Below are 72,089 nucleotides of genomic sequence, written 5' to 3' on the forward strand. Positions count from 1 at the left end.
GAGTCAAAATAAAAAAAAAAACTGGCAAAAGGAGGTGAACAAAACATAAAATATCATATTTGAACACAACTGTGTCTAACTAAGCTGCAGCAGGAGATGATGCTTACGTCTCTTGTCGGGTGAGTTTAACCCCATCGCACACTGACAGCAGGTGACTTTGGTTAATGCATTTCACATCTGCTCGACATGCCACCTGGCTACCCTCTAAAATGCCTTAAAACACACACGCACAAACACACAGAGAGAGCGAAGGAAAGAGAGAGTGTGTAAAACATTAGACAGAAATCTACTGAAAATTTCATTGGCATCCACTAATCTTTCATCATTCAACCCAGTCTCGGGGCAAGTCATGAAATAGTCAAGAAATGCAATCCATTTGTTAATGTACATGGACACAGATTGTCCTTTGTTTTTTTTAAGAGTCAGATTAACTTTGAAACTCATACATTTCAAATGGAAGTGTGTTTCACGTCATAACACTTTTTTTTTTTCCTCGATTCTTCTAATGAGCATTCTCATCCATGCAACCTGGAAAAAAGGGGGATTGTAAAGAAATGATGAAAGTTCAGTTCTAACCCAAACCTGTAAAGAATGAAAACACAATTAAAACTGTGAATAAAATAATGGTTAAAAAAAAACAACAACACAAAAGAAAGTTAAAAGTCCCACGTGTCATATATGCCAACAGCTCCTACCTGCCAACTACTACAGACAACTGGAAGCATTCCAAGTGGTTTCCATGGTCACAAATAGGAAAAAAAATCCATGACTGTTTCACAAATTGATTTTTAGACTGGACATGTTTGCCCGTGCCCACGAACACAAATCAGTAGATTCAATTTTGTGAGTATTTCACAAGCTGATGTGAGACATGTAATGAAATGTATTTCAATTCAATTTCATGACGAGTTTGTAACAACTATTATCTCATGGGCACTTTATGTTATGAGGTCAGGTCACCTTATACTTTTCCACAATGCACTTTCAGACCTGCTGCAGCTGCTGATAGGCTTAAACAAGGTTCACTACCAGTACATTACAGTACAGTGATTTTCTCAGTAAAGTGATTGGGTAAAGTTCAGAAAATTGAATGGCAGCAAGTCATGCGGTCTGTATCAAGCTATAAAATATATCTTACTGTGCAGCAGCTAAAGCCAAAAAAGGCTTAATAAAATGTTTTTTTATGAAAAATGTTGGGTACTACTAAAAGTGCATCGGCAATGTTAAAGAAAATATTCACTTTTATAAGCAGAAATTTTGGTTTTGGAGATTTTAGGTTCAGTATTTAATATATAACAGTAAGATTCCAGCTAAAATCTTCAAAGATGCACCTTGCGTAATCTCCTTGTCTTCATACATATATCATTAACTAAAGTTGCTTCAACTGATTTCAAAACTGGCAGAGCTGTACTGTTGTTTAAAAAGGAGACAGCAATTTTGAAGTTCACTCTAGACTTGTATATTGCCAGTTGCATCCAAAATACTTAAGAACTTTTTCATGATCAGTGGCAAGATGCTATTATATAAATTTCAGACCAGGGTATTCAACTGATACTGCTCTCATATACTAAGATTTAATATGGATAGTGGTTTGATGTTGTATTGACTGACCTTCAAAAGGCTTTTGATCGGATCTTTCTATTGTAGAAGCAAAATTAAAAGCAATAGGGTTAGGTAATGTTTCTGTAACTTGCCTGAAATCCTATCTGTCAGAAAGAAACCGTATGTAGACTCAAACAATGGCTCCTGTAGGTCCCCTCTTGGAAATGTTAATTGTGGTGTACCACAAGGCTCTATTTTATGCCCATTGCTTTTTTTCCCCCATCTATGCTAATGCCACGTCTCAGGCTGTGTAATCAGTGAAAAAAATCCCAAGAATAATAAAATTGTGTCAGAAATTACAATATGTTAGCCTCTGGCTGGTATTAAAAGTAAACTACAACATTTAGATTCTTACGCTGGGGGGACGAAAGCATCCTTTTCATTAAAAGAAATGTAAAGGTTATGCTCTGCACTGATCTAACCAAACTGCATGTGAGTCATGGTTTAGCAACCTTCAGGAAAGAACCAATACCTAATCACAGACAGCTCAAAATAAATTTGTACCTTATATTCTTAATTATCCAAATCAGTAAAGTCTGGTGTTTAATAACTTCTGTAGACTAAAGTGGTCAAGTGTTCCAGTAGTGGTGGATCACTTATCTTTAAACCTCATGTATAATATTCATAGCAATACTTCTATCGTGGTTTGGAGACCTCTTTGCAGTCCCTCAGTTATTTTCCATATGTTACTCTTAGTGTTAAAACATAGAGACAAAAAGAAACTATGGAACGAATCATGCTTCTGTGTAAACATTCTGAATTTAGGCAAAATGTTAATTTTTTTTTCTTTTTTTTGCCTGTCCCATTTGGTTCTTTAGCCGTCAGAATTGTTGTCTGAAGACCAACAAGGATACCCAATGGATTTACTTTGCCAAATGGATCATCATGGCATTGGTCCATTTGATCGACCTTTGTTTTTATTATTTATTATATTTTATTTTCAGATGTTACAGATGGGACAGACGTGAGTGAGGGATAGGAAAGGGAGAGAGAAATGTTAATATTTTTGTTAATCACAATGAAGAGTGTTGCACAATCAACTCAGTATGTACTTTGTTACAGGCATAATGATGGTAATGGTTGTTATTTTAATGTTATGGTTAAATAATGTCTTTGAATTCTAGTTAGCCAGCTTGTGATTGTTTTTGTTTGTTTGTTTGTTTGTTTGTTTGTTTGTTTGTTTGTTTGTTTGTTTGTTTGTTTGTTTTAAACGTGCACTTTTTCTGTTGGGTTTTCTGTCATGTAAATCTTCCAAAAGATCCACAATGGAAATAAGCTGACCTTTATGATTAGTTTTTGACGATCCTTATTGTGGTATATTATTACATCCACAGTATCATGGTCTTTATTCATATATGTTTTAGTCTGTGATATTGTTTGGTTTGTGATATGCACTGGAAGTAAATAAAATTAATTAATCAGTCATTTAAAAAAATCCAAAATTCCTTCAATTACAACTTACTACCCACAGTGTGTTGGTGAATTTGTCTGCAGAAACTCTGCCCTCCGCCTGTGCTTTCTAATTTTCTTCCTGTTTTTCTGCTGTGGGCAGAGTGGGTGAGTATCCCCCACAATGTCTATTTGCATGAACCCTATTATAAAGTGGCAACCATATTCCATTCTTTTAGCACCTCCTTCTTCCGTGCTTTCTGTCATGGATGAATAAAATGCAGATCAGTGTGCCTATTTGACCAGTGGAAAAGCTGAGGACACATAAAAACACAAAGAAAGGAGGCAACAGAGAACAAGATGTAGTGTGTATGCACTGAGCCACTTTACCACAGATTTGTGTGAAAGCGTTTATTTGTTCTTTAAAATGTTGCCTCCATGAAACAGTTCACTGCTTTGTTCATGCTAATGCCTCTTTCTCGTCATTAACTCTCCAGGTAGCTCAACCATAGCTGTTATCACTCTCTTGCGCTTGGTTATCCTGGAACACTGCACAAAGTTTAAATGTCTACACAGAAGTACAATTGTTTTATTATACCTTTAGGTTAGGTTATGATACAAGGCTTTTTTCACTTTAAAGTACAGATTTTTATCCAACGCTACTGCTGGTAACTCCCATCCCAGCATCCCTTCGAAAATAACTAAGTCACACCCTGTAGTTAAACAGGGTATTAAACACACACAGACACACACGCATGTGCTTTTTACACAGAAACAAATGAGCAGGTGTCATTACCTCCACAATAAAATGTTTTGGTCAAACATTTTCTCCAGATTATTTCATTTTCCTTGGTTTTCATTCAGCAACCATAGAACTCCTTTGTGATTTCCACTCACGCAAACTCTCAGGTCCAAGCACTGGCCAGGCTCTGTTAGGCCTGCGTCTGGTCTGGCACGCCAATGCTCAGCTGGACTCACGCAGATATACTTCATGTACTCATTTCTGGAGCTTTAAAACTCGAATCCACAACCATTCAACCCAAAGAAGTATTCTGAGAAAATGTTAGGAGGAGCTGGCTGCACATCACACGGCAACTGGCCCAGTAGTCATTCGTGAGCGTGTAAGTACACACACACACACACACAGACTTAGACGCACCAGCAGGAATTTCAGAGGGAAAGGGGAACAGTGGGGGGGGAGTAAGAACAACAGGGGCGAGACAGAAAGAGAGAGTACATGTGTAAGAAAGTGCAGAGCCTTTGAAATCATGCTGCCACGTCAACAACTTGAACTAATGTCCTCCTTCTGATGCACTAACACAGAAGAACATATTTGGCTAGCTGTCACTACCACGAATTCCACTTCTAACAAAAACTAGTTCATGACCTCGAGAACAAAAATTACCTCTTGGACAACCCTTAATGTTTTCTTCCAACTTCCTGACACCCATTTTAAACGGATTAAATCGACTGAATTAAGGCAACATGTTTAGAAAGCCTCTGGTTTCCATATGATAAGCAAGGTGAGAATGTTTTTTACTCTCACAGAGCATTTTGGGCTAAAAAAAATGATCCGTGTGGCTTTTTGCACACAACTTTTGCTGCATTAAAAGCATTTTATTAACTGTATAGAAGTGGGCATCTACTAACAACGCAACAAAAATACATTTACACTTATTTTATATTGTTTTGAGTGCAGGTTTGCCTGCATTTGTTAGTGGCTTTCTCAGATTTATTCTGCAACCATTTCATCATGTCCTCACCATTAAAAAGGGCTCAGACTCTTGAAGGTCTGTTAACTACAACTAATATAATGAACAACAAGTGAAGCAGACACAAGCGCAGTACTGAAAGTCCACAAAGTTCTGCAAAATCGAATTTCCCTGTGCAACCACAACAGTTTGAAAGAAAATGTTAATTTGTTTTTACAGTCAGTAAAGAAGCAAAACAGAAGCAGTGGATGTCACACTGATTACAGACTGGTTATGCTGCATTCTCAGCAACATTGCGGACTGTTCAAGGCATGCATGGAGTCATGAGGAAAGTTGCAATTATTGGAGTGTTGGACTGATTAATAACCCTGTTGTTTAAGAGTCAAAAACTAAATAAATGGCTTTAAACTTTAAATCCACAAGCCAATCAGGGGCCTTTCTGTGCAGGATTTCTCCAGGCACCCTTTCACACCTGGGAGGACTTCAATCCTCAATGCAACCCTGAATTGTATGAGAACTTAAGAAAATGAAATGCTGAAAAATCCAAATTAAAACAAAATTTGAAAAAATAACATACGATTTATAAATCAAGTGTAATTACAGAATTTATAACAATTACAAAGTTTAGCAGGTTAAAATCGATATTGTGTTTGCTTGTCCTTGAGAAAATATCTACTTATACAGGGTGCATCATCAAGAATCATCTGATTTCAAAAGGCTTTTTAAAAAAATAAAGTAATGGACATAGAAGCTTAAAATGTGAGGCTAAACATAAAGTTTTACATGTGTCCACCTGTGGACACAGAACATATACCCACGATGACACCCCTCATTAATAGTAAGTTTTGCATTCCCTTGGAGAAATGCTTCAGATGAAGGTAAAATAGTTATTTACAGCTGTGTTTTAATATTGTATTCCTGAACTCCCACTGTCTGGTAGGAACACACTCAATTGTCTTTATTTATGGGGAGTGAAACCTGTAATCCACATTTCCTAGCTCATCTCCTCAAGTGGAACAACATAACTGAAGTCACTTTAAGCGGAGCGGTTCACAGATTTGTTGCCTTGTGTGCTGTGACTGTTTACTCAGCCTGTTCAATAATGGCCGGAAAGGTACCCCTGTTTGTGTGTTATTAGTTTAGCTGGATTGTGTTTGTCTTTGAAAGTGAATCCCGGTAATAGCACAAACATTTTCTTTCGACTTTATTTAATAGAAACACCACAGGTAGAAATCCTGTATGGATTAACAGCGCCATCTTAGCTGATGCTAATAGCGGTAAAGACTAATTCAATGGCTTTTAATGTCTAGTACAGCTTTGGCCCCCCTTCCTCCTTACGGCAATGCTTGTCTTCAGGTCCTGACACACAATTTCAAACAGTCTTTGACCGAGGCATAACAACACTTGGATACTTTCTTTTTAATACATTCTGCTGTCAATTTGGTGGCCGACACTGGATCATTGTGCTGTTGCATGATCCAGTGTCGGCCAGGCCTTAGCTTTTGACTCTGGAATCCGGTGGTCCACAGAGGAGTTCATGGTTGACTCAGTGACTGCAAACAAGTCCAAACCATCACACATTCACCACCGTGCTTGACAGCTGGTAGGAGGTATCTGTGCTGATACGCTGTGTTTGGTTTTCACCACTTGTGATGCTGCACTCTATGACATCTCAGCATTAGTACACACCTGAATGCCCCAGACCAACAAATTGTCAAGACTTTTGCACAGAGTCCTGCAAATTAAAAAATTATGTACATGTTTTCAAGATTATTTAAGATAACTTATGAAAGAACAACATTTGTTTAGAGTTCTGATATTATTCTTTTTTAAATGCACACACTGCTATTCTGGCTAACAGTTTGGAGTGGAGTTTGATTTATTGGTCAGCATCAGAATAATCAGGAAAAAATCTGATTTTCCTTGTTTAAAATTTTATGTGGCACATCTGAGATGTTTTTCATTCTTCACATTGCTGTCAGGATCAGATCAGTGCGCTGTGCTTGTCCAGAGGTAATCCTCTGGCTCCATCATGTGCCCGTGAATGTTAATGCAAAAAACTGTCATCCTCAACCTACTTAAGGTACTAAATGTTAATGTTAAACTTTATTGATCCCCAATGGGAAATTCTAGTTTCATTTGCTGTTCTGGAGGAAAACCAAAGGTCAGTCTCAGCTAGATAACAGCACCCGTGGCGCTGTTAACGGTTTAGTGTCTTACTAAAGGACACTTCAGGGGGTGAGTGCGCTTACTGAGACAGGTGCTTCAACCGAGACAGTCCTCCTCGGCCCACAGTCTGGAAAAAGTGTGTCACAGAGAGCCGTGAGTGCGCAGGTTTTAATTTTGAGCAGATATTCACATATTCTAATGAAGCTGGAGGAAGGCTTGGCTGGAACAAAAACCTGCAAACTTGCATACCCTTGGGTCTCATAATCCAGCCTTCGCCAGCTGTGTGACACACTTACTGCTACGGCAACAACTGCCACACGATGCTCCTGAATCTAGTTTAAAAATGTTGAATTATCACCTCACCGTTGCAAGCCTGTGCTGCTCAATTTTACAGTTTTAAAAACCCACGCCTATCTATAGAGAGCCACAAACCGAAGATAGATAGATAGAAGATAGATTTCTTTTACAGTATCTCACAAAAGTGAGTACACCTCTCACATTTTTGTAAATATTTTATTTTATCTTTTCATGGGACAACACTGAAGATATGACACATTGATACAATGTAAAATAGTCAGTGTACAGCTTGTATAACAGTGTAAATTTGCTGTCACCTCAAAATAACTTAACATAGAGCCATTAATGTCTAAACCGCTGGCAACAAACGTGAGTACACTCCTAAGTGAAAATGTCCAAACTGTGCCCAAAGTGTCAATAATTTGTGTGGCCACCAGAGATGGGCAGTAATCCAATTACTTTTTTCAAGTAACGAGTAAAGTAAGGGATTATTATTGCAAAAAAGGTAATTAGATTACTGTTACTTTCCCGTAAGCACGCTGCGTTACTGCGTTACTAAAACTGTGATTTTATTTGGGAGAATGTCTCATGACAATGACGTAAGCGAGTGCGACGCAACAGCTGTGTGCAGAATAACAATAATATAATAATAATAATATAACGAGTGCGGGAGAGAGTATGAGCGTGCAGCGTTTAAAGCGTGGAAGTACTGACCTTACTTTGAGTTTGATTCTGTAAAAAGTGACAAAAACATTAGCCTCCGCTGCTCACTGCGTCGGAAGAAAACTTCTTTTTACAGCAAAAAAACCCCTAAACTTCCAAGCAAGCACCGAGTACAGTGCCATGTAATGGGAAATTCACAGAGAAATTCGCGGATTCCTGCACCAGGGCAAACATCCGCCTGGCCCACTCCCGCTATACAGGTGAAAATAAAGCAACAGGACCACTAGTCTTTGGCTTTATTTATTTTCTGCTGTGTTTCACTTGCATTTATTTGAAAGACTGAGTGTAAACACAAAAACCTATTTTATTTTATGTGCTGGAATGTGCAGAAAATAGGTTTAAATGTTAAACAAATTTCTTCCAGCCAGTGAATGTTGCATATAATTTAATGTTTGCTTGATGCATAAAGTTAAAAGATTAAAACTAATAAAACAAATTTTAAAAAGAGACTTTTTCCATTTGATTAAAGTTTATATGGTGGATTATGCAGAAAAAGTAGAATTGGGCTGAAAGATCTATTGCTTTCTTATCTATTGTCTATTATCTATTTAGGTTGTAAATCATGTTTTTAAAAAGTAACTAAGTAACCAATTACTTTTGAAAATAAGTAATCAGTAAAGTAACGGGATTACTTTTTGGGGGAAGTAATCAGTAATTAGTGATTACTTTTTTCAAGTAACTTGACCAACACTGGTGGCCACCATTATTTTCCAACACTGCCTTAACTCTGTTGGGCACGGAGTTCACTAGAGCTTCACAGGCTGCCACTGGAATCCTCTTCCAGTCCTCCATGATGACATAATGGAGCTGGTGGATGTAAGAGACCTTGCGCTCCTCCACCTTCCATCTGAGGATGCTCAATTGGGTTTAAGTCTGTATGGTCTTTTTGGAGGCGTGTCGGGGTTGTTATCATGTTGGAATACTGTCCTGTGGCCCAGTTTCTGAAGAGAAGTGATCATGCTGTGCTTGAGTATGTCACAGTACATGTTGGCATTCATGATTACCTCAGTTAACTGTAGCTCCCAAGTGCGAGCAGCATTCATGCAGCCCCCAAACAATGACATCCCATCACCATACTTGACTGTAGGGAAGACACACTTGCCTTTGTACTCGTCACCTGGTTGCTGCCACACACGACTGACACCATCTGAACCAAATACATTTATCTTGGTCTCATCAGACCACAGGTAATCCATGTCCTTAGTCTGCTTGTCTTCAGCAAACTGATTGTGCGGTTTCTTGTGCATTATCTTTAAAATAGGCTTCTTTCTGAGACGACAGCCATGTGATGCAGTGTATGGCATATTGTCTGAGCACTGACAGGCTGACCCCCCCCAATGCATTCAACCTGCACTCATACATCCATTTTCGAAAGACAATCTCTGGATAATTCGCTGAGAATGTGCACTCAACTTTGTTGGTTAACCATGGTGAGGCCTGTCCTGAGTGGAACCTGTCCTACTAAACTGCTGTATGGTCTTGCCTACCTTGCTGCAGCTCAGTTTCAGGGTGTTGGTAATATTCTTATAGCCATCTTTATGTAGAGTAGCATTTTATTTTCCAGATCCTCAGAGAATTCTTTGCCATGATGTGCAATGTTGAACTTCCTGTGACCAAATTCAACATACCTGTTCCCCATTTGCATCTGAGACCTTGTAACACTAACGAGTCACCAGGAAGGGAAAACAGCTGATTGAAAATGTCTAAATTGTGCCCAATTAGGGGTGTACTCACTTTTATTGCCAGCGGTTGAGGCAATAACGGCTGCATGCTGAGGTATTTAGAGGCGACAGCAAATTTAATTCAGTTCAGCTCAATTCAATTTATACAGCACCAAATCACAACAACAATTGCCTCAGGGCACTTTATATTGTAAGGTCCTACAATAATACATACAGAGAAAAACCCAACAATCACATGACCCCCTATGAGCAAGCACTTTGGCAACAGTGGGAAAGAAAAACTCCCTTTTAATGGGAAGAAACCTCCAGCAGAGCTGTGCATCATCACTTTGTTGAACCAGGCTCAGAGCCCCCCCCTGAGCCTGGTTCAACAAAGTGATGATGCACAGCTCATCATCAGTGAGGTGGTGGTCTAGAGGAATTTGAGAAAAATGAATGATGGGGGTCTCTTACAAGTTAAAAAAAAAAAAAAAAAAAATCATGATGGGCAGACCGCACTTTCACTTTTCAGAAGATAAAATTGCTTCATTTTCTCCCAAGTTATATACATAACTGAAAAATTGCTTATAACATTAAGCTATAATATAAAATATCTCTGACTTTCTTCCTTCAAAATTAAACCTTTGAATTATATTTAGCATATAGAGCCTCAACACAAGAGGTCAAAGTGCCCTTCACCCTCAGCGTTTCTGAGATCATATTCACAAGAACGGTACAGATGGAAACCACAGAATGACTCCGACTGTGTGGAGCCGTGAGAAAACTATATAATCTGAGCCAGTGATCTCCTGTTGGCAACATCTGATGAAGTCACCAACCGAGGAAGAGGAACAGAAATACGCACGTGTTAACCCAAACCTGAGAAAGGCTGGGAGGAGGGAGGAAGGAGGAGAAAAAAAAAAAAAAAAAAAAAAAAAAAAAAAAAAAAGCAGGCACGACAAGGAGAACAGATATAGAATTTATTTTCCAATATCCATTGCAAAGAATAAGAGGTGACACGGCTTGAAACAGATAATACAGAATTTATTTTCAACCAGAAGTAGGAAAATACATAGCTAGGTGTAAAGGAAACGAGCAGAACCTGTAGTCAAAGAAAAAAATAATATAAGAAACCAAAAATAATAAAAACTAGACCAAAGAGAATTGAGAGGACGGCTAAGGGGGTACAACGGAAAGCATTGTTTACCATTCAGTTTCATTTTAAAACAGTATGTGTTGATTTGAAAACAGCTGCCTTGATTTCTCATCTGGGTTAATGGACATTCTACAACATTGTGCAAGTGTTTTTGTCTTCTTCTTTTCTCCTTTTTTTTGCTGGTATTTCATGAATGGTAAACAATAGTTGGTCCAGTGCATAAACACAGTGACACAGATCAATATATGTACTCAGCTGACTACAGATAGACAATCCTGATCATTGAACAACTACCACTAAATTGGCAGGGAGAAGGAGATGAGTAAATATACAAGATGGATGATAGGAGGAAGAAAAAAAAAATGCTGTTCAGGTAACCTGGAAGGGTAAAGATGGGAGTTTTAAAAATAATTAAACAATCACACTGAAAGATGAAATAGCTACATATTCCAGGTAAACATCTAAAGAAAATCTGAATGTGTGAATGTTTCTGGGTATTATTGCCAAGTTTTTAGGACCAAAAAAAAAAAAAAAAAAAAAAAAAAAAAAAAAAAAGAAGGGGATGCATCTGAAAAGAGCCGTCAGGTTGAGAACTCAAACTGAAAACGGGTGAATATGCGGTTCAGGAAAAGGACAAAAGTGCTTCGTTTTCCTTACAGCCCTACATTTCATGAAAACTATGAGCTGGATTTAATATTAAAAAAAAACAAAAAAAAAAAACAAAAAAACACCACCATAACAAAACCCTGAACTGGACTGGAGAACTGAACTACGAGCAGCTTTGGTGTGCACCCATGCAAAGAGACGCAGCCTGGGGAGAAGGTTAGGAAAAAAAAAAAAAAAAAAAAAAAAATTACAACTTAAAACCTCTTTACACCTAAAAATGAAACAATGTAAGGAAGAAAAAGGAAAAGCCAAAAAAGTGATTAGTCACTGGGGCTTACAGGTTGTCACAACTCAGCTTTGATTTGACAAGATTCAGTCCGACGCCATCTGTGGTTTAACGAGAAATGATGAAGAGGACGTTTTTGTCAATAGTAGCTAACTAGTTTGACAGATTTAACCACTGTGATGCACGAGAATAGAATGAGATTGACTAGTAGTACTCAAATCATCACAGTACCAGTCTAGCGGCACATCATTTTACACCTCTCACAAAATAATCGAAAGACACAGAAAGAAAAATAAAAAATAAAATGTTTTTTTGTACTGAACTGCAGCCACTAGAAGACAGCTCTGCTGCCCTAACCTACAAGCACTAGCACTCTCCTGCTAGTGCCATGCAAGATCCAAAATAAAGCTGAAATGTAAAATAATAAGAAGAAAAAATTAAAACTGCATATCCCTGCGCTCAAAGTCGTGCTGTTACCAATGATGCAGGGATTTGTTTTTCCTTTTACCCCCACCAGTAAGCTCTCCATCCTTCACTGTGGGAGGTATTATCCAGAACATTCAACTTCTGATCAACCCATCAAAGACTACGTCTCATGATTTCTACAGAGGATTTGGTTTGTGATGGGATGAGCCGAACGGGGAAAGAATTGAGTTTAAGTAAAAACAACGTAGCAAACATAACACCATCGTAGAATTCATGATTTACACATCAACAAACACAATTCAATCTGTTTAGAAAGGAAACATGAGATACATCTTTTATTCACACTTTACAAAAAAAAGAATATTAAAAAAAAAAAAAAAAAAAAAAAAGCTACCCCTTGAACAACTACAATACTAATGCCATTCAGGAAAGAAGAAAAGAAAAAAAAAAAAAAACATGCATTAAAAAAAAAATTAAAAAGAAAAAAAGATGGGGACCAAATTTATTCTTCTTATTTAGGTGCTTCCCTCTCACTTTAAAACCTGAATTTCAATGCATTTAAAGTAATGAGATCTTTACTACAAATACAACAGGGAAGGGAGTGAGGGAAGCTGCATATGACCCTACTAAGTGCTTCTCATCTGTATAAAAGCATGACTGTTTAGGTAGCCATCTTGCTTGTGACAGATTTAATTCATTTTTTAAAAAGATGTATCAAATTCATAAGCAACAGGTTAGCCCATCCTAAGTCTGCTGACCCTCATCCCTTGTTTATCCAATCGCAGAGAAAGGAGGACCTTCAACCCTTTCCAAATTATAGAGGGAGGGGCAGGTCCACAAATGGCACTATAGCTGCAGTAACAAGGGTAGGAAAACTATACAAAGTGGTTGAGCAAAGGGGATTAAAAGATGCAGCTTGTGTAAGATAGTCGAGAGGTTAAAGTCCAAGATGGGCAGTTTAGGGTGAGAGGTGTTAGGTTGATGGACAGGCTTAGGGAGGTTTAAATCTGTGGCCGGGCAGGGGAAAGCTAGGGGCTGTGCGTTTCTGGGGGCATGGAGCTGTGTAAAAAGAGAGCAAAACATGAGTGGATTTATAAAGACAGGAAACCCTACTCATGTTCCTAAGAAAAGGAGAAAGGGTTGGTAGTGAAAGCATACCTGATTACTAGAGAGCTTAATGAATAGCAAGGATATACACATCATCATAACATTGTCACAGCTCATAAAAAAAGGAAAATAAACATTAACAAAAACCAAAAAGGACATAAAATCTTCACAAATGTCTCAACAGTATTTAAAAATAAAAGGAGAAAAGGTTGTTCAGGCGTTCGTCGCATGTAAATAGTGCAAGACAACGTCAACTGCTACAGTGAGGCACAATGTACATATATGTGGGGTTTATATAGGTTTTGCCAGTTACATCACTATTGAGCAAGTTATAGAAATGAACAGATGTAACTCATACTTGCGCGTCCTTTTGTCAGAAGTGATGGCAGCGGTGTGGATCAATGGCTTTGTTAATGGGCAAGAAGCAACAGTTTACTCAGTGTCTATTTACATATCAGCAAATGCCAGCAAATCATTAAAAAAAACTGCAGCGAGAAAGGGGAAAAATATACTGATGCATTAATTACAGTTAATCTCAAGGAAGTGCAAAGTTGTGACAGCGAACGCCTTGAACAATCTCTTCTTACGTCTTTTGTACAAGCTGGTAATATCAATTCATCTCAACATTAACTGGATAAAAATTTAGCCTTAGTTTACAATACAATCTTTTTTTTCTGATCATAATTTACTGATCATAATTTACTCTTCGTACAAAAAACGCCAGAAAACAGGTCTTTTGTGGTTCATATACAATCATGTAAAGACTGAGTCTAGATTTCTATTCTGTACAAACACTTGTGAAAAAAAACCCACGGCTTTGTGTATGGAATTTATGGCTGGGGAAAGTCACTACTGGCCTCAGTGCTACAGATCTGCCTGCAAATTACATGTGGTGTGTGTGTGTGTGTGTGGGGGGAGCTGGATGGCAACTCCTGACAGTGAGAGGAATGCTGGTTTTATTCCTGTGTATCGGCCATTACTCGCTGTCCCTGCCCTAAAAGCAATCAAGACAAATACTGGTAATAGCCCCCCCACTCCCCAACCGCTTTGCCCATCAGCCTAAATCCCCTCACCGCTTGGTCAAAAAAAACAAAACAAAAACAAAAAAGGTGACGCATGGGCCACATGAGCTCCTAAGCACAAGACTAACCTAACAGCTATACAGGCTGGGGTGAAATTGTCAGCAAACAGGATGGTAGCATCTATCAAATTTTCACATCGTGGCTTTTCAGCACTACACACCATCTGTGTGAAACATCAAATCTAAGCTCGGGATTCTTGTTTTCTAGGCATCTGTGGATTTTGGTAGCAGTACCAGGTCCAGGGTCAGAGGTGTAGACTATCTTGTAGCACCACGGGAGGCCATGACTACACAAAAGGCCTCAGCACCACAGTATGACAGCAGGAAATCTCACCTCATACGAGCTGCGCTACATCCGCCTCCTGGGATACTTAAACTACCAGCAAAAAGCTGCTCTAATCCCAACACATCTGCCTCAACAAATGTGTGTATCCTAGAAAACCAATCATGTAAGCTGGCTGCCCAAACTGTAGGGGATAACTAGCACAAGCAAAGGATGGAGTATTGAGACTGACAAGTCTGCTGTCTTTGCTGGTTTCAGGTTTATACAGGACAGACAGACATGCAGACCATCAGCCATGGAGCTCTTCAGTGGAAAGTCATTTCCTTCAGCCAAAATAAAAAAAAAAGTATCCCCCCCTCACTCTTAAACCAAACAGTGCCCTAAGTGACAAATATGAATGAGCTACCATCCCTTCTCATTTTAAAAGACAGAAGCAAAGTGTGTAGGGTTGGTGGATCTTGAGAACAAAGGGGAGTCCAAAAACAAAATATGGTACACAAACAGGACTGAATTGAGCAGTTAAAAACAAAACAAACAAAAAAAAAGAAAAATATAGAATATCTATAACATTATACGAAATCCCTGTCAGCCAGACCTCACTGTATGAATATTTTACAGGTTGTGTTTTTATGTCTTCCTCCTTCAGTTTGGTGGAGGGAAGAGCTGGTAGTGGGAGGAAGGAGGAGGGTTGAGAGGGAGAGGCTCCCCCTGGTGGTTAGGCAGGGTCTCACTACCTGCGTGTCGGCAGATGGAGCCCATTCACCTGGGGGGGCAGGTTGGGCAGGAGCAACTCCAGCTGAGCAAAGAGGGAGAAGTGGTCAGAGGGGATGTGTGGATGTGGGCAACCGCTGACATTGTTCTCTACAAGCCAGTGGTGGTCCAAAGGGCCCAAGATACCCAGCACGTTCAGGTGAGGCTTCGAGTAGAAAATATAGTCGATGACACCCTGAGAAGAGAAATAGAGAAGTGACTTTTGCATAGTTTTGTGTAAGAACAGACTGGTCCTCAATATCGTTTAAAAAAACAAACAAAAAAAAACAAACAACAAAACAAAAAAACAAATACATTTAATATAAAAAAAAAAAACAAAAAAACAAAACACCACATATGTGTAATTACCTTAAAATCGAAGGTGTAGTTGGTATAAGGCATCAGGCCGTTCTCATAGGCGGTCTTTAACTTGAAGCCATGGGTGATCCTGCCATTAGACGTGCTGTTCTTGCCATTGCAATTGAATTTGGTCAGACAGTCGCTGTAACGGAGCTCCTTGAAGTCCTTGTGTGTGCAGTCCACTCCACCAGTACTCAGGTACTCCACTACGCCTGAACAGAGAAGAACTGAACCATCAGCATTTAAAAACAAAAAAAAAACAGATGATGATGACGACGTCAACGACAACAACTTATCCCACTAAAATATTGTTAAAAATAAAACAGGTGGAACATGGACCATTTTTTATTAGTTAAGAAAAAATACACCGTTTGCAAAGGAATTTGTGAGACTCCATTATTATTTCAACTCAAATTTGACTATAGTAAAAAACTTATAGCAAAAATATATTGCACTACTGTATGCAGTGAGCAGGCTAACAATTCTGTTCACCACCACAAAAAGGCAAATACTGATGTAATTTATGTTTTTATGAATGCCAAACAATTATTTTCATCTATTTATCCAATTATAATCAAACCCATTCTCAATTGCAAGGCAAGAGAAAATTAGGCAAAACAAGGTTGTCAGCATCTTTAAAACATGCCAGATTTAACCATCCTTTACTCGCTTCACTGAGATATGTTCGGCAGCAACAACATTAATCAGCTGTTAACATAAACTCAGCACTTCACTGGAGGCACCTCAAACACTTTTTTCAAATTTATTTTAAAAAAAATTTTTTAAATTGTATTTTATGAACAATCGGTGCACTCGAAGTAAAACATTTTCTTAAGAGCAGGTCGAGTACAGCCTACTTACCCGAGTCAGGCAAGGAGTTGAGGTCAGCGCACAGCACCAGTGGAATGGCATTAGTCTCGCCAGAAACAGAGGACAACTTGAGGCTGCGTGTGGCCTTATCCACTATGCTTTTCACCTCTGACAGGAACATCATGGTCTGGACCAGCTTGACATCAGAATACTCTGGGTCCCAGTGCATGTGAGCATTGGCTACAAGGAGCAGCTGCTTTTCCATGCCATGGAGAGACTTACCAGCTGAAATGAGTGGCAGAGAAAGAAGGGTGGGGTGGGGCATTTATTAACAGGCATGTTTAACAGGGCAAAGGGGTACTAAGAGCATTAGGACAAACTGAACACATTGCCCTTGGCATAATCATCACCAAAATCCTCTGCAATACCTCTCGAATAAAATTCAGCGAGAAGATGAATTTGTAGTACAAAGGGCTGATCTTAACTGTCTACTCACAGGAGAGCTCCATCATCTCTTTGCGGACCTCAAGCAGTACAGCTACCCCAATGTTATCCTTTGTCATCACCCTGTTCAGCATAGCCTCTGAGCCCTCGGAGTTAGCCATGGCCAGCTGGTTAAACTCCACTGTGTGCTTCTGCACTGCACTGAACCTAAAGGCAAACGGGGAAAAAGAACTACTTAAAGCACTTTCTAAGCAGAGATGAGCAGAAATAATAAATAGAAAAGTCATAATAAGTTGGAAATACAAAGTATTAAGAGGTCCATAGAAATCAAAACCTGACATATTTGGCATTTCTCACATTCAGGGTTATGACTTTGCTATTGTGGACCATATTTTGTGCGATACTGGCAGTCTTGCCTTGGGGGGTCCAGTTCAAAATGCACAGCTGAATAGAGCCTACCCACCAACATATTGTTTGCAATCAAACTAAAATAAAATTAAAAACAAAATCCATAAATATTGTATCGGTCTGAATGCTACAAAGAAATAAGAATACTTTTCCTCTGACTCTACACAAAACTGGATGGCTTTAGACTTGGGAACTAACTGAAAAGCGCTCAGCCTTGTTTGGGAACCCACGTTTCATAACTATGAGGATTCACACAAAAATTTAGGTCATTGTGAAAGCACAAGAGTGCAAGTGGTTAGAAGAACCAAGATGATGATCTGGATGTGAGAGCAGCCAAATATCAATTAGGTAAGGTTTCTCATTTCATGGTCCTGCTATCAGAAGCTTTTGATCACCTTACTAAAGGAGTTCAGATAAGATAAGATGACCTTTATTAGTCCCACAGGTGGGAAATTTGTTTTGTTACAGCAAAAGTGCAAAGTTATGTAGCAGAAATGAGAAAACACTGGAATGCAATAAAATAAAATACAATAGAATAAAATATAATACTATATACAATAGAATAAAATAGAATAATATATACAATAGAATAAAATAGAAATACTATATACAACTGAGTAGGAAAATACAAAAATACAACTTCGTGAGTAGAAGAATTGCACAAGAATTGCACATATAGCAGTCTTATTGCACATGTGTGGGTTTGTGTGTTTGACCTCAAACAGGACCTCAAACCTGAGAGGTTGGGGTTAAAATTATACATGAATGGTGTGTATTATATAATTATTTATTCTTTTAAACTTCACTGACTGTGTGCATTCTCTGGTAAATCACAACTTCTCTAAAAGAGACAACTGGAGGTGAGCAACAACTATTTGAATGCTAATAAAAGCTACATGTAAAGCTTTTCTTGTCTCTAGAACAGTTTTAACAAAATGTTAAAAGGTTTATCGTTTCAGTTTAACCGTTTGTTGCACATATTGTCTTTATGATGGAACTTTTTGACAGTGATAAAAACATTACTACTATTAGGTGCTATATGAATAAACCTTTTAGCTTTAACGCAAGCATTACTAAAGACAAACTACATTAACCACTAAAGAGTGAAACAAAACTACACATACCAAAAGAATAGTTTCACTTCAAGTTGAAAACAACAGTTAAACTTTAAGTTAAGCTAAAGCTAGATTAGCCTTTTTGGTAATTGCATTACACGGCTGATGGCATCACTGTCTGGAGACTACAATAAAAACTTAATAGACTTTCTCCTTTGAAGTGAAGTTAAACTGATAAGATATGCATAGCAATACTTAAGCATAGGTTACAGTGTCCCAGTGTAATAGACTGGATTTTGAGTGAAAGGTTTACAACATGATATTTCATTTCTTTCTGAGAACTACTGCATCCACTTTGTGGACACTAGAGACAACCCAAAAGGAACATCGGTCACTCAGACAACAGCAGTAGGTGACGTCAGGTTTAATTGAGATTGTTTTATCACTAAGCTAAGCACTGGCTAACAAGTATTAGTGAATATAGTGAAGCAGTTTCAATCTAATTCACCACAGGAACTCAAATCACTGCGAGCTATTCTTAAACCAAGAAATAGTTGCCACAGGACAAAAACTATAGACACATACTTTTCTGTCCTGTAAAAAATTGCACATCCATCCACGTGCTTTCGATCCGACTCAGACATAGTTCTGGCTCGTGACTTTGGACTGAAGAACCCGTCATATCCTTGCTCCTTCAGCTCTGGCAAGAAGAAATTGTAGTACTGCTCTGTCTCAACTTCCTGCAATTAACAGCAAAAAACAAGTTCCAGGGTGAACAGGAAAGGCTGTTATTCATGGAAGTACATCAGTTAACCCCCTCTAAATATAAGGCCATCTGGCTACATTAGCCATCTATTAACAGGATGGGTAAGAGACAGCGTGTGATAAAATAGCCATGACAATCTGCATAATATAATAACTAATGGTGATCTTTGGGGATGACACTGATGAATAGGAGAAACATCTTTGTGCAAGACATAATTTAAAGAGCTCCCAATTAACACTTCTTGGGGTATGTACACATTTGAAATGCAATACTATTCCCACCTTTTTATTCTTTTATATCTAAAATTTCCAAAACTCAGTTTGTATGTTTTATCGGGGTTTTTTTGGGGGGTTTCTTTCTTCTTCTTCTCACAAAAAAAGTATAACATTTTAATTTGACGCAGACTAGAGTTTACATATTAAAGTCTTTTCTGTTTTAAAATCTGGTTTTGAGCTTACACATTTTTACAAATGTAAAAACTAAATTACAACATTAATAATAAAACTGAAAGTGATACCAGAAGATTCAGGTTCAAGGAAAGTAAGACAATAATTTAACCTACATGTCCATTGAATAAGTATCATCTGAAAACATCACAAATCTCTGATTATTAGAACTGGTAGTCAATTCAGTATGGATGATCATGCACTAAATTAAATGGGCCAGGCTTGGAAGAGATTCGCAGAAACCAATACAAGTCTCTCCAGCTTGTATAGTTTTGCCTTTTAGCCGACATGACCCCTCCCAAGAATAGCTGCTACATCCATAACAAAACAGTGCAAAACTAGTTTTGCTTCACTCAGTATATGTGCTTGTCTTTACCCCTCAGCGGTCCTAAGGGCTGACAGATTGCAAAGCAAATAAAAACCCATCTAGTGGTGTCTTTATAATGAACAGGTGGCGTCTGAGCTAACGTGGTGCATTTAAAAAAAATAAAAAATAAATTAAAATAAAATGGATAACAAACAAATGGATAAAAACATAATGAATTAGGCCTCTAACAAACACAAAGATCACTAGTTCCAATAGAAGCACCTGAATATTTAGCTGCAAACAAAGGTCTAATCGAAGCACTCAACCACAAAAGAAAAGTTTGCAATTTGTTGACACTGTCCATTAGACTGAACACATCACAATTTTCAAAACTGTCAACTGAACATAGTACTCTAATAAGAGTGTTAGCATAACAGTTTAAATGTGATATTGTTAAAATAATGAGTGACAGAATTTTGTGTTTGTGTGTGGTCATGAGAAAATTTTAGACCAATTTCTTGGATCCATTTGATAGAAAACAAAATGGAAACAATTAAGAGCCAGTGAAAGAAACTATGACATCTCTCACCTGCAAGCTGATGATGTCTGCATTGCAGCCCATGATCTCCTGCATTATGGATTTTTTCCTGTACTCCCAGTTTAGAGCCCAAGTGGGACAATAGCCATATAGCTGACGTGTGGCATACTTATCACACAGCACATTGTAGCACATCACAGAGAACAATGCTGAGGAGACAAACAGGAGAAAAACAAACAAAAACATCTTAACTGTGCACACAGTTACAATTAAAAATTCATTAAAAACAAAACAAAAAACAACAACAACAAAAGATCCACAAATCTGCAGTTGCTTGTAACAGTAAAAGAAAATAAAAATGCTGAGTAAATCTCATCATTACGGAAAGCACCAAAATCAACTACCAATACTTCTTCAAACCAGGAATCAGATCAGCCGTTCTTTTTGACTCATTTGTTTTGCTTTGCTTCAGCAACCGAAACAATGCTTATACACTAGACTAAACACAAGTGGCAGAGCTTCTGCTCTAGAAAGAGGGGCGACACTAAATTTCACACCAAACAGATTATAAATTTGTGCACCTTTCAGATCATAGGAAACATTCAGCATGTTTGTGTCAAACTGGGCATTTTCTTGATGATCAGATACATGCGAATGGCAGTCAGTTTATGTGGGTGCAAGCTGGATCCATACTAAACTACATCAAACTTTGGTTTGCAAACTTTGTACTTTACATAACTGTAGCTTCCAGACTTTATGTCATAGTTTACAAATCCACTACCAAATGTTGTAACCTGATGACGCAGTCTTCTCTGGACTGTATACTACTATGAGGACACTTGTGCGCAGTGTACATCTTTAACAGGTCTGTGCTGTCTAAATGAGTTGCAGTCTGAACCGCTCTTTTAGGATCTACCAAATATTTGTGGTTTAAAGCCACAGTGCTCAACTGATCACTGCATTGCATACCATCCTGAAACTCACAACCACACAAGACAAAAACCATACAGGTACTTCTGTTCAAAGTCATGTTGTGTGTATTTTGTTCTTACCCGAGGGCCGTGCTCGATCAGTTTCCTGGAGTGTAATCCACGACCGGGGTGGGGGTTGTTCTGTTGGCACTGAGTTTATGGAAAATGGTTTAGCATAGGTATCAACATATTGTCAAACAGGGAGTTATTTAAAGAAAACAAACAAACAAAAAAACCACACACACTACATGATCTGTTGAGCCTGCTTACTGATTTACCTTTTCAGTAAAAATGACAACATATGCTGAAACTTCTCACAAAAGCAAGAGAGAGAACACTCACTGCGCTTTATAGCCCCCGCCAGATTGTCTAACAAGTAGCTCAGCAGCCTCCGCGTGCCATCAGGTTCCTGGTAGAGGCTCAGAATTTCTTGTGCAAGTGGGTTTCCTGTTGAAGGAAAAGCAAATCAGGCTAAATCATCAGTGTTTCCCCTACCCGAGACCTCCTGGGCCCCCAACTAAACATAGGAGGAAAAAAATAAATAAAAATGTAGACAGAAAAAAAGAAAAGAAAAAAGGATACATTTATTTTGTACATGTCATTACCAATGAGCATTTGTTCACTTCCGCTTGAGTCTGAACTGTACACGTGTTTAACCATGTACTTCACTGAAATTGTACAACCCCTAACCACCCACCCACACGAGGGAATCAGGATAATGTTACTCAAGTGGAACACTTGTTAGGTTACTGTACATGCAATGAAATGTTGCCAACAGCAGTTACTCTGTCTAAAACAACAGCATGTATGACCCTATTTCAAGTTTGTCTTTAATAACAGAAGAAAATGATAACATAAACATCAGTTGCCACCACTGCCAATTCACCCTCTACTGTTGCTGCATCCTTAGAGAAATAAAAATACACCTTATAATATGGAGGGATTTCCAGTCCAGAATGGCTACAAAAACATTGAAGAGCCACTCACCTTTCAACCCCAGTGTTTGTAACTGAAAGAGTTTCCCCAATTCAAATGGCAGAACCCGCAACTGGTTGTTATTTAAAAGCAGTTCCCTGTGGAGGGCAGATGGGAAGTGGATCATTAGAAACTAAACTTCTAAGATTAAAAATAAATACATAAAACTCTTTGTCTTTCAAAAACATTTTCCGAAAGTCGTCATTTAAAAATACAAGCATTACTTGACAGTGTTAAAATGATTATGAATGCAGCCTTTTAAATTAAAGTGAGACATTTCAACAGATGGGACAAGAGTGACAACAGTGGTAATTTTTTTTTTTTTTTTTTTTTTTAAATTAAAGTAAGGTATGAAGAAAATAGTCCTATATAACCCAATTTAGGATACAGGTTTATCACTTACCTGAGAGACACCATGTTGCCGAGCTCTGCCGGCAGGCTCCTGATCTTATTGGATGAGAGATCCAGGTACACCAGGTTGTGTAGTTTGGCAATGTCTGGCGGGATGCGTGACAGTGAGTTGTCACTGAGGTGCAGGGCAGTGAGGTGGGTCAGAGACCACAGGGCTGTGCTGAGACTCCTTACTCTGCCTGTGGCGAAAATGGGGAAAAGGCCAAACAGGACAATAAGTCCAAGAATCCAACGCCATTTTCACAAAGATAAATGTGAAAGAAAACTGTTCCCCATTGATATGAATAAGTCAAAACAGGTGAGCTGATTTCACAGTGGAAAAACAAAAAAAACAAACAAACATGTTTGCAATATTTCTCTTTGATAGTGAGGATTTAGTAATTGCTTGTGTGCAGCTGTGCAAAGCAATGGAAAAAAATATGTGAGAGGAAAATAAATTTAAAAACCCCCAAATGATTTATCTACACAAGCAGAAGATACTCACCACTGATTTCCAGCTCAGCCCAGTATGACTTCTTCCCATTTGCTGCCTCCTCACTGGACATAATTGTGTACATCCGCCTGGGATCCGGCGGGTCATATTTTTCCTTGGGCATTCCTATAACACTAGAGAAATAATTTATATTTTAATTCACCAACAACTAAAAGTATACTAAAAATGAAGTTCAAGCTCATAAATGTAGCCTGAAATAATCCAAAGTAAGTTTGAAGTGATGTGTCTCGCTCATCAGGTTAGCCCAGGTGACTGTAGCGACCACCAAGATGTGATTAAAGTCATAAGTTTCCGTTTACTGATTATAAAGCAATGAGTTTCCTTCATATGGAGCTGTTAAAATGTCAACAACTCCCTATAAAGACCGTGATTTCGCTTGAGTTACATAATTTAACAGCGTAAAATAATTACAACTGTAGAGCCATATTTTCCACGCCAACTTGAAAAACTAGGCTCTTAACAGTGTGAAGCTTTAATTTGTGCAATAATTAAACCACATTTGTAAAAATTAGGTTAGCACATTTTTCCTCTCAGTGACGCTAACTGATTAGTCTAGCTTAACCTAATTAGGCAGCTATCGAACTACACATAACAGACGCTAGTTAACAAACTAGCTCGCTTGCTAACTAGCACGACGGAAAACAGACAAACAAAATTTACCAGTTAGCCGACGCTAACGCCCTTTTCAAGTGGGTAAATGGATAATACACTAAATAATATTAAAAGATACCATGCAGTCTCGCTTTATATAATACCAAAGCACTGAGTTGCGCATAAACACTAGGCCACGCAACAACGCATTAGTTAGCTGTCATTAGCTAGCTTCCACTAGCAAGAAGCACTATCACGGAGATAAACAGAGAGGAACCCAATGCACACAAAGCGACAAAGCTGGACTTGAAAGCAATTTTGAGCTATTTAGCTTAGCTTGTGTTAGCTTATTGGCTAAAAGCTAACATCCTAATTATGTGAAGCTGACCACTTCCTATTAAATAAGTGTTATTTCGGAAAATTACGGCAGCACTTCTAACATTCCGCATAAGATTTTGGTCAATTGGGTGAAAATGGGTGAGTTAAAACAGACAGGATTCAATTTTTACCTGCAAGAGCATACCAAATCGCGAGGACGACTGCGTGTTCTCTTTTGTTTTCTAGCTACTTCTCACCCGTTTCCGCTGCTGTATCATGGCGACTGTAAGGATTTTTTTTCCTGTGCCGATAACGGCGCCTGATCTTATTGGTCAGCGTGTGGAAGGTCCAACCAGCTGTTGAACCACAATAAATATCAAGTGAGGAATGATGGACCTTGAGATGGAGCGACAAAATGCCATTATTCACTTTACTGTGGCTTATCTAGAAATCATGCTCAATCAAGCACAATGATTATCACGTATTGTGTACTCTATCGGCATAATGATGTAATGCTTGCATCTGTGTGGAAGTAAATTACACACAATGACAAAACTTTTCATAGAAAAAGGCAATATAATTTATTGAGAAAAGTGAGTTCTTCAATTAGTTTGACTTAATTAGGCCAAACAAAGAGGGCCACATTTTTATACAAAAAAATAAAATAAAAATAAAGGTCACCAACATGTAGCCACACATCTGAAAGCACATTGATTTGCTCTCCTGATATGTAGACTGTAGTATTGATATTTTAACCTTATATATATATATATATATATATATATATATATATATATATATATATATATATATAGTTTATTAGTTTACCTACAAAATGAGCACCAATATGAAACGTGAAACACAGACTCTTTTATTTAACACTGACAGACATCTAGGAGATGATCCTGTAGATAAGTTAAGGACTCTTCCACATGGAGAGGTAAAGCTTGGTCGAGGTCAGCCTGAGATCTGGACAGAAAGGCTTCAACGGCTTCCTGAACGGCAGGTCGTGATACCCTGTCATCAGGCTTATAGACTGACATGCCAACTCTGCCTCTGGGCTCTGTTAATGAGTTGCAGAGATAGCCTGTGGATAACAGATAACGTAAATTAGGAGGACACACAAACAAACATTGTAGAGTTAGACAGTTGATTGACTTATTGTTACAGTGGAGGATGTGGTACACTGGGTACAAAAAAGTGACTGTAACCTATGTTTTAGAGGCATTCACCAGGAAATGCAATGACAGTGATTTAAAAAAAACATCACAGAGCAATAATGCCACAAACAACAGTGCAAACAAGACTCCTGTCAGCAGGAAATGTGCAAGCTCATCCAATAGGCACATATTGCAATTTTTAATCTATTTATTTACCTGCCTCTATAATTTGCTAAATACTGAAAAAGCTGATAACGCTGTGTACAACAAACATTTATTGTATCAATGCAAAATTGCCCTCATTGTCGCCATCAACAATCATCTTGTCTTCAATATTATATACTTCATAGGAGACCATTTATCTACCACAGCTGCAGATACTGCGAAGCAATTTCCAGCTGTTTACCAAAATCTCACCTTTCATTGCTTTGTTATAGCTGAGCAGCAACATCCAGAGGAGATGCACCAACTCCTCCCACTTGAGCCACTTTTCAGTGCCATCCTAGAGATTACAGACATTAATCAGTGGCATTGAATCATCGTTTATGGTCACTTGTTTTGTTTTGTTTTATTTCTCTCAAAAAAATTAAATAGAACAAGAAACAAGAATCACAAATTTGTGACTTGAAAACATCAACAAGAAGCTGTCTGCGTCTCTAAAGTGAAGATCACGATGATATAAATCATTCCCATAGTATACTCAATTACAGGCTCACAATTATGTTTATTTTGAGGCTTTATTAATATACAGATGTTAACAGTAGCTGATGCTTTTTTCATTGTCCAATAATAGAATTTGGAAAAAACATGCAAATGAGGACACAGCACACTTTATTTGGTTGTATTAAATGCAGTATACTGGTACACAAAAAGTAGGCCTGAATTAAAGACTTGGTCATGTTAGCCACATTAGCCATGCACTGTTCTGTGGGAACACTACTATTGAGATAATGATGGCAGACTGTGAGGCAACTAGATTTAGCTGGCTAAATGTTGTTTAATCCTAAGCCAAAGCTGCCACTATAAATAAGAAACACAAGTCTAGTGTTTCAGGCAGTGTATCAACAGTTTCCTTTCAAGAGAAGACAACATAACGTTGCAAACTTTGGGAAAATCTACACAAGGTAAATAGCACACACTAAAGAACAGTGGAAACCCCTCCCCCAAAAACATATTCTGGGAACTAAAGTACTGTAAAGAAGTTGGCCAATGACATAAAAATGAAGATCAGGAATGTAATATTCACCATTGGGTCTGGTGCTACAGTGCAGTGTTTTAGAAAGTGAAGCAGCAGACTGAGCGACATGGGCAGTGAGATTTTCACTGGGCATGCATAGTCCAGCAGATGTTCCAACAGCTTACATCTCAGCAGCTTACTCTGTAGGCTCTCCAACAACAACATCCTGGGAGTCAAAAACAGATCAGTCAAAGGCAGCTTGAAAAACTGGTGGGAAAAAAGGGTCAACCTTGCTATTAGAATAAATATATGTTTGCTTATATAATTTACTTAATTGATGTACTTACAAGATTTAAATATATTTCCATTAAAGCAATGCAATGAAAACACAATTATTTATTTTTCCATACAAACAGCCCTTTATTTAGTTTAAGTGAGGAGTTTCTATAATACAGACAGGTAAATTTTGTTTGTGATGATATTACCACTCATTACCACAAACAAGCAATATTTGGGCTGCAAAGGCAAGTACCCAGCAACATAGGCAAAGTAATAGGATAGGACAACAGGAAGCACTGTTGAGCCTACAGTGGAAAAACGCCAAAAAAAAAAAAGCCTGGAGACTTTTCAAATAAGGATTATAATGTTTTTAAAAAAGTGCCCTACAGGGAGGATAACTACAGAAATACTTAAAAAAAAAGAAAAATTGATTTCTGGCTTCTTGTATTTACACTTTCCACTTCACATTTTAGTAAGCTCCTTTTCTGTTTTGCTAAGAGTTCAAATGATTCAAGGTAAAAATGTAAAAATGTTCGCGTAAAAATTAAAAATAAAGTACTCATCATTCCATAAATTCTGATAGAAAATGGAATGAAAAACATTTACAGACTACTGAGCAAAAATAACGTGATTTAGTCTAGTAGATTTTTCCCTACACCATTAAATATTCTGAACACACATCTCCTCCTCACCTGTGAGCTCGTAGGGGCACGTTACTGATGAGCATATGGAAGAGCTCTTGGGACAGCTTGGCAGAGGTTAGAGCAGGAGAACAATCCACCTCCAGAGCCAGAGAAAGCATCCTTTGCAAGCAAGACACCATTCTGTAGGAGACAGAGACATACACTTTAAAAAGCAGACAGAAATTGGAATTGTTAAAACCTTTCATAGTTTTAGCTCTGTATGCCAACACAGCAGATTTTAAATCAAACAGTCGAGATGCATTTTCAGTCCTGACTTTAAGGGGTTGAAAAAATAAATAAAATACATAAACTGTAGTCCTGGAAAATTACAGCTGAGAATACATATAAAAAACTTCAAATGCATATATAATGTTTTGTTACAAATTTTTTGTGGTGGTGTAAAAAGCCAAAATCACACCACTAAATCACTGTCTAAACATTTCTATAGCTAACTGTGACATACATGCAAATCAGTTGTTTATTCTGCTCAAACTACCACTTCTTTATTTAAGAACAATTTATTCTAATTCACCTCATATATTCTCTTTCTTGGGTCGTTTCTCTACCCTTTCCATGCTCTGTTGATTTCATAATGGCAGAAAACAGCCATTTGATGACCTCCCTGTAAAAAAAAAAAAAAAAAAAAAATTAAAAAAAAGATATCAAAAATGACTTTAAATATGATACTTATAAAGAAAATGGCAAAATAATTAAAACAATCTGGTTTGTCACTGGGTGTATGTGATAATTATTTGTTGTCAATTGTATGAGTATTATACTTGATGAAAGATGTCATCATTAAAACTGTGAATGACCATTTGTGTCAACTAAACCTGAGTATTTTTGTTTGTTTTTGTATAAATGACGGTAGGTTAAAAATGAAAAAAACACCTCTCTTCTTAACAAAACATTTGCTTCCATACTGTTAAAACAAACCCAGCAGAATATCTTCACAGAAGAAAGTTTTACCCAGGCCTCCATCATAAACTCGCCAAGTAAGGGTATCCAACCTCAATGATATACAATCAAACTCAAGTGCTTATGTCCAAAGTTACCCATGTTTATAATACAGGTTGGCTATCATGCTCACCTAACCCGGGGAAACTGCTGATCACATGACAATGTTGCCTTTGCTATCGAATGGTGCAAGGAGGATGTAGAGCATTTGGCCCGAAAGTCGTCCTCCAAAGTCTGCACAATGTACTCCAGGAACATGCGCACCACATCACACCGATGCCTTTGTGTGTGCTCCTAAGGAGGCAAAAGGTTAGCAAGTAGGGAAATGATATTGGGCTGCAAATGTCTGCATTTTAGAGCAGATTGAAAACAAAAACAGCCTGACAAACAAGGTGAAACAAGCAAGCAAACTCAAAATGTTTGACTAGTAATGGGACTGCAAATGTTTTTCACCATTGCAACTAAATTATTTTCAATATGCTCTTGTTCATAGAGTTTTTGGATAAACTTCGTAAATCAGTACCTCATCGGTCATGACTGAGGTCAGTAACTCCCAATCCCACGGAACTGTGTTTTTATCAACCATGTGGTGCCTGCAATCACACAACATTCTTAGTCTAAGACATTCAAAGACCAAAAAGCAAGTGACAATTTGTAAGATATAGACTATGCAATTTAAACATACTCATCAAACTCATATTGCTACAGTCTCTTTACCTTTGTGACCTCATCAGGAGCTTAAAAGCCTGCACGCAGAGGTGATGAGGAGACTGTAGGTCGAGCAGAATGCCGTGGAGTAGGTGTGAGGTGATATCTCTGGGGGGATAGTAACCAGGCTGTAGTAGGTCAGACAAAAGCTGCAAAGTACCTTCTGGATAGTTCTCGTCAATCGTACTGTAAACCAGACTCAGACTCTGGCGACATAGCACCTCGGGAGTTACAAAATCTTCATCATCCTCTTCAAACTATGGAAAGAAAATGCACTTGCTTCAGCATTTGATCAGTTAATGAGGGTACCAGGAAATACAAATATAGATATCTGGGCAGCAGTCTCTCACCATTGCTTTTTGAGATGTTCCAGCTAGTAATTTCCTGAGTGTAGATGGGCACACAAAATGTCTATCCTCTCTACTGACCGCCCTGCAGTCCATGGTCTCTTCATTCATGTCTTCTCCATCACTTTCATCTTCCCATGGGAAAGACCCTGGACTGTAAAGTCCAAGATCTCCCTTGTACGTCTCAGTCTCCAACTGCCATTCAGGCGTATCTTCAGCTGATTCGGATCTAGGAGATGACTCAGCAGGGCTCTTTCGACTATGAGATATAGGACTTGTATTGGAGGGAGGGTCAGGCTCAAAAGGCTCAGAAGAGTTTGATGCAGTAGTAGGAGAGAAGGGGGATGAGTTACCAGAGCTGCAGGGTTGTCTAGATTTTTCTGGTTCGTCTAATTTTGGCTGATTCAGGTCAGAACAGGGGGATTCCATTTGAGCTTCGTCCTGTGATGACGATGCCAAATCTATAGATGTAATAGGTAGAGCTGAACTAACTCCATCGCTCGGACCATCGTGTATGTCCTGTGATGAAGATGCCAAATCTATGGATGTAATGGGTAGAGCTGAACTAACTCCATCGCTCGGACCATCGTGTATGCTATGCTCTTTTGAACTTGCAACAGAGTTTTCTCCCACTGAGCGAGGAGAATCTGCAGGGCTATGTAGGTGCTGTGGTTCATCATCTTGTACCTGTGTGTTTGTACATTCCTCACTGTTGTTTTCTTGTCCATCCTTAGGAGGAGACACATCAAACAAAGGCCCAACGTTAGAAACGTTTGGAGTCGTAGTTGTACTTAAATTACTATTGCAACAAGGTGCTTCACCATGACTGTTCAGAGACATTTGAGTACAATCTTTGGTCACATAGACAGAACACTTTGAGGTTTTCAGTTCTGCAACATGTGTTTCTAGAAAAGGCAATCGTTTCAACTTTACAGCTGGTGTGTTAGGACAGGGGGCTGCTTTATTGTCTTTTTTTGGATGTTGTGTTTCAGGTATTTGAGGATTTAGACGTCTCTGCTTTGGTTTTGGGTCACCACAGTCCTGCTGTGGAGCACAAACAACGGAGTCCATCAAAGGCGTTTTTTGGTTATTAAAATCTTGACTTTGTGAGATGTGATTTAAATTTGTATTTGTGTTTTTTGATTGACAGTCATCTGGTGGTAAATTCTCTGTCTCCTGCTCTGTTTCATTTTCAGTCAAGTCTACTAATACTGTGCCAGTGCCATTTTGCCTTCTCCGTAGCTCTGGAAGAGTCCATCTTGGATCTGTGAGGTCAATATAATTCTAAAAAAAAAAAGGAAAAGATAATTATTAAAAAATTAATATTAAATCAAATATAACCTTTGATTGGTTTTTTTTTTTCATTTCTGAAAGAAATAGGGGGAAGAAGGAAAATCATCCTTACCTTACTTCTAAAAGATTATTTAGCTTTTGTAACTATGTACCACTTTATCTTATTATAACAGGTCTTATTAATATTGAATTATTCCTGAAGAAAACTACAGAAATTACAAGAAAACTTGCTCAGAGAATTTAGGATACACTGAAGGTGGTCATACCAAATAGTGTCTGTAATTATTCAGACTTTATTTTACCTGACTTACCTTTAAGCTTTCTCACCAGTCCCTCAACATAAGCTTAAAAAATACTCTCTCCATTTAATTACATATTCATCTTCTGTGAGCTTCAGTTACAGTTATAATAGTAATATTTCAAATGCATAATATCTAACCACCTCCACAAATGTCAGCCAATGGTTTTGGTAGCGGTTTCAATCAACTCCATCAAAGGCAAGAAAAGTTTAACTGGTGACTTCCAGTCACCAGCAGTTTATTTAGCTGTTGTGAAGTCTCTGAATGCCACTGACAATCTATGGTCTCTGGTTATCAACTTGCTGCTTGTCAGTTTGTGTGTGGTTGCACCTCCCCTAATCAGTTATCAGGATCTGCCCAAGTACTGACTAACCAAACTGATTACCATCTGCAACTAAATCTTCAGTTTTCTTTCTTCTTGCTATGTCAAATGCTTTAGAAAAATTGATCAACAATCCAATGCAACACTCCTTGACTAGAGATGCGATCATATAATTTACTGACTCTTATGATGCTGTCAAGGTACTACACTATATTGCCAAAAGTATTCACTTGTCTGCCCTCACACATATGAACCTGAGTGGTGGTCCTTTCTTAATCCATAGAGTTTATTATGATGTTGGTTAACCGCTTGCAGCTATAACAGCTTCAACTCTTCCGGGAAAAATTTTCCAGGAAGTTTTATAAGTGTGTTTATAGCCATTTTTGATTATTCTCCACAACTACATTTGTGAGGTCAGACACTGAAGTTGGACAAGAAGGCCTGGCTCAAACTCTCCACTCTTATTTCCCCCAAAGGTGTTCTATCAGGTTGAGGTCAGGACTCTGTGCAGTCAAGTTCTTCCACACCAAACTAACTCATCCATGTCTTTATGGTCCTTGCTTTGTGCACTGGTGCACAGTCATGTTGGAACAGGAAGGGGCCATCCCCAAACCTTTCCCACAAAATTAGGAATATGAAATTGTTCAAAATTATTTGGTATGCTGAAGAATTAAGAATACTTTGCACTGGAACTAAGAGACCGAGCCAAAGTCCTGATAATCCCCCCTCCCCCAACCTTTACACTTGGCAAAATACAGTCAGACAAGTACATAACACGTCTCCACGGCTGTACAGTCCAGTGGTGGCATGCTTTACAACACTGCATCCAGTGCTTTGCATTGAGCTTGGTGATTTTTTTAAGGCTTGGACAAAGCTGCTCAGCCATGGAAACCTATTCCATGAAGCTCCCTTTGCACTGTTCTTGAGCTAATTGTCTAAACTGACTGCAGAAAGTTGGTGATCTCTGCCCACTACGCACCTCAGCATCCGCTGACCGCTCTGCAATTTTACGTGGTCTACCACTTCCTGGCTGAGTTGTTGTCATTCCCAATCATTTCCACTTTGTTATAATACCACTAACAGTTGACTGTGGAATATTTAGTAGCAAGGAAATTTCACAAATGGACATGTTGCACAGGTGGCATCCTATCACAGCACCACGCTGGAATTCAGATAGCTCCTGAGAGAGACCTATTCTTTCACCAGTGTTTGTACAAAAAGTCTGCATGCCATGCTTGATTTTATACACCTGTGGCCATGGAAGTGACTGAAACACCCGAATTCAATTATTTGGATCCGTAAGTGAATTCTTTTGCCAATGTTGTGTATCTCCCGGTCAAAACCCACCGGAAATAGTAGTGCAACTGAAAAGCTATGGAGTTTTCTTTTGCAATTTTTATAGATAAAAGAACTAATGCTTTATTTACGTTTGCTTTAATGGCTGATATACACAATGTCTGTATTGCTGGTTAATTGGTTAAACTTAAAACCCAAATAATTATACTTTATGGAAGGACAGCATGTACAGTTCAAGAAGAAGGTACAGAGTTGTTGTAATTGGTCTCACAGTTCTTTTGGAGGTGGCTCTCCCTTTAATATCTGGATGTATAAGACTATGTATAAGACCAAGCCACAGAATAGCGAGCAATTTGAGTCAAAAAGACACTCCTATCAGGTTATCTTATCCTTCCCCATGGGCAGTTTCTCATTTGACTAGCAAATGCTCGCCTGGTATAACATAACAAAGAGCTCCTTTACATAAAATATACAACAAAGATTTTGGTAGACACATTTTACTACGCAATTTAATCCGCATTAATGTTAACTATCATTCCCAGTTTCATGCACTATGAAAAAATTAAAACTATTTAGCAGCGCATTTACAGTACAGTAGTACAGTAGCAATACATTTATAAACAATAAAGACATACAGCACATACTAATGACACCATTTAAACATAAATGCTTGTTTGAGCAACAAAATTATTTTACAATAACAAAGTTATAAACAAAGCGCCAAATAACTTATTTACCTTTAAGCTAGGTTATAGCGTCTTTCACCAGTAATGTCGCTACATTTGACTTGTGCTGCTACTTGACCGCAGAGCGTTAATAAGCAGGCCGTATCTTTTAACTTTTGTTTGTTTTTTCTCTATCCAGGTGACGAGCAACAGTCTGAGAATACCTACTGAAATGTACCCTAGTTTCTACAGCAACCGAGTTTCAGTCCGCTTACCGGTGGGAGGGCGAGCTTCACGGCATCGACTTCAACCCGCACAGCGGAGAGAGGCATCGGGTCAGGCTTGGCAGTGAATGTACAGTAGGACCCGACGATCTCCACGTCGGAGTCGTCTGAGCTGAGACTGATCACATCATCCATTTCTCTTCAGTCATTCAAATTCAGCAGCCAATGCACAAAAGCATCACCTAAAGCAGACCCGTGACGGCCAGGGCAGTCCTAAACAGCCATGAGCTTCCGCCGTAGATGTCTAATTCCAATCATGTTTTGTAGAAAACACAAAATAATGCTTCCAATGAGGCGTGCAACCTTCGGCATTTCCTTGTTCAGATCGTAGATTACATGCGTCGTGTTCGGCAGGTGGGTTAAAACGTGGGTGTATCGCTACAATTCCTGGGTTGCTGTGAATTAACTACATAGAAGCTAGACGCCAAATTTGAAATCCAAACGCTTAAAATTTATTGATAATTGCAATGCAACATATGAAGTTTATGAACGCTTCCTGTTTTTTCTCCCCATAGCTTTTCTTCTATGACTGTGGCGGGTCACAACAAGCGCCATACTTGAAATGATCTCCACCTGCTGTACTGGAGTGCAACTTGCCAGCGCAGATTCTGCCTGTCCTCAAAGAAAATTAAGGACAGACAGAGATACTAAAGACAGACGAACACATCCAAAATACACCTTAATTCCTAAAGTGTGACTGGTTACAGCCAAAGGCAACGGAAACGAGAGGCCACACGTGTCTTTGGACTATCCACCTCACACGATCTTTTTCTAATTTATATTTAAATTACACTTTAAATGTGTTTTCCTCCTCGCCTCATAATGACTATCGATGCTAAATTTTAAACTAATGATCTATTTAGAATATATAAATAGCTTGTCTTACATCAATAAATAAATGATTAATTCTTAATTAGTGGTTCAGAGTGCACATTGAGTATATTTTCTAGGATGTACTACATTTTTTTTAAAAATTTATTTATTTATTTATTTATTTATTTATTTTCGCCTGTCCCATTTGGTTCTTTAGCCATCAGAATTGTTGTCTGAAGACCAACAAGGATACCCAATGGATTTACTTTGCCAAATGGATCATCGTGGCATTGCCGTATTGGTCCATTTGGTCGATCTTTGTTTTTATTATTTATTATATTTTATTTTCAGATGTTACAGACGGGACAGACATGAGTGAGAGATAGGAAAGGGAGAAAGAAAGAGGAAGGAAAGGAAAAACAGAAGGGGAGAGGGACAGTGAGAAAGGGGGGGAGAAAAAAAATAAAAATCTCCTGGATCACCTGTTGAGAGAAGAATAGAAAACAAGCAAAAAAAGACAAAAAAAAGAGAAACAAAGCAACATACTAAACACAACACCATCGCATTAATCTAGCTAAGTGTAAACAGCAGTAAATACTAAATATTCAATGTTGTTGTGCAGCACGCAGGACAGATGTGCTTCGAAGTAGCAGCCAAGAAAGGTGTAATTTGGGTCTACGAGCAGTGAACACCCGTGTGCATACCTGTGTGGATCAGCGCGCTTGTATTCCAAAGGTTTCTCCATGTAACGATCTGCTAGGGAGTGTGGGGGGGCCACAGCCCCGTCCTCCAGGGTGTGAAGCAGGTATGGAGGAGATCAAAACTCCAGACATCCAGAGGCCCCCAGAACACAAGAGACCAAGGAAGACCAACAGAGGGGCAGCCGCGCCACTGTCCCAGTAAGAGCTGAGGAGAGTCCCAGATGAGGGCTCACTCAGCAGCCGCGGAGCAGAAGCCAGGGGGAGTTGCAGTGACGCGCCCGTGAGCTCCGCCGGCCGCCAGCTGTGCCTGAGTGACCGAGCCCCAGGCCGAGAGGCCGGGGGCACCCCACCCCCGAAGGGGCCCGAGCGAGCCCCAGGCTCCAGGCCCCGATAAGCGGCCGCCAAGGAGTGAGCCGGTGTGTACCTGGACGCCCACCCCCAGACACAAAGAACCACCAACGCACCGACACCTGAGGGAGTCCGCCACCGGCAGGGGAAGTGGTGGTGGGTGGAGATAGGCCTCCAAACCTTGGAGGGCCTGAGGTGTCCCCAGAGAGGTGGCGTCTGATACCCAACCTGACATATAGACACAGACATACAGGCACACACAGACACAAACATCCATTCCCCCCCTCATGCTCTCATATGCACTCACTCCACACTCAACCAACGTGGAGACAGACATAAAGAGACGCTGTACACACGATCACACTCCCCAAGCGTACTCTACAAACCGGGTCTAGGTACCCTTGCCCCTGGAGGGGGGAACTGCACCCAGACCCAGGTGGTGTTACCCTTTTCCCTGCGGTGGGGAGAGGCAGACCACCCCGACTCCGTAGCAGCAGGGAGGCCCCACACTCCAGACCGCAGTCGGACGGCCAACTCCACCTAGCCCTCCCGCTCCAGCAGGCCGCAGAGAATGGGGGTGGGAGAAGACTCCAAACCTCCCTCCACCCGCTCATTGTAGTGTTGATGCATGTGTGTTCTAAGGTGCAATTAAAACCCAGGAGGGCATGGAGCTACCTGCCAAGGAGCAGCAGCTAAGCGCATAGTCCCTCCTGATAGCCCTCAATGTCTAAGTGTATTTAAAATTGAGAGGTGGGCAACGACGCCAGGGGTGAGGTGTACACCCTGATGGTAATTTGGACTCCGTGATTGTGCCCACCCCCAAGATCCTATATGTATGTGTAATGAGAGTGTGAATAATGTGAATGTCTAAATTGTGGAATAAAATTGAGGCAGAGGCAGCCAGAAGGGGACAGAGGGGGGGTAGCCTCCTCTGCACCCTGGTGACATACCCCTACTCCAAGGCCCTGCATGTGTGGGTGGTTGTGGTGGAGCGGGAAGAGAGAGGCAGCTGGAGATGGGGAGGGAAGGAAGGGAGGGGCAGGTAACCCCTCCCTGGGGCCAGCTCCCCCGCTGACCCCAGTAGGCACTCCCACACTCCGCGACCCGCCAGGGAAAGGGGGCCCAGGCCCATCCAGACCGGGGCCCAGTGCAGCAGCGCCTCCCGGCCCCACAGAGCCCGGGACAGTCCACCCAACCCCACCACAGAGAAAACTGCACCCACCCCACCATCCACTCATCTTCCAGACTACATAAGACAGTAAACGCCCAGGCTGAGATCTTCCTCCACCTCTCCTGTATCTCCCCCTCCTGCAGAGAGAGTTCCTGAAGAGAGGAAAGCTCCTGCAAGATGTGACCATCTCCCCCACCAGTTGAAGAGCCCCCCAGGTGGTTCGACGCACCGGCGGCACCCTGCTCCAGGGCCGGGCCCCCATGCACCCACCCGCCCACAACCCCGGCAACACACCAACCAGGATCCAAGCCCCCGAGGCCCGGCCCGGGCCCCAGCCCAGAGACGGAGCGCCCCCAGAACCTCACGCCCATCCCGGACCCACCCAGGGCCAGCCAGGCTACCAGGTCAGTAACCCACGTCCATCAGCACAGACCCTCCCTTAGCCCCGCTGCACGCAGCCGCGAGGAAACAGTCACCTGAGAGCCAACAGAGCCCCCAACCGGACATGACCGCTACCCCGGGTTGAGCCCCCCAAGGAAGATGCCTCCGGGGAACCCCCCGACGCCCTAAGCCTGTCCCTACCCCCACACCAATCACAACAGTGAAGGTGGGACCAAATTATGACCCCCCACCCCCACTAGGTGATGGAGCTGATAAAAGGAGTCCAGAGCAATTGATCTGATGTGGTGGCAGAGGCTGTATCAAGACTAATGTAATCTAATAGATAATTTCTATATTGGTTAGAATTAAGATTATTTTTATTTTTCCAGTTCATGAGGACTGTTTTCTTGGCTATGCATAGGGCAGTGAAAACCATATGGGCTATATTCTTTTCTGAAGTGACATTATCTAAGCTGCCCAGTAAACACACTAAGGGGGAAGTTGGAATGTTACATTTCAGACACTTTGATAAGTCTTCACATATCTCGCGCCAAAACTTTTGCACTGGTGGACAGAACCAAAGAGCGTGGATGTAATTGTCTGGTGTATTGCCTTGACAGTGTGAGCAGTTGTTGGAAGATGTAAAGCCCATCTTGAACATCCGATGACCTGTATAGTGCACTCTATGTAGAATTTTGTATTGTATTAATTGCAGACTGGGATTTTTAATTAATTTAAAGGTTTTTAAGCAAATCTGAGACCAGAAGTTTTGGTCTAAGCTGACTGATAAATCTGCTTCCCACTTTGCAATAGGAAGGGATATTGATTCATCTAATTTAGAAAGTGTTCTGTATATTTTAGATAATAATTTGGGGGATTTAAGAGTAAGAAAATGTGTCGCACTTAGTGGTGTTTGTAATTCAACTTGACTGAGGTTAAATTTCTTTTTTACTATGGATTTAATTTGTTGATATTCTAAAAACCTTGTCTTGTTGATCCCATATTGTGCAACTAGTCTGTCAAATGGAATAAATTCTGTTCCCTCTAATATATGTTCTAAGTATTTAATTCCTTTACAACTCCATTCTGGGAAATTAATCATATTATTGTTTTGTAATATGTCAGGGTTATTCCAGATAGGTGTACGTTTGCATGGGATTAATGAAGACTCCGTTATTTTTAGAAACTCCCACCATGCTGTCAGAGAAAAGCTGATGTTGATACTTTTAAAGCATTCATGTCTTTTGATGTTTGAGCTAATAAATGGTAGGTCTGAAATCTCTAGATCCTTGCATAGTGCCTGTTCAACATCTAGCCAGGGCTCAACTAAGAAGGTATGTTTTAACCATTCTGAGATGAACTGAAGCCTGTTGGATAAGAAGTATTGGTGAAAATTAGGCAGATCTAATCCTCCTCTATCCTTGGTTCTTTGTAGTGTTTTTAAGCTGATACGCGGGGGTTTATCTTTCCAAAGGAATTTGGAAATATATGAATCCAGAGATCTGAACCAATCTTGTGATGGTTTGTTAGGGATCATCAAAAATAAGTAATTTATTTTTGGCAAGATCATCATTTTTATAGTGGCGACCCTTCCCATGAGTGATATGGGTAAAGATTTCCATCTAGTCAGATCGCCTTCTACTTTCTTTAGAAGTGGGATATGGTTTAATTTAGTTAAGTCTGAAAGCTTAGGAGAGACATTAATACCTAAATATTTAATATTTCCGGATTGCAGTGGGGCAGAGGAAGAATTATGGAAGGAGCAGTTAATGGGGAGAACTGTAGATTTTGGCCAGTTAATTGAATAATCTGAAACTCTTGAAAACCAGTTTATTAGAGTAATTACCTCAGAGAGGTTGGTTTGTGTGTTTTGCAGAAAAAGCAACACATCATCTGCATAGAGACTGATTTTATGTTCTATGTTCTTACATTTTATGCCCTTAACTGTTGTAGCCTGTCTAAATGCTGCTGCTAGAGGTTCGATAAAAATTGCAAAAAGTGAAGGGGAGAGTGGGCATCCCTGTCTGGTGCCCCTCAGGAGATAGAAGCTGGAGGATGTCTGGTCATTTGTTCTGATACGAGCTGTTGGGGAATTGTATAATATTCTTATCCAGTTTATGAAAGAGTTTCCAAAACCAAATTTGTGTAAAGTTGCGAATAAAAATTTCCAGTTAACTCTGTCAAATGCTTTTTCTGCATCTAGAGATAATATTATGGTTTCAATGTTTTTATCGTATGAGTAGTCTATTAAATTAAGTAATCTACGAGTGTTTGTTGAGGAGTGCCGACCTTTTATGAAACCAGTTTGGTCAGGATGAATTAAGAGGGGGGTCATTTTCTCTAATCTCTTTGAGAGAGCTTTGCAGATTATTTTAAGGTCTACATTTAAAAGAGAAATTGGACGATAGCTTGAGGGAAATAAAGGGTCTTTGCCTGGTTTTAGCAGGAGACTAATGTTGGCAGAATTCATATTTGGTGGTAGTCTGCCATTTTCCTCGATTTTCTGCAACATGTCGTGAAATACTGGTGCCAAAATTATCCAGAATTCTTTGTAGAATTCTGCAGGGAAGCCGTCTGGACCTGGAGCCTTATTATTGGGCATACTTATCAGGGCTTCCTGGAGTTCACTTGGCGTCAGTGGCGAATCCAGTTCCATTGCTTGACTATCTAGTAATTTTGGAAGAGTTACGTTGTCAAGAAACAGATCAATTTCATTTTTAGATGGGTTTATTTGTGGTGAGTATAAAGTTTCATAGAAATCCCTAAAAATGTTGTTTATTCTTCCAGGATCATATATTATGTTCCCCGATAAATCTTTAGCAGCACATATAGTTGTTTTTTCTTTATTTATTTTTAGCTGGTTAGCTAGAAATCGACCTGATTTGTTACTGTGTTCAAAATTCTGCAAGCGAAGTCTTTGTATAAGGAATTGTGTTTTTTTATTAATAATTTCATTTAATTCTAGTTTTGTTTTGCATATTTTGTTCAATGTTTCCTGATCTTGGTGGGACGTGTAGGCTTCTTCTAGTGATTTGATGTTTTTTTTCTAATTCCTGAATGTTTTTGTTTTCTTCTTTCTTTTTGTGTGATGAGAAAGAAATTATTTTACCTCTCATCACAGCTTTCCCTGCTTCCCACAGAACAGAAGCAGATATTCCGGGAGTGTCATTAAAGTCTAAATATGAAGTCCATTCCTTTTTAAAATATTTAATAAAGTCTTCATCTTTAAGTAGTGACATATTAAATCTACAGTTTTTTCTTGGCGTAGTGTTATTCTTGTGCATCAGTGTTAAAGATACAGGAGCATGATCGCTGACAGCTATAGGATGAATCTCAGTGTCTGAAATGTCACACAGCAGTGAGCTGCTGACCAAAAAATAATCCAGACGAGAGTAAGTGTGATGAACATGCGAGAAAAAAGTATATTCCTTACTGGTGGGGTGAAGAGAGCGCCATGCATCGCAAAGACCAAAGTCGCTCATATACTGTTTGATTATATTTGTGGACTGCCAATTGCGCTGAGTTCCTGTTGTGTTGAGCCTATCCATGTCTTCATTTAGTCCAAGGTTGAGGTCACCGCCAAGAATGAGTGTGCAATCAAGGTGTTCAGAGAGTGCACTAAAAAATCCGTGGAAGAATGAGGGTTCATCAACATTTGGACCGTATATACTTACAATACATAGTTTTTTGTTCAATATTGATAGTTTAATAATTAGAAATCTACCCTCTGGATCTATAACTGTATCGAGTACTGTAAAATTAAAATTTTTACTACATTTATTTTGAGTGAAAAGCATCAATTATCACACAATGCAATATCCCGTGTTATCTAAAACATGTAAACATAACATAAATACTTATTTAAATATATTTTACTGAAAGAACTTTCCAGAGCCATAGCACCCTTCTTCCTATAAGGTGACAGGTCAAACCACTGCACCGCCATGTCAACCTATTTTATTATTACGTGTCAAGGTACTTTCTGACCTCTGTATGACCTCTTTTTCTCATGTGCACCATATACAGTCCCTATCAAAAGTTTAAGAATACTTAAAAAATGGCAAAATATCATATTTTGCATGGTTGGATCTTAACAGGGTAACCTTGATGACAACCAAGTGGGATGACAAGCAGATCCCACTTGAAATGTTTTCTACGTGACACAGTGGAGGGGGCGCCATAATGGTCTGGGGTGCTTTTTCCTTCAGTGGAACAATGGAGCTTCAGGAGGTGCAGGGCGTCAAACAGCCGCTGGCTATGTGCACATGTTGCAGAAAGCATCCCTTATGACTGAAGGCCCTTGTCAGTGTGGTAACGACTGGGTTTTTCAACAGCATAATGCTACAGTACACACTGCCCACAGGACAAGGAGCTTCTTCCGGGAGAATAACATCACTCTTTTGGGCCATCCTGCGTGTTCGCCTGATCTAAATCCAGTTGAGAAACTTTGGGGATGGATGGGAAGGGAAGTTTTTACAAAAATGGACAACAGTTGCAGACAGTAGATGCCTTTTATGTGGCCATCTTCACCACTTGGAGAAATGTTCCCACTCTCATCGTGGAAACGCTTGCATCAACCATGCCGCGATGAATTTTTGAAGTAATCAACAATAACAGTAGAGCTACTCATTACTGAGTTTATCTTTGGAACTTTGTTTTCTGTTTTGGTAGGATTTACTGGGCTTTTTTTTGGAAGTGCGGTCCTAAACCTTTGATCAGCTGTAGAAAAAGCCTGTTTCAGTTCAATAAATTGCATGCTCTAAAATGCTTTGTCTCATTTCTATTTCCTCTTGTTGCATGTTGAAGCTCTACTTGGAACCTTGTTAAGATCCAACCATGCAAAATAGGATTTTTTGCCATTTTTCAAGTGGTCTTAAAGTTTTGATGGGGACTGTATGATCAGTCCTATGCTGTTTTAGTAATCGAAGAGTCCCCCATGACCTCTGAAATACCATCAGATGCCTGTCTCTATGGAAACCTGGGCAAATGTGGTGGGATCACAGACAGTTCTCATGACTGAATCAAGCTCCCCCTTCGACTCTGTCACCACTGGTCCATAGAAAAAAATAAAAACACACAGAGAAATAGCATGTACAGTTTCACACTTTCAATTCTCCTCAACAATCAACATTTTCCATGATTTGACTGGTGAATCGAAATTCCATCTGAACAGATAGGGGTCAGATTTGTCCTGGAACAGCCTTAATGTATTTGTAGCACCTGAACAAAAGCAGAAAACATTTAAATTAGTGTAATGTTGTGTATTTTGGGGTCACTTCAGAAAAAATAAACTTCAGGCTAAAAGAATGACATGCAGAGTATTTATGCTGCTCTGCTCGTATTACAAAAATTGAAGTATAAATAACATATACTGTACTTGATTTATATTTATTTATACAATTACAATACAATTAAACTAAAATTAGGTTTAACGCAATTAATGTATAATAAATATGTTAAATAAGCAGCTTTAAGTAAACAACTTGAGCCTTTCCTGACAACTCTGAGATATTTTTACACTTTTTACAATTTGTATTTATTCATTTATGTAGTTATTAAAAAAATCACAATAAAAGATAGAGACATCAAACCTTTTAAAACCATCAATGCACTGAGCATCTTTGATAGTGTGCAATCTCATACATCACCACTGGAGTGCACTCACACAGTGGGAAAGAGCCATCACAGGATGTTTGCAGCAATCAAAGGTGTTTTCTTGAGTTACAAAAAAAGAAAAAAAGAATCACCAGACGTGAAATGTGAACTGAACTGATCAGAGTAAGATCTGACCCATCAATGATGCATTGAGGCCTCTGCACAATAATATTTTACAGTTTACGTTCCTGATATAGTTGTAGGGTCCTTCCTTTTGTTGAGCAGAATATCCAATACTACTGGGTTTACTTACCTGTACTTCTGAGCACACTGCTTAGAAAATGGGCACACTAAATGGTCATGTTGTTCCTGTTTGTAATATTACGTTACGATGCAAAATCTATGTGATTTAACACGTAAACACATTTAAGTATGCACTGTTTTCGTCAAAGCCATATGCTGTGAATGCACATGCATTTTCAAGAAAAATTAGAAAATATCACTATCTAAGCTGTGCTTGTTTTTCTCTGAAAATCTTTTTTTATTTTTATTTTTTATTATCCTAGTCTCATGTAATTCGATGAAAAGGGATATTAACCTCAGAGGGCTTCAACTATCTCTTTATACGGTCTGTGCATCCCACTCTGAGAGAAGTATCAGGCAGGATGAGTCATAGCAGTCAGACATATACAACCCCCTGACATCTATTCAGTAATGGGAGGACATTATTAGGGTGATTAATGCGTGCATAGCAAAGTATATGTATGTACGTGTCTACAGCAGTTTCTTCTGTGCCTTGGAAATCGTCCTTATCTTTTGTTAGATTAGAGACTATCCTAAAAATGTCTCGCAAATACAATATATTATATAATAATGTCCAACACACAGGATTAATTAATTCCAGACTGCTTTGTTCACTTTATTACTTCTGAGAGGACAAATATTTCCCAAAGCTCATTCAGCTAGAAAAGGTGGTCCAAGTTCAGTTAGACAATGAGCAAGAGCTACAAAGACATCTGAAATCCCAAATGAACCTCCAAACATTCTGATGCCCGTACATGGACACAAATTAAGCAGGCAACACTTTATCAGCATCAGAACACACAGTTTCTGTTTTAGAAAGGTGAACAACAGCATGCCTCTGCTCATTATTAGTTACTTACACTGGGAATCATTATTTGAGGCCCACTGTGGTTTTAATGTTTATAGAGATCTGAGCAATGGACTTAAACTATAAAAGACACCAGTTCCTGTGTTTTCCAAGTCGCAAAATCAAACTTGTACTTGTACAGATTGAGGTGGCGAGTGAGTGCAGTGGTTGTGAATTTGAACCCACTTGTTTGCCTGTTATCCCTGTTCTTGTGTGGGTTTTCTGTGGGTGCTAAATTGGCCAAAGGTGTGAAGAATTACCTGGCTCTCTGTGTCAGTGTTTCTGTGGTCCACTGGACTGTCCTGCCTCTTACCCAGTTTCCTGGGATAGTCTGCAGCCAATCCTATAAGCCTGAATTTTGTAAAAAGTTAAGACATTAATAATACAGATTCTTTTCTTTGAACAAACCTGATGGAAAAAATATCATTGCTTGGGTTTGCGATAGGTTTTATTTTAAACTAACTTTAGTACAATATAACATAGGCAATATTTATGTTAACATTTTATTATTTTTTTTATATTGTCAGTTCCATTTTCAAATAAAACAAATAAAAGAGAAAAAATAACAATGAGCTACTTGTTTTATTATCTTATGACAGAGCTGTGGCAGCTGCTGCATTAAATGTCTCCTTTTCATTTATCCGAGCAAAATTTCTCAAATCAAATTGCCAAAATGAGGAAATAGGACCAGGAACTCCTATTGCATTTTATAGTAGAGCATTCTCAAGAGAGAAATCTCAGGATGTTGCTCGAAGATTTCATGCATCTGCTACTGATTTACTTTGCTTTCTCTCTGTGAGTCAACACAAAAGGATAGACTCAGTCTGAGTATGGTCAAGTCCATTCACTGCTGAATACTGAGTATAATGACACCAGGCAACATCCTCAGGCAGTCAAGGTTTCCGTCTTTATCAGGGGCATCAAAAAACATTCGTTCCATCTAATCTGACCATAATGTCCCTCACATTATATTAATAATACAGAAACCAGTAACATTGTTATTGTTTTCTTTTGCCTTGGGCTGTATTAATAAATATTTTCAAAAGATGTAGAGGCTCACAAGTCAGTTCTCCGAGGACACTGAGTACTTAGTATCATGAACATCACAAGAATTTCTGACAGAAATTCTAGCTTAGCTTTTCAAGGTAAATGACAAATTTAATCAGTGAGTGAACTGAGTTCACAAGCATGTATATTTAGTTTCATAAAAGAATGTAGCACTATGTGCTAAATAATTGGCGTGTGAAGGTTTTTTGTGACAGTACAGAAATATCACTGGTCAGCTACATGCCAGAGTAGGCTGAACATTAGTCAGTGAAGAATACTGAGAAATACCTTCAAACTTCAAACAGTTTAGATATAAACTGAGGCAATCAGAGGGCCTGATCAGGTACAGTTGTCACAAAATTAGTGACAGCTGTTTTATCCCATCCTGTCCCAGCCTGTGAGTCGAGGCTCTTTGTGACACTGGCAGAATTAGCTGCTGTAAGACTGAGGTCATATCTGCTGTCTTGATACATTTGACAGAGAATGAATAACAGTTAAACAAATATTTGATGCTCCACAAAACACTGTTTTGAGTGTTCAATCAGTGTCATTAATACTGTGAAAGGATTTGCATAACTCTTCAAAAATCTATAATTAAAAATCTGATATTCCAGATCCTGCCCAATCGTGCCACAGAGCACCACAGTGTTTTAAACAAGGGAAAGATGGTCCCCCCCCCAAAAAAAAAAATGATTCAGTGACAGTTTAGTCATAATTCACACAAAGGTCATTGGGTTTTTCAAAAATAACAGATGAGTTGGAAGCAATAAATAAATAAATAATAAAAGAAAACTAAATAAAATAAAGAAAAAACCCACCATACTATAAAGATAATGTTTGATTGACTAAAGAAAAAAACATAGATATCATCTGCGCTTTTACTTACATACTGTAGTACCAGTACATGCCCCATGTTCAAAATTCAGCCAAGGTAAAACTATGTTATTATTATCATTGAAATAAAGAGACGTTTGAAAAGCAAAAGTATTCCAACGAAAAAGACCCTCTGTAAGTGATGTAATTGATTTTTAACACAGATGCTGTAAGTACCCATTCTCACATATACAATTTTACTATTGGTTTCAAACTAGCAGTTGACCAAAGGCTGACTAGTTCAAGCTTTGTAACTCTTAGCTGATGGTTGTTGAAGAAGATTAGAAATCTTTTGGGACTTTTTTGTGTTAGATCTTTGTGTATTATACCCATCAGAATATATTAACATCTGCCAGGTCACCGGCAACCTGTTTAGATTTAGGCTTGCTTTAGCTACATGCTTAAAAAAGTCCTATACATTCTGCTCACAATTTTTCTGTTAAAAGTGTCAGATATACAAAAACATGATAAAAAAGATCTGGACATTACCAACCCAAACCCTGGACTTGCTGTGCATTAGGACTTTAAAGGGAATTTTTAGAGTATCTACTGACAACTACCTAAAAACACAGACCCACACACCCAGTTTATTTTGGAGGATCAAAAACCAAAAATATTGGAAAGCACCGCTTTAATCTCAGTAATACATTGCATTTTATAGACTTAGTAGTTGAAAAATTAAACTCTGAAGAGTAAACACACAGTAGCTGACACACACTATTATGAAACCAAATATCATAAGCAAGGGATGGAACTGGAAAAAAAAACATGAACTCCATTAGTTACCCATGTCCCAACTATGACCTTTTACATGCAACCTCATTTGTGTTTAATTATTTTAATATAATAATAATTAATAATATAATAATAATTTTAATCATTTGGAGCTATTCCTCAGGCTTGTTTGTGAGGGTCACAGTGATCACTGGATGCTGACATGCACTCCTGTAGGGCTGTACTACTGAAAAGTGGTGGTTGTAAGCACTGTGCTGGCCACATTTTCATTTTCACAGAGCAGCATGGAGAAGGACTGAGCTGAACACCCAGCATATGGTTGAGACAGATAGTACTGTCTCATGGAAATGTTCAGCCACAATAAGAGGGAAACAGAACTGCAGGTAGAGGAGAATAGATGATTGAAGTGAAATAACAGTTTACTGAATCAACAGGTGTCAGCTGCCACATCAAGGACATGAAAGTGTGAGCAAGAGATCGAGGTCTGACAAAGCTGGAAGGTGACAGGCAACACAAGCATGCTGCCTGAAATCAGCATCCACCTTAGGGTGTTGCTTCTCGCTCTTAAGTCCTGTAGGGCATGGCTGCCACATACCCTGCTTCGCACTGCCATCAGATTTCGGAGGGTGACTTTTTTTTTTTTACCATGCCTGTGTAGCAGCACAGTATCCCTAACAAGGTTCATTTGACTGGCAGAGTGTGCCAGATCTAGAGACAGTGGAGCCTGATGGACCAGAGCCCAATGACTCACTCTGCAATCTGTGACCCCAGGGGCTGATGAGTGTCACAACAGGATCCTTTACCAGGCAGATATATGCTGTAGCAATGAAGAACTGGGTGCTGTTTCAGAATTCAATGGTCATTTGATGTAGGATCTTTTGTAAATACAGCAACAATTTAAAGCACTGTTATGAGATTTCTCACTCCGCTACTATACAGCATGGATCTCATGGATGGAAACACCTGTGTTCTATAAATTTGTCATGCAAAAAAGTTCCTTGAGTCAAATTTAGCCACATCCAAGTTAAAATCAATAGTTTAAAGAAAATTAAAAGAAAATACCAGCAAAGCTCCTCAACAAATTTTGCATATGGGTTGTCATCAGTCTGGAATCTTTTAGATTATTTATACAGAAAATGATTTTAATTTACATGAAAGATAATATACTTTTTAAAAAAATCTACACAAAAGGTATAAGAAATGTAATATTATTCTGTAACATTTTAAATTCCAATGCAAATTTAAGACATTTATTTGACCACTCATCATAAAAACTTATGTTATGAAACATATATATAAATATTTTAGAAGTCTGTCAAAATTTGTTTAAAAAAAAGCAAAAACATCATTTTGATTCAAGAGTTGATGGATTAACCATTACAGAAAAATAATAAAATGATTTTGGTTGATTTGGGCATAAACCTTACATTGAGTGGTGGTCTAATAAATTTGTTAAGAACTGTATATGTGTGTTGTATTTGAGAGAGAAGCATGTCTGCCCAAAATGCTTGCACTTAATAAAGAGAGATATTTTCTGTATCACTAAAAAAAACAACACAATACACCGTGCAAGCTGAAAGAAAAACAGGCAAGGAGCCAAAAGTCAAATCCATAATGAATGCTCTGATGAGTTCTTGGACCGGTGGCAGGATAAACAGGGCTACATTTCATGCTAGCTGTTTAATTTTAATGGTTGGAATGTGCACACGGTAGACACAGATTATTTTGGAGACTTTAAAAAAAAGAAAAGCATATGCAAGCAAATTACTTCATTTTCATAGCCCACAGGGGGTGCCATAGCCTGATTATAAGACACCTGTTGTGAAGGCAGTTTTCTTTTTCAAGTGTGAAAATGCTCAAATTTGACATGAGACTACATGCAGTTAGTGGTGAATTTGCATTGGTGCTTGAATGATAAGCAAGTAACCATTTGAATGAATGTTTAGTAGGTTAATTAGTTGTTCACAGTTGTTAGCGTGCTAATACACATAATAGTGAAACTGTATTGTATATATGTACATATGACCTGGGTCCTGCGGTCAAATCCTGAATGTCCAAAGATAGAAGAAAGATCTCATAATCATACTGCATATAGACCAGATGCATATTTTGCCAGAGGAAAGCACAAATTAGATCATTTTCACTTAAACAGATGCAGGGTGAACCCATAGACTGATCTTTCCATCATATTAGCCTCATAAAAAAACAACTTTTCAAGGTCCTTTAGGTCTGCTGAGGCTAATTTGTTGTTTCTGCATTTTTCTATATGAATAATAGTGATGCCAAATTTGCTTGACTAATAACAGGCCCCCCTCCCCAGCATTTCATGAGAGAATTTGATACTTTTTCTCAATAGGGTTCAGCTGGAGCTCAAGACATTTTGGAGCAATTTCCTAGCTTTGCTTATAAAATCTGGCGGATTCCTCCGTCTCGGATGTTAAGTCTACATGATTGCCACACATTTTCTTCAATATTTGTCGGAAAGCTTTTCTGCAAGTCAAATATAAATGCTTTCTAGTCATAGTAAATATTCCACTGCAGGCTTTCATGTTGCTCTGTCAACTACATATCTTATTGTAAGATAAGGTTATTTGTAAAGTACCCACGAAGTGTTTTCTATTTTCCACACAATTACTTTCTCAGATGTAATGGATGCAATACTTCTTCGAGAAACATTACTACAATTAAAAAGAAAAGAAAAGAAAATAAAAGAAGAATAAGATCTCATAATAGAGTACCTGAGAGCCCACTACTTGTCTGATAGTGATAGTTTGTTATACATGTTATGTAAGTCCTGTGAGTTCTGAGTCATTCCTCCCTTTTTCTCAGTGTCTCCAAATGAAGACAAAATTGGGACTTTCTGTGAAGTTTTCGGAGAAAAGACTATTTGATGCAAAAACTTTCACACTTCTTATGGCACAGGAAATTGATCCCACTGCTGAAGATAAAATGAGGTTTAATGTGCTTAAGACCCTTATTCCACACCCATTCTTTTTCATTTTCAGCCCAGGGCAAAGGGCCACCATGGCGTTAACTAAATTACTACAAATGCTCTGAAAGTGAGCGACTTCTAACCAGCTACAAATGTGTTCTTTCTCTTAAAATGAGAAGGGCGATAATTCCCTGATGTGTTTTTGCAGGAAGCCTATTCTCTACGGCCCTGGAAGTGACTTTTAAAAGCGCCTTCCTCTACTGTGCACACAACCATTAAAGCTCTTTATCAAAGATGTAGCCCTTTATGCCTCGTTTCGATTCACAGAGCAGCTGATGAAACAAGCTGATCAGTTGCTAATCTGAATATATTCAAAGTAAGTTTAATGATCTGCAAAAAATATGCCATGCCTGCTTAATTATTTGAATTAATTTTATTTTTTTTAAAGAGCCAATTCTATTTTTTCTTGCAGTGAAATTGATGTAATTTGTGATATTTTTATTGCCGTTTTGGCATCAACAGCTTTCTTAACAAAAAGCCATCCTGAATTTCAGCTGATTGCTTATAATTCAAGGTGAAACTTCTTTCAGGGAATGTGGTGACATGCATGACCTTCAAGGATTCATTAATCTGGTCACGCTTTCGCATTCCAGGGCGGTTTTGTCCAAAGCTGTGGAAAAATGTGAGGGAGATCTTGTTTGTTTGGGACACAACAAAGGTCAGCAGTCATGTATTTTTCGCTGACCTGCCGGGGCTCCCGACAGCAAAAGCGACAGTGGAAGAAGGTGGGAGATGTGGAAGATGAGCAATCTGTGGAAAAAAACAAAAAGACATGTGAATCACAGTGTAGCTGTGACACACATAGTCCTTCCCACACCCGAGCTATCTCCTACAAGCAGACACATCCAAAAGAGTCAAGGATCCTGTAATCACACATGGAAATTAAGATGGATAGACTGTACAGTATTTAAGTAATCATACCGGGTCATGGCTGATTTTTTTGCAGACTGAATTCCCCAAAGAAAGTGTTTACTATCACAAATCACCTGCAGCCTGAGATGAGTTTTTCACACGCCACCTCGGGCCATTTATTCCTGGAACGTTACATAACGCAGTAGTGGGTTCTGCTTGCATTCAGCCAAAAAGCCTCTTTATAAGAAAACAGGAAGGTAAGAGGATTGAGGCAGCAAGGAAAACACAGTCATCAGCTGCAACCTCTATAAGGTGCCCTCCCAGGGATCTCTCTGTTTTATCAACATAAAAGGGCATCCCAGGGGGGATAGGTGGGGAATAGTGGAGGTAAATAATCACAGCCTCATCATATATCCAGAAAAAAAAGCACTTTTATTGGTAATTCTGAAATGTAACATTATTAGGCACAGTAAACAAACGATTAGCTTATTGAATGAATACTTTGATTTACTCTTTATTGTATCTCCAGCAGTATTGGAGCTTCTGATGTATCTCCTACCCGCTGAAAGGTGCTAATGGTTTAGTCCAAAAGAGAAAAAAATAGTTTAGCTTTAAAGAAAAAAACCGCATGATGCTAACTGTGACAAGTTCTGGCGGAAACACACTACAGCTTTCCAGTAATGTTTTTGGCCTGAATTCTAATTGATGTCTGAGCTATTGCACATGTCAAATATAGCTCATAAGGCTATTATGCACTTTTAAGGCGCTTGTGATCCAGAGCTTTCTCCAGTAATAACTTAGTCTGACAGAAGCTTAATAACTTGGACTCAGTTAAATATGTTGATACTGGTCAGTACTGAGAATTTTACAGCGTGTTTTTTTTTTTTTTGGCTTTCCCTTTCAAAAGTTTGATTTTAATGCATCTATGTTTCTACAGACTGCAGTAATGGAGTCTTATTGTGAAATACAGTGCAGTCTCAGTATGGGGTGCACACAGTGCTTACCAGGTTTTTTCTAATGCTTAACATGAGTGTAAAATCTGTCACACATATGGAAAACCTCACAGTGACTCACAATATTTACATAATGCACTCGCTGCAGATGCATCGGCTCACATATATTTGTTAAGTTACTTATTCCTGTGACAATAGATACAATGTTTATGCCCTACAAGCCTGCATATGTACTGAGCCCTGACTGTTCACACAGTCTTGTATTTCCCATAAACAATGTTATCTACGTTACTGTATGTCATAATAACATGCTTCTGCACTGCTTTTCATCATGTTGGTTTCCTGTGAGCTTGGACACACATCAGACCAGTGTGGTGGTCCAGTTCCTTGATTGCTAAATTTCCTTAGCGATTACCTTGGAAAGCGCCCACGAAACTGATAAGTGTACACACAGCAGCTATTCAGCAGTGAAATTATGGTCAGCAAGCATGTTAATAATCACTGCTAAGCTAATGAATATTTTCTGTGGGCAGTATTTATCACTAAAAACACATTACTCAAAGTATTACCTGCTGGCAAGGACAGAAGTTGTTGAATCATGGTGCACACCCAATGATTGATGAGCTGATGAGATTAAAGTCGGTACGGATGCTGGAACATGATGTGAACACTTTTCCAAACTTCAGCAGAGATTGATGCATCAGAATTACAGCTAGGGTGGACAGGATAGTCTTAAACACACTGCTGCAAGAGCACCTCGACCCAGAAAATCTTCTCGAGGCTTCTGATGTGCAAGCACACACATCGAATGTGCCTGAAGTGCCGTGCTATTTCTCCCATGGGAACACACTGGCTCCTAACACCTCTGCAGCTCCGGAGACCAGCTAAAATTTCATACCATGACAGTAAATGAATCTGGCATCTGCATTACAGAGTTGTCATGTGTGTCACCGAGATGTCAAGCATGTAACATTTTAAGCAGCTTATTAGTTTTGCCTCCTTGGTAATGGATTTTACTTTGAATTGGAAAGTGAAATTGTCTGAATAGCCAGTTGGTAAGATTTGTGTCAAATTTGGGGAGAAACCTTCAGGACTTCAGGATAGCTTTGCATTTATATGCACACCTCACTATGTCCGATGACTGCAGCATAACAGGAAGCTGTATCCAAAGAGACAGGATGTTGGGTATTGTTGCACTGCTTGGAATAGAAATTACGGAAGGCTTGAAGGAACATGTCTGTAAGTGTTTTTTATATATAGATTTCCCAAGTTCACCCGATAATGTTCTGATTAGGTTTTTTTTTTTAGCTTATGTCATGCTATTGTATAGAAGAGTGAGTGAATTGTGTTATCTCATAGCACAAAAGAATATATTGACAAGCTTGTTCAGTGACTTTCAGCTTTAGACAGAATTTAAAATTATATAATTGTTCATTTTGAAACCAGCAAAGTGCAGAAATGGGAAGACAAAACTGTTGTCATGAGAATTTGTTCTCTTTTGAAAAATTGTCTGCAATGTTCTCTGCAGAGAGCAAAGCTAGTTCACAAGCATCGGTGCTGATTAGACTAGATTTTATCAACATCTGCAAGAAGAAGATGTCAAAACAGTTACATCATTTCTTTTCACCCTGTGGTTTAAAGATGCAGAAACAATAGTAGCATTTGGTTATACATTGCAAAACCACTGTATGAATATGCAACATATTGTTGGAATATTAATGCAAACACCTCGTAAATAAGATGTCTAATCTAACCTGAACAGCTTGTCTTTGTGTTTTTGTCTTTGCAAACTTAATATGAATTCATTATTGTCCCTTTAGTGTTTAGAAAGCTGAGAAAGAAAGATATTTAATTGCATCTTCCATCACAGAATTGCAAAACTAATAATGCTCATTTATAATAATGGTAATTTGTAGGCAGTTCTCTTTTAAAGAAAAAAAATGAGGTGCAATAAAGACTGTTTTTTCTGCTTGTAAAGGCTGTTTGAGGGTGCTGGTGACTGAGGTCAGTGTTTTTCCTGTTTTTTTTTCAGCAGGTAGACCCTTTAGGGTACATCTACCACTGACCACTGATATGTGGTGACAGTTGCCCTGCTCTTTAAAGCTTTTTTTTTTAAATTTTCATACTGTGGAGAGAGGTTACAGAGAGTGAGCGGGAAAAGAGTCAGGGAAACAAACATGTTCATGTTCTTGAGCCTTCAAGCGTGGACACAAACGTACACCTAAAAGCAGCTTTTATGTTGGCATCCGTGTAGGTTTACCTGCACTGGAAATCCAATAATGACAGGCTTCTGCCACATGGTATTTACTCATATACTTTAAAATCCCAAATAAGTGAAGCACTTATGTGTTGGGCAAAGCTACAGTCTGTACACCAGAGTACTTCAAAGTGACCCCTCTTCTGGCCTTGTGTGCACCTTTCTGTTTGGCTGGTACATTTTTCATAAACATCCCCTGGCTGTATGTCTGGTTGCCTAACATAGCTGCATATGTGTTATATAACTGAACCTCCAGAGCAAACAGATGGAAGCACCGCAGCAACAGGTATTACCTTCACTGTGCCAGCATAGAACAATTCCAGATTATGATTCATGAATAATGGATGAGTGCAATTGCACATAAACAAGTTAGGCCTTCACAAAAGTAGTTTACAATGATAGATGGGCATCTATGCTTCACTGACAAAATTCATGCACTGATCAGTGATCACTGCTTCCATTAAAGCTATTTTAATTTGAACACTTTGCCCTCCTAACTCATCACCTGCAGGGTTGATAAAGTTCAGAGAAACCTCCACCTGTGCTGTTTTACCTCTTGTTCCATCAGGGACTCTTAATGATGGTGCCATCACAAATTATTCAGGTTTTTCAAAGAAAAATTATTTCTGATGCAACATACAGTGCTTAACAAATGTATTCACCCAATCCTATACCCAGAATAATGTTTCACCCACATCTGGTTGAATGTTATGCTTGATTCATTTCTGACTTCTCAGAGTAGTCCCTTGTGCCAGCTCAAAAAATGTGAATTTAGCATTTTTATTTTTTTTTTAGTTCTGAAGTTTTTGATAGATTTCTAAAATATTTGCGTGTCCTTGTTTTTTTTATGATAATACATTGATCAAGCAGTGTACTTATATATTGATAAACAGCGTGGTAGGAAACCTCATTTTAAAGGATGAAGGAAAAACTCGCACGTGTCTATTTTTTCCTACTGGCGATTTGGTTTGAACATGTAAAGCAGAGACATTAAATATGAAGAAAGAAAAAAATATTAAGGACAAAAAGCAAACTTTAAAGTTTTAAAGATATCTCTTCTCTCTCTCTCTCTCTCTCTCTCTCTCTCTCTCTCTCTCTCTCTCTCAGTTTAGAAATGGGCTGGTTCTCTCGGTGATGTCACCTCGCTCCTGTGTGGACATTTATTCCACACAGTGTGCATCTCCCGTTCGTCTCCATAGAGAAGCGGTTCACCCTAACGCAACTAGCATTACGCATGACATGGATGCCGCAGGAGCGAGTTTATTCTCGGAGTCTTTGCGGATTGTGAACTCTGCTCCTCTCGCAGTTTTCTCACACAGTCGACATCTGATGTGCGTGTCGGATCTCCCCAAAGGACGTGTGTTAAACAGTTTGCTGTTTCAGGAGATCACGTCTGCAGCCCCCGTGTCTTATGTGGGCTGCACTCGATAGTGACCCGGAGCTTTACGCGCAGCCGATCCCCATGCTTTAGCAACACAGCTCAGCGCACTCAACCTTAGATGTTTCGAAAAAGAACAGGGTGAAATAACAAAGATGATACAAACGGACATTTTGCAGACAGAATGGATTTAACCCAGCTAAGCCTCTTGTTGGGAAATGTTTCCAACGTTGAAAACACCACCGACGCACCGTTCGCTCTGCCACACACAGAGGCAGCCACCGCACTCATCATCCTCGTGGTTACAGTGATCATTTCGGTCACAATTGTTGGTAATGTGTTGGTGATTGTAGCGGTTCTTACTAGCAGGGCTCTCCGTGCCCCTCAGAACCTTTTCCTGGTCTCTCTTGCATCGGCGGACATCCTGGTGGCCACACTAGTGATCCCCTTCTCCCTCGTCAACGAGGTAATGGGCTACTGGTACTTTGGAAGTACTTGGTGCGCCTTCTATCTCGCTCTGGATGTGTTGTTCTGCACCTCATCCATCGTTCACCTGTGCGCCATCAGCCTGGACCGATACTGGTCAGTAACAAAGGCGGTTAGCTACAACCTGAAACGGACACCTAAGCGCATCAAGTCCATGATTGCTGTAGTGTGGATAATATCTGCTATCATCTCCTTCCCTCCTCTCCTCATGACCAAACACGATGAACGGGAGTGTCTGCTAAATGATGAAACCTGGTACATCCTCTCATCCTGCCTGGTCTCCTTTTTCGCTCCCGGTCTCATTATGATTCTGGTATATTGTAAAATTTATAAAGTTGCCAAGCAGCGCTCCTCCACCGTGTTCGTGGCTAAGAATGGCCTGGAGAGGCAGCCCTCTCAGTCAGAGACCTGTTTTGTCAGGAAGGACCGGTTCGAAATGGAGAGCCCTAGCAGTCAAAGCTCCGGCAGCCATCCGCAAAAGCAAGGGGAGCTGGACGACATCGACCTGGAGGAGAGCTGCTGTGCATCGGATACGAAACCCCGACACCATCGCTTCACCAAGCGAAGGAAAGTAGAGGGATCGGACAGTTGTCCACCCCAGAACTGCCGACTTTCCTGGGCTTCAGCCCGGGCGTTACAACTTTACCCGGAGCAGAAGAACCCAGCTGGGCGACAACAGCTGGCCGCAGCCAACAAGACCAAAGTGGCCCAGATGCGGGAGAAGCGCTTCACCTTCGTCTTGGCGGTAGTGATGGGGGTGTTTGTGCTCTGCTGGTTCCCCTTCTTCTTTACTTACAGCCTGCATGCTATCTGCAGAGAGAGCTGCTACATCCCCGCCGCACTTTTCAACCTTTTCTTTTGGATTGGCTACTGCAACAGTTCTGTGAACCCCATAATCTACACCATTTTCAACAGGGATTTCAGAAAAGCTTTTAAGAAAATCATATGCAGGACATCAAAACGCACATGAAAGGTTGAAAAATAATTTTCTGGCTCTCAGAAACATTGGGAAGAAATCATAGTATTATAACTTATTGATCTTGGCTGACTATTCTGCTACTCCATCATTTAAATGTAATGTTTAGCATATTAAAAATATCCAGTGTTGTGTACACATTAAATTGTCTATAATTGAAATAAATCATTATATATACTTGACCATTCCTGCAGCAAGCTCAGATATTTCAGGGCAAGGGGAAGTCATGGTCACGTCTGTTGCTGGACTCTGAGTGTTGGCAGCTGGTCACTGTGGGTGCCGAGATAAATAGAAGATTAATCTCCAGCATGGAGATTTTGACTTTTTTTGTGATATTGAAGAGGAAAAAAAGTGCTGAATTCTGCATGGATGAAATGTTTGGCATTATTTCAGGTAATTCGTGTAGCTTTCTGTGCTTTCTGCAGTTAAAGGTACAGCAAGGTTATCAGCTGTTTCTTATCAGTGAACCCCTAAACTTATGTAAGAGTGTAATCTCACACCTCCGCCATGCTATCACACCACCTCAGGACCAGAACAATGGCTGAGCTGAGGCCTGCATTTGCAGAATTGATTGCACACGTCTCTGTATTTCATTTCCCTGCAACTGCTTAACATTTTGTCATTAAATATTTTAAGATGCTGTTAAACATGCAGTGCCAACTTACTATACATATCGTTTTTAAGTCTTAGACAAAAGCCTCCTGATGGATTTGACATATTCTTGAATAAACAGAAGAAGAACACTCAAAATAACAAAAGTAAAAACATTTCTGATAAGATCTCAGGACTGGTTTAATCCACTGTGAGCTCTCTTTGGTTAAAAAAAGAGTTTAATATCTATAAGTCAGGCCTCACACTGTGATGCTAAGCTTTATAAAGCTGTTAGATTACCACTTTCTTAATATAGTGAAAAATCTGCAGAAGAAATCATTCATAAGGGACAATTCTTCAGTATGTGATTAAAAAATGATTAATGCATTGGTACAACTCGCATACATAGGATGGGAGTGTTATTAGAAGACTGTATTTGAACTTCCCAACACTGTTTTCCATACAACATCAGACTGTGGTCGGTTGTTGATGCATGTGGGATACAACGTGTATGTCATATGGTGAATATATCATGAAGGACCGCGCTGAGTATAAATACACTATTTATATCCTCTTAGGAATGTCTTCAAAGCACTCCTACTGCTCACTGGCCCCTCGCCAAAGATAATCACCCTGTCTGAGGGATGTCATGCTGAAAAAGAGAAAAAAAAATGAAAGCAGTTTTTGTGAAGTATGCTCACATTCACAAGGGTATTGTTAAAATACTGTCAGGAGAAACAAGGGTGAAGATGGCTGCATATTTTCTTTTCTTTTAATGTGAAATACCATTTTATTTATGAAGGGAATCAGAAAGTCCGAGAGGAGTGTTGTTAGCGCAAGGAAACTTTATCTCAGAGGGATTCACAAACTCTCGAAAGAAATTAAACGTCTGGGTCAAGTCGCACTTGTAAGAGTCGGTGTAATTAGCTTTGTTCCTTCATCACATTTAGCAGGATGGGATTGATGCTTATTTATCTGTGACTTAATGGGATGTTGCTGTACACATGTTACATGTAACCTGATTTCTCCAGAGAACAAAATTACAAGTGCATTTTTCATTACCTCAAAATGAAACACTCATATTTAAATTATTTGCTGATAGTAAACTGATTCATGGCTGACAAGACACCCAACTCCCTTGTTAAATCACACTTCCGAATTCAATTGTCTTTTGTAATCAGCTGCTCAACTGCAGCAGGATTGGGGCACAATACTTTTAATTAGCTGTAGTGTTTTCTGACGCTTTCATGTGCACTTCCTCCAGGCAAGTCTCTTCAAATGTCAGCGCAGCTCTGTTAAATCTTTTGAAAGCGAGCGCTTGCAATATTACATTACAGTGCTGTTATTTTCCTTTGGTGACCCGGGAGGAAAGTATGACAAAGCAAAACATGGAGAATTTTCATAGTCCTTCACCAGTCGTCGCATAAACGCTCTGATAGCTCAACTTTTATTCAAAACCAAGCCTGTGGTGGCTTTTTGTGTTTTGCAGATTTGAAGCTCTACAGTCTGCACAACAATCCACAAACTCTTTTCCTTATCCCAGAATGTAAACAAAGTTGGCGACTGGCTCAGGAAGGGAAGCAGAGCTGCAGTGACCCTTGACCTCCTAAACTCTCTTCTAAAGACTTAATGAGAGCAACAGAACAACTGGACAGAGCCAAAACATTTCCTGATGTGGACTGTTGACAAAAAAAGCCCCACTCGAGCCTCTTAATAGGGGAAGAAGAGTGAAGATTTGGAGTTAAAAAAACAACAACATTTTTTTAGAGCCAGAAAATTTTGCAAGGTTATTTGCAGTCCTAATAGTCAGAAAAGAGACAGTAATGAATATTTCAAGATAGGTGCGCTGCAGAGAAAAGTGAGCGTCTTAGGAAAAGGGAGAGAGTGGAGAAGGGAGCAGTTGCTTCTTGTCGTCTGCTACATTACCTTGTTTATCACACAACGGAGCATCTGCAGGTAATTGCTTTTTTCAATTGTCTCTAACAAGATAAGGATTAGAGGCAAGTGAGGCCAAATTTCGACTCAATCTCAGGAAGCTGTGTATCCAGAGAAGGAGACCTCAGTATGTCATTAGTGTAAATCAGCTGGTTTCATGTCTGAGCGAGGGTGGAACTGGGCTCATGTCTCCAGGGTGTTCTGATATATCGCCCTGCTAAACGCAACCACTATGTGACTTGAGTCGACAATATAAATCACACCGTACTAATTTAAAGATGATAGTGGTATTATCTGTGTTCGAGAGCAGATTTTACTAACTGAATCCCAGTGACGTTCATATTGCATTTTAAGATATTTACTATTTACTATACTATGTTTTGTATTTTCCGTAGAGATTTGGAAATTAAAATATTATTGTGCATTTCCCTTCACTGTGGTGAACATGGGCACTGTTTAGATAGAGCCAGTCCAGCAAACACTTTCCCCGCTGCTGTGGAAAATCTGTAGCACGGCGAGTTTGCTGCTAAATCTGCATAAATTATCCTCAAATGACACAATCTACTCCAATTTGAATAACAATACAGTGGCCGGAAGTTTAAGAAAGTGGACTGGATCACTGGTTTTAAAATTGTCTTATGATTCATCGTCTGCTTTATTCCTTTGATTCTCAACAAATAAAGAATGTGTATAAACAAAGAGAAATATGTAAGCCATGTAATTAGTCATAACTGATACAATGTCGCTCATTTGGACTGAACGTTTACATCATGCTCGGTGGCTGTAACTCCTTAAAACAAAACTATTTTCCCCCTTGTATGTTCTCATACAGAAAAAAAAACATGTCTGAGGGGTGACTAATGACTTGGACTGTGCTGGAAATGTTTTAGTCCCCAAAGACCCAACTAGGACACGTAATCTGAGTTATCTCTGCTCTGGTACCTGCCTTATTATTTGTTATCCAGGATTAGGTACAAAGATAGTTCAAAAAGTAATGAGTAGTCATTCTAGGAGACAACTTAAGTTTACCTCCATTTAACTCCAAACTATCTCTGATTTAAATGTTTGGTAGTGATGAGGTAATGATGTAATAATGATGCAATAAGGTGGAAAAAAGGTAATAATATTTATTGCCCATTTATATAAATTTCAGTGAAATATCACTCAGGTATGATGATAGTTGACACATTACTTGGTTATTTGACATTACTTTTGTAGAGTGGTAATAACTTGTTATTACCATATTATTACCCCCACACAGCTGTAATACAAGGTGATACTTAAGTAACGGACTCTTCATCACTACATTCAGAACATTCAGGGACATTTGCACCTCTCTGAGTTTATATTCATGAATTCCTCCAGAACTACAGGTCTAAAGTATTGCACCATCCAGATAGAAAGTGGACAACAAGGCCTTCTGAATGCTGTGTTGCTGCTAACTGGCTTTACACATCAGTGAGTGAGAGACACTGCATCCATCCATGCACAGTGTCTCATAAATTGCACACAATTCATGAGAGACCAAATCTTTTTATCCTCAGACAATATTTAAACTCAAACAAAACATTTGTGCAGCTGCTTCATTTGGGGAAATCTCTGCTACATTTCTCTCACAATCTGGACTGTTGTTAACATGCTCCAGTGCTTTCCCTCACTCCTGTGATGAGACAGATAACTCGGGCTGATTATGCATTCTGCTGGACGATGGTGCATCTCTGCCAACTGATTATTATTTATTTCTATCATCACCGGTAAACACACATAAGACAAACACACTCTCAGCTCTCTGCCAGGCGCTCGTCTGTTTCACACATACAGGGAGAGTAAGTAAAGCATTAAGAGGATGTTTGTGACCTGCGATAGCCTACATAGTCTTTAAAGCCTATGATAGCCCAGATAGGATCTTTCACCTTTAAAACAGGAAATGAACTGGACCTGCTGTTTAGCAAAGGTATGTCACTGTCACACAACAGGGACACTGCACTCTGAATATCGTTAGTTCACTTTTAAACAACACATAACTCACTGCTAATTAAAATAACTGTAGTCTGAAACACAGCAACCTCCCTGCCTTTTGACCCTTTTATATTTCACCAGCATCCAGATTCATAAAAGCATATATGAAACCATTTTTTCCTTTCAAGGCTTGTTTTATGAAGCACTAGTAGGGGTCGCTTCCTGCAGTGTTTTTCTAAGTTGAAACAATTTTTGTGGCGGCACCTGCAGCAATAACACTCTGCTAACTAATATTTGTATCAAAAGGAGGATGAATATTAGAAATAATGAAAATGGGAGTTACTATAAAGAGCTTCATGTGCATAGAAATAAAGTCTGTGTTATTTCCTCAGGCAGGAGGGATCGGCTCTGTTGTTTTTCACCACCGACAGCAACAACAACACTTCGGCGCATACTCTCTTCTTCCCCAGTTTAAATGGATATGAAGGATGGGTGTAAATGCTGATGATTATGAGTTCACATGTATGTTTTTCTTCTTTTTATTTTACTGAAGATATTAAATAAGTGGCAAATAAAAGTAATCTTTAAGAACTTCTTCAACAGTATTGATTGCATTTAGTTCTTGAATGACTTACAAGTAACTCACCGAGGCTGCTTTTGCTCAGCGTATATATGTGTGCAGTGATCATGAAAGATTTCTTTTGGTGTCGAGCATATCAAACATAGCCTTCAAAAACTCACATGCATGCGACAAGCTTGTGCTTGCAATACTCCGGTGCAGGCTTTCAGCTCTCCTAATCCCATAAGAGAGAGGATGTTTTTTTTTCACTTTCTTAAGCTACAGTAAGAAGAGGATAACGCGCTTTTACTCCTGTCCCTAAAAGGATCAAATTCACATAGCCTTGTCCATAATATTTGATATTTCAGGGGTTTAAAGAGAGAAAATAGAAAAGGAATTTAGCAAAACTTGTTGTTTTATCTTCAAGAAAAAAAAATGAAAATCCATTAAAGCATTAAAGCAGCATTTATCAGCATTTTAATTATAATGTAAAAAGATCTCAAAAAGAAAATGACTATCGTGTGACTGTATAGTTTCCCCATGCCTGAAGGAGGATTATTGTTTTGGTTTTTGATGATATTCTTTCATCCGCCTTGTATGGTACAGCTCCAACACCAAACATCAGATAAATTTAAACTACTTGCAGATTGATGAAACCAGATTAGCATTTAGCAGCTAAAGACACGAATATTTCCCCAAAGAAATGACACCAAAACACAGCTGGGAGCTGGGTAGAAATTGGACTTTGATTCATCAAATGGTCGGCAGCAACAACTCCAAATAGTTGATAATGTTGCATCATGGCTGCTGGGTAGTTTGAGAAGTGTTGCCAGCACATTTATCAGAACAGCTTCATGTAATAACAACACATGAGAGCTATTCTTACATCACCTTTTTGCTCTGCCCCCAAGAAACCAAATAATGAAGGTTTTACTATTCAGATTATTACAACCTCAATTCTAAACAAAACTGGGAAGTTGTGTAAAACATAAGTAAAAACTGAATGTAATCATTTGGAAACATCATAAACCCGCATTTTATTCATACCAGAGCATAGAAAATATGTAAAACATTGAAACTGAGAAAAAATATAAATTTATGAATAAAATTCGATCATTTTGAATTTGAAGAGACATATCTCAAAAGACGGCAGTGTTTACCACTCAACGTTTCATTTACCATGAGTGTGGGAACCATCTGGGAACTCTGGGAACCAGTTGCTGGAATGTCCATTCTTGTCTGATATAGGATTCTAGCTAACAGCTAACAGTGAAGGAAGTTGTGGGAAGGGTGGAAGAGGGGTGTTTTACCCTTGACCTCAGTCCCTGTGGCCAAGAACTGAACGCAGTACTGAAGAGGCCACACGCTCATTCCACAAGACAATCACCCATAAAAATTTGGATGTTATGCATCAGTTTCATAAACTTATTTATCATGCTGTGCATTGATAGTCAAGTCCACTGTTAAGGTTGTGTGTTATTTTAACAGTTCTAATCCAAGATTGTGGAATAGTTACTCAAGCATTCACCCGTCACTCCCCGAGGGGTAAGAAGTCACTTGGGTCATTTAAATACAACCTGCAACCTCTCCAACACCAACCAAGCATAGGATTTACAGTCATTTTCTTTTCCATTCTTTTATCTCATTCCCTGAGAACGTTGGTCAGCGTTCCCAAGCTGGAGCTAGAGTGTAAAAACTGAAAATATATAGACAATTTAGTAAAATTCAGAAATTCTAAGAAAAGCAGGAAGTAATAACTCAAAGCAAGAAGCTGATTGAAGACGATGGCTGAAGAGAGCACAGCTGCAAAACATAGCAGCCGTTCATACGTAATGGAGATTGTCACAATTCCACTGTGGCATCAAAATAAGGGCAGGGGAAAAATGCAGGAGCAATGAAACGTTACTCTGAGGAAATAGACCAATGTCCTGCTGTGAAAACAAGGCAAAACAGTCCAAACAAGGGGACTGTTTATTTCCATGACATTGACGCTTCTCCACCACATCGATTCGCCTCCATCTCCCTTTGCTTATTATAATGGATTGGATTTATATAGCGCTTTTCAAGGCACCCAAAGCGCTTTACAATACCACTATTCATTCACTCTCACATTCATACACTGGTGGAGGCAAGCTACAGTTGTAGCCACAGCTGCCCTGGGGCAGACTGACAGAAGCGAGGCTGCCATATCACGCCATCGGCCCCTCTGGCCAACACCAGTAGGCAAGTAGGGTAAAGTGCCTTGCCCAGGGACACAACGAGCAGGACAGAGAGCCCGGGGATCGAACCGGCGACCTTCCGGTTACAGATGCGATTCCCAACCCCTGAGCCACGGTCGCCCCCCTATTACTATGTTCCAGGTTCCATCTTGGGACCCCTTCTGTTTAACATCTACATGCTCCCACTGGCACAGATTATAAACAACAACAAAATAAACTATCACAGCTATGCAGATGACACACAAATATATATCACAATGTCACCAGGAGACCGAGGCCCTGTACAGGCTCTTGGTAAATGCATTGAGGAAATCAATGACTGGTTGTGCCACAATTTTCTCCAGCTAAACAAAAACAAAACTGAGGTAATAGTCTTTGGCGCCAAAGAAAAACGATTACAGGTCACCAGAGAACTTCAATCTATACAGCTAAAAACCACAAACCAGGCGAGAAATTTGGGTGTAGTGATGGATGCAGACCTAAACTTAGAAAAACACATTAAGACAATAACAAAATCAGCTTACTATCACCTCAAGAATATTTCAAGGATAAAAGATCTGATGTCTCAACAGGACCTGGAAAAACTAGTCCATGCATTCATCTTTAGTAGGCTTGATTACTGTAACAGCATCTTTACAGGTCTACCTAAAAAATCAGTCAGACAACTACAGCTCATTCAGAACTCTGCTGCTCGAGTCCTCACTAAGACCAAAAAAGTGGACCACATCAGTCCAGCTCTGAGGTCCTTACACTGGCTGCCTGTCCGTCAGAGGATAGACTTTAAAGTTCTGATGCTGGCCTATAAAGCTCTGAATGGTTTAGGACCAAAATACATCAATGACCTCCTGACCCAGTATGAACCATCCAGATCCCTCAGGTCATCTGGATCCGGTCTTTTATCAGTTCCCAGAGTCAGAAACAGACACGGAGAAGCTGCATTCAGCTTTTATGCTCCTTATATCTGGAACAAACTCCCAGAAAGCCTCAGATCAGCTGAAACACTCAGTTTATTTAAATCCAGGTTGAAGACTCACCTGTTCTCAGCTGCATTTGAATAAAGCACCAAATCCACACTTTAAGCTTAAATTTCAAAACTTACATTTAACTACTGATTTTATCTACTGTTCTGATTTTATCTGTTTTGATTTTATATACTGTTGTTTGTTTGTTTGTTTGTTTGTTTGTTAATTAGTCAGTTAGTTTATTTGCTTGTTTTATTCAATTTTAAATCATGCTTTTTATTTGTTCTTGTTTCTAATGTCTCTGTAAAGCACTTTGAATCACCTTGTTGTTGAATTGTGCTATACAAATAAACTTGCCTTGCCTTGCCTTGCCTTCATCTATCTGCCTTGCAAAATAAGAGAAGGTTCATATTCCAGGACCTTCTGACTGTATTGGAAGAGAGATAAATGGAACTTATTCTAAGCATCAAGAGTTTGGACGTGTGAGAACACAGGAAAAAACTGTTAGTTCTTTTTGCACTTTACGCTGCACTCGCAAATATATCATCTTGTGCATTACCATTTCACACAATAGCACCGAAATTCAAAAGCAAAGCTCTTATTACTCATAACTATTTTGTCAAGAAGTGCACACCATACTGAATAGGAAGCCTTTCATGGAATTTTAACTCTGACCCAGACTTTACTTTTATCGGGGTGTAGATGATGAGATTTATCACCTCGCACTTGGCAAGCTCTCTGAGAGGAAATTCATCTTTAAAAATAACCACCACTCCAGCTCAAGAGGTAAACTTCCAGCCTATAGATATCTGGTATTTGAGAGCTATGCAAGGAATTCCCAGATGAACAGCAGCTCATTAATGGACTTTGGAAAATGTGATTGTGTATTACTAGGGGTAATTTTTTAAGTGTTACCTGGAACTGAGTGTTTTTGCAGTTATAGCCAGTCTATTACAATAGTAGTGAAACCTTCTTTTTCTCTGAGCATGAATGAAACTATCCACACTTACAGGGCCAGGGGCCTTTTATTAAATTTATCTGACAACAATAACACCTGGTAAATTTGGAGGCCATGTGTTGACACTGACCTCAATATCATACGTGTTCTCCAGTTTTGGATTCATTCCAGCAAAGTGGGTCAGACAAAAGCTGAACTTCAGCAGCACTGGTCTCCAAAGTAGGATGCAGCGTGTGATTTCAGTAACCTCACTTCACCTGGCACCTGCCATTGTTCTGACATAAACGGTAGTAACCAGACCGAAAAGCAGCGCACATTTCGGTGCTTTTTTTCGGTGCTTTTTTTCCCCTGAGATGTCATACACTTTGGATTCTAGCCAATCATTTTACCTTTCCAAGGATAGTAGGCGGGCCCAGGTACGTACGTTCTTTTAGAGCAGAGCTACAAATTAAAAATGCCCAAGGCGAAGCAGTCAAAAGTGTGGCTGTACTTCACAGCAAAAGATGCAAACTCAGCAGCCTGCAACAAGTGCTTTAAGGTGATACTGTGCAAAGGAGGTAACACCTCGAATCTGATGAAACACCTTAATGTTGTTCGTGTGTAATTTATGTTGAGTAGGCTAACCACGTTATTAAATTAATGCACGTACCCATCGTAGTTACATGCGGTTGTCTTCTTGTTTGATGGCAGATGCTCCCTTCACCCTGGCCAAAAAGGCTAAAATGACCAAAGAAAAAGTGGAAAACAGCTGAACATGAGAGGTTTTTGGACAAAGTTTGTGTTTTTTCCATTGTTTAAGCACTGCTCCCAGCCAAGAGTGATACCATATATGCCCTATAGCTGCAGAAAAGGCTAACATTTTACAAAAAAACAGCTGAACATGAGAGTTTTTTGGACAAAGTGTGTGTTCCCCATTCTTTAAGCACCGGTTCGAGCACCGTTTAAGCACCGGCACCGTTTCAAAAGTACTGGTTTGGCACCGGTATCGGATAAAACCTAAACAATACCCAGCCCTATGTAAGGGTCCATGTTGTTAAAAGATTCCTCTATTGAGCTGTTGTGACAATGGAGACCATCCGAATTCTTCAAACATTTGAATCTGGCAGCAGAAATGCAGACTGATCAGACCAGGCAATATTTTGATTACATGCCTAAATTGAGCTGACCCCATTTGATTTGCAGAAATCAGAATTGTTATTGGATATTTCTATATCTGCCTTTTTACTGGTTACATGGTATCCACATTGCTTTCTTCACTGCTTGAACCTGTCCTTTACTTGGAGATTTATTAAGTCACGTCTTATCTGCCCATTTTGCTGTCCTACAGTCTAGTATTTAAGTAACTAAATTCTTTTTTAACCACGAAATGTCTGAGAAGTCAACTTTAGAGTCCCGACCTAATCCGCTAAAAATTGAGTGTTCTGCCGGGGTCATAGTTCTGTTAAACTCTAAAGATTTTATTTCTCTGCTCAATATTTCTTCTGCGGCAGTGTCAGCACACAGATGTTCAGTGTAACACCACAGGTCTACACTGTAGAGAATTATTAATCTTTGAGGCCCCTGTATCTCTTTGCTTTTTTTTTTATTCTATCTAAAAACAGTTCCATCATTCAGACACAGCAGACAAAAGCCCTCGGCATTTTAAATTTAGGTAATGGTAATGGGCCGAAAAATGCTATTCTAGATTATGTCAGGGGTATCAGTGATGTGCCACGGGACAATTAGGCTCATAGGGTGTCAATGAGTATTGATTCAAGAGTATGCAGAAGTCTGTTAACCTCTCATAAGCACAAAGCCCAGTGTCACACAGACAGACCCACATGCACATTAGCCCACTGCCACTGTGAAACACTGTCATTTAAAATAGGGAGAAACTAAGAGGAAGATGTGGCTCATCTGTATGCATGTTTATACTGGCACATTTATGGTTCTGGATGTTATGTATGTTCATCTGTTACATGTGTGCTTACATAACCCAGGAAGCCAGTGCAACTCCCAAGTGACTCTGATTGTTCCTTGGATAGTTTTTAGTCCTCCTTTTTGATTCATTTGATAAGATGGAAAGTTAGATAGGATGAACTTTAAGCAGTCCCATGACTCGCACATGTTTCGGATTAATGAATCACATGTGTGTGTTCTTGTATCCATATTTGTACATGTGTGGATGCATGTTGTTACAAGGCCGAGCCCTCCAGCCTACGTTATTACCATGTGGATTAGTGTTTGTTTTACCTCCCAAGGGAGCGCACGCAGTTGTTTTCAGTTAATTAAAACAAACTACCTGCAGTTGTAGCCTCAGGACTTGGATAAAATCAAATATCAACACAGCGTGGTGTCCAGTTACTGCAATTTATGTACATTTTTCAGCATGTGGTCTCAGGAGATGTGTCGTGATTTAATTACAGTTTTTCTCAAATGCTAAAACACATGTCACAAACGTTACCACCAGGTCCCCCAATGTCCAAACACAACACCCTTCTCTAAAGCTACATAAACACAACCACACCTTCCCACTGCAAAACTCAAACTCCCACACCAAGAGAGCAGCTCGAAGCTGTCAAAACTATAAACACTATACACAGCATTACACACTACAGAAAAACAATTGAAAACACAATGCTCAATTTGTGAGAAGGTTCTTTGTTCCATAACTGCCAATGCATATTTTAGAAACTATACAGTAACGGATCGTCGTAGATCTCTGCAGAGGATTAGGCATTTAGATTTGTGAGTTTCATATGAGTAGTATAAATCTATAGAAAATCCTGCATGTACGTACACTACTGTAACACAACTCAATGCAAAAACAGAATCTATTGCACACAACAGTAATCTTGAAAACATGAACAGGGTGTGAAGTTTTTTTATTTACGTTATTCACACCACACACACACCACAATCACTGTGCGGCATCATGTCGCTGAGCTGTTGCTCGCATCTCGTCCGTAATGATGGTGCGAGGTTGTCTTGCTCTCCCTCCTGGACCTTCTCCTCTCCCATGTTGGCCTTCTCCTCTTCCTCGTTGGTCGCTCCTCTTCCTCCTCTCATTTGAACTCCTCTTCCTCATTGGCCTGCTCCTCTTCTTCCAGGGCCAGCTCTTCTCCCTCCTCTGCATCAAATTCCTCTTCCCCTGACTCTGCCTTCATCCATTGTGTTTGTTTGGAACCTTCAGCATACTGTGCACTCTGAACTTGCTTTTACATGTGGGTACAGCATTAGCAACAAGTGTCTTCAATTTTGAGTCATTGTGTGTAGTGAATGACGCCAGGTGTGTTCCCTGTGTTCAAAGATTGGTGACTGTGGCAAGCATTTTGCATCACATGGGCTTTCATTTGAGGATATGAGCAGAGTTGTTTTGCAACATGTGTTTTAGCAAGGAAAAATGTGTTTAGATTTATGAGTACAGAGGGTTGTGTTTTGTGAATTGTGTCTTCATGTGACATGTGTTTATGGTACTGGAATATGGTGGCTACATTTAGTAAATGTGTTTAGACTACTGGTCATTTGGGTTACAGGATTGGCTTTTGTGTTTTAACATTTGAGAAAAACTGTAAAAGGTGGGCTTTTAAAGCAGCTTTTAAAATGTAAGCAATACTTCAAAACTTTACATTTCATGACAGAAAGAGATTCAAAGTACACACCCTGTTGTTCATCCAATTACATACAACACAAATCATCTGTGTGAGGCCTTCCAGCACAGGTAAGACACAGGTGACAAATAACTTGTTTTATTTAGTGTAAGTGCTATGTTGGCTGCTCAATGAGTGGGCAGTATTTCTGCTGCTTCTGGGAACGAAGCTCCTGGAAGGGGGAACAGGTGCAGGGAGGGGACAGCCTGCGCGCCTCGATTAACAAGCAGATGGTGGAATAGGGTTTATCCTGGGCCAGAGAGCGGATTGTGAAAAAGAGAAGAGAAATAGTGAGAGAAATGGGGTTGGCGACACACTCAGACACCTAGACAGGTAAACAAGCTGGAGTAACCTAGGAGGAGAGACACGTAGGAAGGATTAAATGACAAATGAACCGATACCAGTCAGATGATGAGTGAGAGGATGTGAGAGAAAAGAGGAATACATTTATGTCTATGTAACGTATCTGGGCAGTCATATGATGTTTACAAATGATGCCTCCTGTAATTTATGCAACTTTTGAACACGCAAACTTTTGCATATGTTGACTCTGAACTTTTCTGATTCATCTGGAGTCACAAATATGTCAAACTTTTAATTTATTCTCTAATTTGGTTTATGACCCCATACCCAGAAAACTCATTAGTTCCATTAGCCCCACAAGTACTTTGTCTCTTTTGGCAAATACCACCATGCTGACATGCGACATTAAAATGGTGAAAATGATGTGCAGGGAAATGCAAGTGGAGTCCTACTCTAAGGTACAATCACAGAAAATGTGAAAATAGTTGTGGTACCTCATCAGTGGGTCTGTCTCAGCAGTGCTTTGCACAAGTCGTATTTCTTCCCTGCATCTGACTTTTAAAAAGCTTAATCGGTTGTTTTCCTAAAGCTTCACCATTGTGCTTGTTTTATCAAAATCTCACCAGTTGAGTCTCGGATATGATGCTGATTTTAAGAGTATGATGAATATTGCCTTTGGATAATTTTTTCTCAGCCCGTGTATCCATTTTGATTGGTAAAGCAAGCTGATTTTGATGTTTGTCAAACATCAGTTATGGATTCTCAGCTTTAATTACTGTGTTCCCACTGGGCCCAAAACTTTCTCTCCTTCTGTTTGCGCTTCTAGGTTTATTATCTAGCATTATTCACAGTGAATGTCAGAAATTTCAGTTCATACTAAAATGACGGCTCATCTGTCAGACTGACATTCCTAACACCCAGATCTCACTACTGTTTTGGTTAAAAATCAAAGATGTCTGATAATTTTCTCAAAGTTTTCTCAAAGCGTAACAAAAAAAGTACATGTTCTGCTCTTGTAAAGATCTTCCTGTGTGTTTACACTCAACATGACCACTCAAAGCACACCGAACTCGTCAGCTCCTCTGAGTGGATTTTCTTTTACATGTCATCCTGTTCATTACAGCTCGAGGTGAGGATTTGTGTCACAGTGGCTTATTACAATGATGTGTCCCTGTGCTATGGCTATGAATTATGCAATACTCAAATAGCTTAGAGTACAATATATGACTGTGACAGCACTGTAGAAATATGTGGCATTTTATTTCCAGTACCAATTCAGTTCAAAATCCTCCAACAGCGATGCTGTTTACAGCTTGAGGACCTCATCGGGACTGGAGTGTCGTTTTCATGATGAAATTTATTGGAAAAAAAAAAAAACATGGTGGGGAAAGTGGAACCAGCACCAGCACCCCACTTACACACACACACTTACCTCCATTTAAATTTACAGTTTAAGACCAATGTCTCTGTTGTGGTATTCACAGGCAGCTTATACAGAGACAGAAGGCAACAGGTTGAAGATAGTGCTAAAATAATTCAGAACTATCATGCACAAGGGTTCAGTCCTGCCATCCCACCTCCTCAAAATGTCACTGCTTCTCCAGAGTAAAAATAAATAAAGAGACACACAAACTGTTGGCCCTGGAGGAGAAAAAGAAGAATAGATGTGAAATCTCTGTCAGCAAGCCAAGGTAGGCCTGCTTTTATTGCAGCTGAACATGAAAAGCATTCAGATTGACTGGTAAGTACAATGTTAATCAGCTGGGGGATGGAGGCTTATCAATGGGCTCACCTGCTGTAGCGTTTAGTTAGACGGAAATTATGAATTCTCTTCAGCTCAAATAAATGCTGATTGTATAAACCACTTAACCAACTTTTGAGAGCCAAAGCATCGGAAAGCAAACACACAGATTGAGTGCTGAACGAAGGTTACTCGGGAAGAGCTTTTCTTTTAAAAGAGACAAAATTAGCATCTGTAAATAAACAATGGAGAAACTTACACTCTAGTCTACTCTGATGTAGAAGGAGACTTTCAAAGATAAAACCCCACCCCCCCTCACACCGTTTGCCTAATTGTAACAACCATCTTGCTTCAGAGCAACCACCGCTCCTGATAACCTAACCAGCACCACCCTGCAAGCCAAATTGGCAATTAGCTGATGAGCATTTAACGAATAAAACGTCACATAATTCCCATGGGAATTGGTTGACAGAGGACCAGAGCTAAAAGTAGTCCACATATTGACCAAAAGGTCAAGCTTATTACATCAAGTGAATGCTAGCGTTTCTTCCTAATTGCTAGCTATGAAAATAAACAAGTGTATGGGCCTCAACAGCAGGAATAGACACACAAATACCAACTCACAGTGTGGCCATGATCCATGTCAAAGAATGCAAATCCATTCACTTTTTTTTAGTATTTAATTTTATATTTTAAATTGAATTTAAATAAAAAATGAATTTAAAAAAAATGAAGAATTAAAAGAACATAATCTTATTTGACTTCTAAAAAAAGAGACCTTTTCTTTTTCTTGGGTATTAAATTTGCCCAAACTTCTGTATTTCCCTGTAATTTCCACCTCTCTATCCTCTCGTACCACCTCATTCAAAAACACACAACCGTCGTTGCACTGAAACATCTGCGTTCAATTAGCA

At 39.3% G+C, this 72,089-nt stretch overlaps 3 protein-coding genes across 3 annotated transcripts; 1 reads left to right on the plus strand and 2 right to left on the minus strand.

Annotated features, from left to right (window-relative positions):
- Positions 1–11,427: 11,427 nt before the first annotated feature.
- On the minus strand, positions 11,428–24,439 carry cnot6a (CCR4-NOT transcription complex, subunit 6a). Its single transcript, XM_085477923.1, has 12 exons — positions 24,333–24,439; positions 23,224–23,345; positions 22,732–22,918; positions 22,341–22,426; positions 21,696–21,800; positions 21,435–21,503; positions 20,434–20,591; positions 18,911–19,065; positions 16,915–17,069; positions 16,470–16,703; positions 15,618–15,820; positions 11,428–15,444 (listed from the first exon to the last, which is right to left on the minus strand). Exons 2-12 carry the CDS (start codon positions 23,333–23,335, stop codon positions 15,229–15,231), a joined length of 1,680 nt encoding a protein of 559 aa, XP_085334049.1. The 5' UTR covers positions 23,336–23,345; positions 24,333–24,439; the 3' UTR covers positions 11,428–15,228.
- Positions 24,440–24,989: 550 nt separating this feature from the next.
- simc1 (SUMO interacting motifs containing 1) lies at positions 24,990–33,941 on the minus strand. The gene is made up of 10 exons (XM_085477937.1): positions 33,603–33,941; positions 29,456–30,736; positions 29,115–29,362; positions 28,921–28,990; positions 28,531–28,691; positions 27,973–28,062; positions 27,450–27,581; positions 26,548–26,704; positions 25,719–25,803; positions 24,990–25,228 (listed from the first exon to the last, which is right to left on the minus strand). The coding sequence occupies exons 1-10, from the start codon at positions 33,744–33,746 to the stop codon at positions 25,017–25,019; spliced, it is 2,580 nt and encodes an 859-aa protein (XP_085334063.1). The 5' UTR covers positions 33,747–33,941; the 3' UTR covers positions 24,990–25,016.
- A 20,712-nt stretch (positions 33,942–54,653) lies between these two features.
- On the plus strand, positions 54,654–57,552 carry adra2db (adrenergic, alpha-2D-, receptor b). The gene has a single exon (XM_085477949.1). The coding sequence runs from the start codon at positions 55,042–55,044 to the stop codon at positions 56,311–56,313; it is 1,272 nt and encodes a 423-aa protein (XP_085334075.1). The 5' UTR covers positions 54,654–55,041; the 3' UTR covers positions 56,314–57,552.
- The last annotated feature ends 14,537 nt before the right edge of the window (positions 57,553–72,089 follow it).

Source organism: Copadichromis virginalis, linkage group LG2 (genome assembly GCF_057382275.1).
Source record: "Copadichromis virginalis isolate Kocher_CV1m ecotype Utaka linkage group LG2, C_Virginalis_male_GT1.1, whole genome shotgun sequence".
Classification (NCBI taxonomy): Eukaryota; Metazoa; Chordata; class Actinopteri; order Cichliformes; family Cichlidae; genus Copadichromis; species Copadichromis virginalis.

What these genes read in the sequence shown, in the direction of transcription:
- simc1 (XM_085477937.1), bottom strand. Translation starts at nt 33,746, where the DNA reads ATGGATGATGTGATCAGTCTCAGCTCAGACGACTCCGACGTGGAGATC. An exon ending in TGAAGCTCGCCCTCCCACCG is followed by an intron (nt 30,737 to 33,602) that starts GTAAGCGGACTG and finishes TTTTTTTTTTAG; the next exon opens with AATTATATTGACCTCACAGA. An exon ending in CTCCTGATGAGGTCACAAAG is followed by an intron (nt 28,991 to 29,114) that starts GTAAAGAGACTG and finishes GTGTGATTGCAG; the next exon opens with GCACCACATGGTTGATAAAA.
- adra2db (XM_085477949.1), top strand. Translation starts at nt 55,042, where the DNA reads ATGGATTTAACCCAGCTAAGCCTCTTGTTGGGAAATGTTTCCAACGTT.
- cnot6a (XM_085477923.1), bottom strand. Translation starts at nt 23,335, where the DNA reads ATGCCCAAGGAAAAATATGACCCGCCGGATCCCAGGCGGATGTACACA. An exon ending in GGCGGGGGCTATAAAGCGCA is followed by an intron (nt 21,504 to 21,695) that starts GTGAGTGTTCTC and finishes CCATAAACTCAG; the next exon opens with TGCCAACAGAACAACCCCCA. An exon ending in ATTTTTTACAGGACAGAAAA is followed by an intron (nt 17,070 to 18,910) that starts GTATGTGTCTAT and finishes GTTTGCCTTTAG; the next exon opens with GTTCAGTGCAGTGCAGAAGC.